Source organism: Oncorhynchus keta, chromosome 12 (assembly GCF_023373465.1).
Source record: "Oncorhynchus keta strain PuntledgeMale-10-30-2019 chromosome 12, Oket_V2, whole genome shotgun sequence".
Taxonomy (NCBI): Eukaryota; Metazoa; Chordata; class Actinopteri; order Salmoniformes; family Salmonidae; genus Oncorhynchus; species Oncorhynchus keta.
In genome coordinates, this window is record NC_068432.1 from 1,702,550 (window position 1) to 1,774,638 (window position 72,089).

Here is a 72,089-nt window from a genome sequence, read left to right on the forward strand (position 1 = left end):
TTTTGTCACACAACACAATGCCACAGATGTCTCAAGTTTTGAGGGAATGTGCAATTGGCATGCTGACTGCAGGACTGTCCACCAGAGCTGTTGCCAGAGAATTTAATGTAATTTCTCTACCATAAGCCGCCTCCAACATCAATTTCGAGAATTTGTCAGTACGTCCAACCGGCCTCACAACCACAGACCACGTGTAACTATGCCAGCCCAGGTCTTCCACATCCGGCTTCTTCACTTGCGGGATAGTCTTAGACCAGCCACCTGGACGGCTGACAAAACTGAGAACTATTTATGTCTGTAATAAAGCCCTTTTGTGAGGAAAAACTAATTTTGATTGGCTGGGCCTGGCTCCCAAGTGGGTGGGCCCAAGGTTGCACCCGTGCCCAGTCGTGAAATTCATAGATTAGGGCCTAATTTTTTTTTCTTCAATTGACTGATTTCCTTATATTAACTGTTGCTCAGTCAAATCTTTGAAATTGTTGCATGTTGCATTTATATTTTTGTTCAGTACAGAATAACAGTGACAAAAAACTTGGATGAAAGATCCAGATGACGTCACGCCTGTCTCTCTGACAGTGGAGACAAAGGTTCTGCTGAGCCAATCCATTCTGCGACCGGGTGCCTGCCTCTCTCTCGTTCTCTCTCTGTCTCCGTAGCAGCCAGCAACCAGGTCACAGAGACATGGACCCCTCATTAAGCAGAGCTAGGCCGTGGTGTCTGGTAAGACTCACAGCAAGGAAAAGCCTCTGCCCTGGACATATTGTCCCTTAGGTAGTACATTTATAAGAATGAGTACTCGAGGAGAAGAATATGAAATCTCCTTCGATTATTGTTATTGAACACTGTTTTGGTGTGCCTTTTGGTCCTATGTGCCCTGGTCAAAAGTAGTGCACTGAACCCTTGAAACAAAGAATGTAACGTTGTGACTTCTGTCTCATGAAGGAGGGAAACGAGGTACATCATACTATAGGGAGTCGCACTCTCGCGACTTCGGTTGAAGGATCCTAAATCACGCCCGACAAAGCCAATGAAATCTGTGCCTCGATGGAAGAACCGCCTTCCACAGGTGATAAGCGCGAGGCTTGGATTCATTCCTTCAATTGAATAATGCTCTTCACCAAGCCCAGGAACGGGCGGTCCGGGGCCAAACAGGTGTTGTATCTCCTTTCCCTCCTTCAGGGAACAGTAGTTATAGTCAGAACATTACGTTCCCTTTAAGTCAGTCAACTTCGGTAAAGCGTACTATGGGGAAATATAATCAGGCCCCAATGGCCCATGGCAGACAACCCAGACCTGACACCACCAGATGTGAAAGTCTGGGTATTGAGCACACGGTGGGCTGCCTAAGTGACTTTCACCTGTCCTTACCGTAAACAAAAGTGTGTGGTGATGGCCGACTCACCGCAGCACAAATATCTCCTATAGTCAACCCTTTAAACAACACCCAAGATGCCGGTGGAGTGGGCGCTTACTCGTCTAGGTAACCCCTGCTCCTTGCTGCTATATGCCATGGGAAATATGCCACAATCATATCAAATCAAATCATATCAAAATCAAATCAAATTGTATTTGTCACATGCACCGAATACAACAGGTATTTCACCTTACAGTGAAGTGCTTACGTACCAGCCCTTAACCAACAATGCAGTTTTAAGAAAATACCTAAAAAAAGTCACAAATAAAAGTAACAAATAATTAAAGAGCAGCAATAAAATAACAATAGCGAGGCTATATACAGGGAGTACCGGTACAGAGTCAATGTGCGGGGGCACCGGTTAGTCGAGGTAATTGAGGTAATATGTAAATGTAGGTAGAGTTATTAAAGTGACTATGCATAGATAATAGAGAGTAGCAGCAGCATAAAAGAGGGGAGTGGGGCAATGCAAATAGTCTGGGTAGCCATTTGATTAGAATTTCAGGAGTTTTATGGCTTTGGGTAGAAGCTGTTTAGAAGCCTCTTGGACCTATACTTGGCGCTCCGGTACTGCTTGCGGTAGCAGAGAGAACAGTCTATGACTAGGGTGGCTGGAGTCTTTGACAATTTTTAAGGCCTTCCTCTGACACTGCCTGGTATAGAGGTCCTGGATGGCAGGAAGCTTGGCCCCTGTGGTGTACTAGGCCGTACGCACTACCCCCTGTAGTGCCTTGCGGTCAGAGGCCAAGCAGTTGCCATACCAGGCGGTGATGCAACCCGTCAGTGAGAGAGACAATGCTTAGAGAACACCATGCACTGCCCGAAGTGAGAGTAAATGTGCTCTGCTCCACAGCAACAGGAAGCCAAGGTGAGGAGGGGGAGGAACCGAGTTCCCCCTGCCTGTTGATGTATGCCACCGTTGTCATGTTGTCGGATCTGATCTGGCACATCATGGCCCGGCAAACGCGGGACTAGGCGCCGAAATGCTAAGTACACAGTCAAAAGTTCCAGGTAATATAATATGCCAGGCACTCTGTGACACTGTCCATACTGCCCAAATTGAGTAACCATCGCACAGCGTGCCCCACCATTGGGGTGACTGACGCATCTGTCATGACCACCTTGCGAGACAACACCTGGCCCATAGGAGCCCCTTGTGACAGCAGCCGGGGATCCCTCCACTGGGCCAGTACCCAAAGGAATGTCGGGGACACCGGAATCGACCAGTTTAGGTGGCAAGATGCATCCAAGCTCGTTGCTAGTACCCACTGCTGGAATAGTTGCGTCAATAATAGTCCCAGGGGAATGACCACTATCATAGAAGCTACTATCCCCAGTAGGAGCAGTAACTGGCAAAAACGTACTGTGAGCCCCAACCGAAAATGGGCCAAGCAGAGCTGGAACCCGGACATCTTCCCGTGACTCTGTTGCTATCAGCCAATCGTAGTCCTATACCCTCAGCCCCTGGCTCCTTGTGGGTGCCAGAACTGCCTCCACCACCTTTGAAAAGATGGAGACGAGAAGCTCGTAGGCTTGCCTCTTTATGGAATCTCAGGAACTTTCTGTGACTTAGGTACATGGGCACATGAAAGTTTGCATCCTTTGGGTCAATGGTGGTGAACCAACGCACGGACTGGAACAGCCACTGATTTGTGAGCATCTTGAATTAGTAAACTCTGATGTTTGTTCAGGGCATGTATGTCTAGAATGGGGCGTAACCCCCTGTCCCTTTTCGGTTCCGGGAAATTCCTCCCTTTAATACTGGTGCTGAGGCCAGGAGAATAGTCAAAGTCATGACGCCGCAGACAAATAGGGTACGTACAACAATTTGTACCCCATTGTTATGGTTTGCATTACCCAGGGCAACACTGTGCATGCGAGCAGGCAATGAGTCTCCTGTAAAGGGCCATCTGAGGGGGCTTGGCGTCTGTCGTGGACTGGCAGAAATAGGTTATTTTTGTATCTTTAAAAAAAAAATCTCCACCACTCTTGATAACCTTGTGTCTGAATCTGGAGGAGGGACATACTTTACTGAACTCACATGAAGAATACACAACACTCTTGAAACCCGAAAACAATGGGGTTGAAACAATGTGTTTAGGTGCATACGTTTGCCTGAAGCCCGGTCCACTCTGGGTTTGGAGGCATCTTGACGTACCCCGATTGACCATGCTGTTGTCACCACAGGCGTTTGGGGCAGATGGCAAGGGAGAACCTGACCCCGTGCCACCCCATATCCCTAAGCTAGGTGTGCGGGGGCTGTCTCCTTCCCAGTGAGGTTGCAGGTCCGACTCTCACCTCGGTTCAACTCTCACCACCACAGTAGTTGCCATGCTTTCCCCAAGCGCCAGAACGGTGCACCGGGAAATGCGTCAAATTAAGTCGGCCATAACGCGGCGGATCTCATCCATGAGCTCTGCGTGGGGCTCTCCTGTGGCCAAAGCCATGCCGCGCTCCTACAGCAACTCAGCCTGGTAGACCTGAAGCATAGTGACAGACATCAGGGACCGGGCAGCCACCTCCTCTGCACTATACACCTTCTCCAGCTGAGCAGCCAAAAAGCAACAGGGCTTGATAGGGAGCGTAGGATTCGCATTAGCAAATGCCCTGGTGTGTGATCCAGCACTGGCCCTTTCGTCCTTTCCAGAAGGGGGCGCCCCCATGCAGCAACAGCTGAGCTGAATGTAGGTTGGACCAGGTTGTTGTCAATTCTTCGATGAAATCCAGAAACAGGGGTCGGTGGTGTTTGACTTTGGTCACCTCCAAACGCATAGCTACCCTGCAACGCAGTTCTATGAACGATGCATTGTAAACTATGTTTTCCCCTGCTACTCCCGTAGCGTGAGGAGGTGGCTGTCCCAGAACCAAGTCCTCTTCCTCATCCGAGAAACTCCTGGAGCTGTCCAGAGACACCAAGTCGTCGTCCTAACCTGGGCTTTGTATGTAACCAACTGTCTCACTATCCCCCCGTTGGGATGCTAATTCCATCTGTTCCGACCACAGCCCCAAGTCTCTCTCCTCTTCCGGCACCTCAGTCCAAGCCGAGGTACCTGCATTCGGGAAAGGAAAGTCGCCATCGGTAACTCCAAGCTTCCTCAAGAATGCTACATGTCTTTCCAGGGAGTTTGTCCGCACGTACGTGGCAATGCGCACACTGACTGGTTCGAGCGAGGGCCACAGGAATACTATAACCGCATGACTGGGGTCATGATCTCCACCACAAACACTGCGTAGCCACACGTTTCGGTTGCTTTCTTAGCCATCTTACTCATTGTGCTAGCAAATTGATTGTGATTAGGAAACTAAATGAGAACAAGTACAAACTTCAGCACAAAACATCCAGCAGGTGAGCAGGCTATAACACTATGCAACAGTTTAAACAGTCTCATTTTCCAATTGTTTGTTTTAGTAGTGTGAATCGTTCCTGTTCACACCGAGCTGAAGAGAGGAATTAATTGAAGGAATTAAACCGAGCCTCATGCTTATCACCTGTGGAAGGCACCGTGCATGTGCGTTTAAAGGGAACCGTGCATGTGCGTTTAAAGGGATCCTTGCATGTGCGTTTAAAGGGAACCGTGCATGTGCGTTTAAAGGGAACCGTGCATGTGCGTTTAAAGGGATCCGTGCATGTGCGTTTAAAGGGAACCGTGCATGTGCGTTTAAAGGGAACCGTGCATGTGCGTTTAAAGGGAACCGTGCATGTGCGTTTAAAGGGAACCGTGCATGTGCGTTTAAAGGGAACCGTGCATGTGCGTTTAAAGGGAACCGTGCATGTGTGTTTAAAGGGAACCGTGCATGTGCGTTTAAAGGGAACCGTGCATGTGCGTTTAAAGGGAACCGTGCATGTGCGTTTAAAGGGAACCGTGCATGTGCGTTTAAAGGGAACCGTGCATGTGTGTTTAAAGGGAACCGTGCATGTGTGTTTAAAGGGAACCGTGCATGTGCGTTTAAAGGGAACCGTGCATGTGTGTTTAAAGGGAACCGTGCATGTGTGTTTAAAGGGAACCGTGCATGTGCGTTTAAAGGGAACCGTGCATGTGTGTTTAAAGGGAACCGTGCATGTGTGTTTAAAGGGAACCGTGCATGTGTGTTTAAAGGGAACCGTGCATGTGCGTTTAAAGGGAACCGTGCATGTGTGTTTAAAGGGAACCATGCATGTGTGTTTAAAGGGAACCGTGCATGTGCGTTTAAAGGGAACCGTGCATGTGCGTTTAAAGGGAACCGTGCATGTGTGTTTAAAGGGAACCGTGCATGTGTGTTTAAAGGGAACCGTGCATGTGCGTTTAAAGGGAACCGTGCATGTGTGTTTAAAGGGAACCATGCATGTGTGTTTAAAGGGAACCATGCATGTGTGTTTAAAGGGAACCATGCATGTGCTTTTAAAGGGAACCGTCCGTGCATGTGTGTTTAAAGGGAACCGTGCATGTGCGTTTAGAAAAATGGGGGGGGATTTGTACACCACATCAAGTGTCATTATTAAAAGAAATCTCTCTTTCAATTCTACTTCTTTTCAAATCAAATCTAATTTTATTTGTCACATACACATGGTTAGCAGATGTTAATGCGAGTGTAGCGAAATGCTTGTGCTTCTAGTTCCGACAATTTTTTATTTTTTTCCTTTTTTTTTCACCTTTATTTAACCAGGTAGGCTAGTTGAGAACAAGTTCTCATTTGCAACTGCGACCTGGCCAAGATAAAGCATAGCAGTGTGAACAGACAACACAGAGTTACACATGGAGTAAACAATTAACAAGTCAATAACACAGTAGAAAAAAAGGGGAGTCTATATACAATGTGTGCAAAAGGCATGAGGAGGTAGGGGAATAATTACAATATTGCAGATTAACACTGGAGTGATAAATGATCAGATGATCATGTACAGGTGGAGATATTGGTGTGCAAAAGAGCAGAAAAGTAAATAAATAAAAACTGTGGGGATGAGGTAGGTGAAAATGAGTGGGCTATTTACCAATAGATTATGTACAGCTGCAGCGATCGGTTAGCTGCTCAGATAGCTGATGTTTGAAGTTGGTGAGGGAGATAAAAGTCTCCAACTTCAGCGATTTTTGCAATTCGTTCCAGTCACAGGCAGCAGAGTACTGGAACGAAAGGCGGCCGAATGAGGTGTTGGCTTTAGGGATGATCAGTGAGATACACCTGCTGGAGCGCGTGCTACGGATGGGTGTTGCCATCGTGACCAGTGAACTGAGATAAGGCGGAGCTTTACCTAGCATGGCCTTGTAGATGACCTGGAGCCAGTGGGTCTGGCGACGAATATGTAGCGAGGGCCAGCCGACTAGAGCATACAAGTCGCAGTGGTGGGTAGTATAAGGTGCTTTAGTGACAAAACGGATGGCACTGTGATAAACTGCATCCAGTTTGCTGAGTAGAGTGTTGGAAGCGATTTTGTAGATGACATCGCCGAAGTCGAGGATCGGTAGGATAGTCAGTTTTACTAGGGTAAGCTTGGCAGCGTGAGTGAAGGAGGCTTTGTTGCGGAATAGAAAGCCGACTCTAGATTTGATTTTCAATTGGAGATGTTTGATATGGGTCTGGAAGGAGAGTTTGCAGTCTAGCCAGACACCTAGGTACTTATAGGTGTCCACATATTCAAGGTCGGAACCATCCAGTGTGGTGATGCTAGTCGGGCATGCGGGTGCAGGCAGCGATCGGTTGAAAAGCATGCATTTGGTTTTACTAGCGTTTGCAGTAATGCAGTAATAAACAACAAGTAATCTAACTAACAATTCCAAAACTACTGTCTTATACACACAAGTGTAGGGGGATAAATAATATGTACATAAAGATATATGAATGAGTGATGGTACAGAGCAGCATAGGCAAGATACAGTAGATAGTATCGAGTACAGTATATACATATGAGATGAGTATGTAAACAAAGTGGCATAGTTAAAGTGGCCAGTGATACATGTATTACCTAAGGATGCAGTAGATGATATAGAGTACAGTATATGTATACATATGAGATGAATAATGTAGGGTATGTAAACATTATATTAGGTAGCATTGTTTAAAGTGGCTAGTGATATATTTTACATCATTTCCCATCAATTCCCATTATTAAAGTGGCTGGAGTTGAGTCAGTGTGTTGGCAGCAGCCACTCAATGTTAGTGGTGGCTGTTTAACAGTCTGATTGTACTTTACTTATATTTTCCATACTTTTTATAATGATTTGTGAAGTCTATTTGATTATTTTCAAAATGCACATTTATGGTTCTTGGATGCATCCACTATTTTCCACTATTTTTATCTACAGTACAACAAGTACACTGAGTGTACAAAACATTGAGAACACCTGCTCTTTCCATGACATAAACTGACTAGATTAATCCAGATGAAAGCTATAATCCCTTATTGATGTCACTTGAAAAATCCACTTCAATCAGAGCAGATGAAGGGGAGGAGACAGGTTAAATAAGTTTTTTTAAGCCTTGAGACAATTGAGACATGGATTGTGTATGTATGCCATTCAGAGGGTGGACGGGAAAGTCAAAAGATTTATATAAGTGCCTTTGAACGGGGTATGGTAGTAGGAGCCAGGTGCACCGGTTTGTGTCAAGAACTGCAACGCTGCTGGGTTTTTCACGCTCAACAGTTTCCTGAATGTATCACGAATGGTCCACCACCCAAAGAACATCCAGCCAACTTCACACAACTGTGGGAAGTATTGGAGTCAACATGGGCCAGCATCCTGTGGAATGCTTTGGACACCTTGTAGAGTCCATGCCCTGACGAATTGATGCTATTCTGAGGGCAGAAGTTTGTTTCTCGAGGTAAGGGACAAATGGAGCTAGGGTTAGGGTTATGTTTGAGGTTAGCGTTAAAGCTGTAATAATAACAGCAAGCCCGAACCCTAAAAGGGTATTGCAATGGCCCTACAGCTGTAATGCTAAGCACAAACCTAACACTAACCCCTAACTCTAACCCTAACCCGCCCATATGCCCCCCAGCTCCCAATTCCACATGTTTTACTTGTTCATACAGTAGATTGATGGGATGGATGCATGTTTTCATGTATATTTGCGCCCTCTTGTGGTGTTTAGTGAAACACATTTTGGTATTGATGGCCAGATTAAACAGGTGGACAATACAGCCCTTTAATATAACGTACATACAGACGGATAAAACATAGGCTAACACTTTCAATGCACTAGATTTATATTTGATGATGGACAGATCATTGCCTTTCTCATCTGATTATCTTTTCCATTAATTGTGGCATAGGGGCTGGATATACAAAACAGATGGCTTGGGACGTGGACCTTTCTTGACATTAAATCACTTTTGATGTCTCAAAACATCTGTCAAATTTGGACTTTGAAGTGCAATAATACCCCTTTTTACGGTCTTGCACTTTAGTCCTTCTTTACCAAGCCTATATAGCCTCCAGTAGATTATTATGCAGAGGGAGATATACAGACACGGCACAGTTCTAACTTTGTCTCTAGGTGGCGATAAAGACTAAAAAAACACAACTAAATGCGGGTTGTGGTCTTTTTCAAGTCAGGCATAACAAATGTTCGATTTCATTCAAAAATCCCCCTAGCGGCGCCAGATGCAAGCACAAAGTGAGGAGGCAGTGTTTGGAATTGGGTTCTGGGTTGCCTACGGAGCCCGCTAGTCTCTGCAGCGATCGGGCTGTCTAGTTCCCTGCATCAGCATCGCTGAGCTTCGATTGCAACTCCGCCTGGTCTGCCTGCATGCATCTGCTACTTGCATCCTTGTCTTTGATATAACAAAACAGCAGACGAAGAAACGAAAAGGACTTATACAAGTGCGTCCATCGTAAGTAGATGTTTTAGTTTGAGCTCTTTTGTTTTTGGACGAAAAGAATGGCGAAGTAGTCTAGGCTAGGCTACTGCAGGTGCATCCCTATGCAGTTAGCCTATGAACGGATATAGGATTTATTTTGACGCCTGCTCTATGGCGATGGAAAATGGGATTTTCCACCTTTTTTTTTTTACCACCAATAATGAATTTATCCAATATTTAGAAAATTAAAACGAGCGTTTTATTAGACTTTAAAAAAAAGTATAATTATAAAGTTAAAGTTCAAATCCGATTAATGTTCAAAGAAAAAACATTGATTTGCGTGCTCAGTAGATGTGTATTGTTTGATAAATTAGACATGTACAATTTAACTAACAGTGTCTGTCATATTTACAGCATCTGCTTGAGAAGTGCACTATCTTTCTATTGGTAAAGATGGTTAAACTGGGGAGTAATCTACAAGACAAAGGCGCTAAACCGGTCAGTGTGGAGGATGGCTTCCAAAACGTGCCGCTCATCACCCCTCTGGATGTCGGTAATCTCCAGTATGGAGCCCCAGACAAGGTAAAATGGACTGTCTGTCTGCTGAGATTTCCTCTGATTCACACACACTCCTTGATTTATGGCCAAAGCCATTACATAATAAAATAGCAAACCCATCTCTTTGTCATCTCAATTGCCCTGTTGTCTCCTTTGTTTAAAGCGCAGATGAAAGAAGCCCTTTTTGTTTACAACAGGGATGCACATCATCCATTCTAGGAAACCAGCAAACATGTCATCCCTAATTTACTTTGACAAGGGGTTTTATTTTTGAACCAGACTGCTGCATCTTATTACACAGGATGATTCATGAATTGACTCAAGCCATATAACAGTTTCGATTATTACATTTCCAGTGCTGCCTCACTGAACTGAATATGTTAATATGATGGATATGAGTGATGATATTTCTAATTGTTTAATAATGCACATAATTTAATCTTACTTTTAAGTGATTTTCAATCAAAACAGCTCCATATGATCAAAGTAGATGAGAATGATTCTTTTTTTTTCCATAGCAGTGAAGGACAGATCCTTTGTTGTGTTATCACAAGGCCTACAGTACCTGCTGAAGTCATTTCATGCATGTTTGACTTCAGGAGTGAATGTTGATATGCTGAAATGATGCTCCTCTGTGATTTATTTGTCAGCTCCCAGCTTATCATAAGGCTTGTGTTTGGCTTATTTGATCAGCAGCACAGAAGGACCCATGGCCCCATGCAGGCTGAACCCTCTGTAGTAAACATTAGGGGAAGAGCCCTGGCACCTTTGCAAGAGTGGTGCTTCAGCCCTCGTCTTGGATTCTGCTGTCTTAACCATGCCCGCCCGAGGAGGAATTGGAGCACCATTCAGGATTTTCAATGGGTTGATAAATGCCTCTAAATGTTTGTTTTTTAAAAGATTTACCAATGCAGAGGGTCGGCTAAGTACATATTTTGTGGTTTGGAGATGGAGTTGTTGAAGTGGACTAGGTGCCATGCCAGTAGATTTCCCCAAGGTGGTTGGAGAAAGAAAAAATGTAAAGACTATTGGGCATACACAGCCTTGGAAAATACCAAAGATTGAGTTTTTTTATGCGGAATTATTGACATTTGAAACAGTAGAGTTAAGGCTCATTTCATGACGTGTTTACAGTGGTCCTGTGTTTGCTGAACAGGGCAAATTACATGGCTCAAGAAACACAAGGAAATCAGATGGTTTCAATAGGCTACTTGGTTTGTCGTCTTTGAATATATGAAGAGTAGAACTCACTAGCTCCTTTTCAACCCGGTTCTAACATGCAACCTTTGTCCTGATCTAGTCCACATTCTGATTGTGCCCACATTTTTAGACAAGTGTAGACAATCAAAAGATACATTGTGATCTGATTGTGATCAGATCTTCCTGCCCACCTCCGGGAGGTAGTCAGGCAGGCATCGTGTCTGGTTATCTTACAAGTGTAGATGGATCTGGACAGTAAAAACATTTGAATCATCGTTATTCCACCCTCTAAAATCATTGACTTATGGCATCAATATGTGTCAAAATAAATATTACGAAAGAATGTCAAATAACTTGCATATAGGGAGGGATGCGGACACAGTGGAGCAGATAAGAAAATGTGGCCACAATCATAATGTGAACAAGATCAGGACACATTAGAACCGGGTCTAAATGAGGCTACAGTCTCCAGATTCCACTGAAACGGTCATTCTTGTATCCAGTTCACCCCTGTTAGAGATTGAGAGGTGGTCCACGCAGGTTCTCAGAGCTCTGGGGGCAGTGGTGTGAGTAGAGTGGGCACAGGGCGGTTTCGTTGGGCTATACACATAAGCCATAGCAGTGGGAACAGTTCACATTCTGCTTTACGCAGATTCTATTTTCACCCTCATGTGAAAAGCCTCCCAAGCCTGAGGAGATGCTACAGTACCATGTTTTCTCAGAGTTTCTTGGCTGTGTGAAAATAATGTCCCTGTTATTACCTTTAAACGTTTCTCAGGTGGATGTATACAAAACATGATGTTTGAAATAGACGAAAAGGAAAGTCAACCATTACTCCCCCTCTGAATAATATACACATTGTGCCCTCAAAAAGAACACTGTGGGTTTAAGTCCATTCTGTCATCCTGTGTGGGAGGAGTTGTCAGTGAGCTACAGATGTTTTTATCGTTCTAACCACTGCTGGCTGTGGGACCAGGGCTACACAGGGCTACTGGGCAGTAGTGAGACAAACGTGCCTGTTAAACACAATCCTCAGTAGGCCAGTGCTGAGGGAATGGGGAGGAATTAGCCTTGATCCCATCTGGACGGCCGGGGATGCGCCTAAAGGGGAACCAATGTCTTGATTGGATGGACAGTGATTTCAGGGAAACTAGCAGAGCTTGACTAGAAATGGTTGACCTGCGGAGTGTAGTGGAGAGTGGTACATGCAGCACTTTGAATAAATCATTTTCTCAAGAATTGAGGCTCCAGGCCGGGCCTTTTTATTGCACTTCTTTCAAGAACAAGCTGCTGTTTGCCAAAGTGAACTGGATGACTTATCACTTGGCCCAGAGATCTGAGAGCCTGTTGGATGAGGGATGCCATGTTGTTACTCTGTACAGTAGAACTGAGTCAATATATAACTGCAGTGCTTTTTAGTAAAGTGAACACATCAAAACATCAAAAAGAATATAGCATATGTAAAGAGCATATTTGGGTGCTTTGTATCTTGGTATTCTTCCTTTGGAGTTTCCGTTTCACCTCATTACTCCTGGTAGCAGTGATGTAGTGATTCATGTGCATTATTCAGACAGGAAATCATGGGATACATCCCAAATGGCAGCCTATTCCTTATTTGGTGCACTACTTTTGACCAAGCCCTATCCCTAAAAGTATTGCACCATTGAGAGCATCTTGACTGGCTGCATCACCGCCTGGTACGGCAACTGCTTGGCATCTGACTGCAAGGCGCTACAGAGGGTAGCGCATACGGCCCAGTACATCACTAGGGCCGAGCTCCCTGCCTTCCAGAACCTCTATACCAGGCGGTATCAGGGGATGACCCAGCCACCAAAGTCATAGACTGTTCTCTCTGCTACTGCATGGCAAGCGGTACCGTTGCACCAAGTCTGGAACCAACAGGTCCCTGAACAGCTTCCACCCCCAAGCCATAAGACTGCTAAATAGTTTGTTACATAGTCCGGGCAGCTATTGGTTAAATATCTGCATTGACCTTTTTTACACTAACTTTTTTGACTCATCATCTCAATGGGTTGATACACGCCTCTAAATGTTTTTTTAAAAGATATACCATGTAGAGGGTCAGATGAGTACATATTTTGTGGTTGTTTGAAAATGGAGTTGTTGAAGTGGACTAGGTGCCATGCCAGTAGATTTCCCCAAGGTGGTTGGATAAATAGAAAAAATCTAATCAAAAATCAAATTTATTTGTCACATGTACATGGTTAGCAGATGTTAATGCGAGTGTAGCGAAATGCTTGTGCTTCTAGTTCCGACCATGCAGTAATATTTAACAAGTAATATAACCTAACAATTTCACAACAACTAACTTATACACACAAGTGTAAAGGAATTAATACGAATATGTACAGTGGGGAGAACAAGTATTTGATACACTGCCAATTTTGCAGGTTTTCCTACTTACAAAGCATGTCGAGGTCTGTCATTTTTATCATAGGTACACTTCAACGGCGAGAGACGGAATCTAAAACAAAAATCCAGAAAATCACATTGTATGATTTTTAAGTAATTAATTAGCATTTTATTGCATGACATAAGTATTTGATACATCAGAAAAACAGAACTTAATATTTGGTACAGAAACCTTTGTTTGCAATTACAGAGATCAAACATTTCCTGTAATTGTTGACCAGGTTTGCACACACTGCAGCAGGGATTTTGACCCACTCCTCCATACAGGCCTTCTCCAGATCCTTCAGGTTTCGGGGCTGTCACTGGGCAATACGGACTTTCAGCACACTCCAAAGATTTTCTATTGGGTTCAGGTCTGGAGACTGGCTAGGCCCTTCCAGGACCTTGAGATGCTTCTTACGGAGCCACTCCTTAGTTGCCCTGGCTGTGTGTTTCGGGTCGTTGTCATGCTGGAAGACCCAGCCACGACCCATCTTCAATGCTCTTACTGAGGGAAGGAGGTTGTTGGCCAAGATCTTGCGATACATGGCCCCATCCATCCTCCCCTCAATACAGTGCAGTCGTCCTGTCCCCTTTGCAGAAAAGCATCCCCAAAGAATGATGTTTCCACCTCCATGCTTCACAGTTGGGATGGTATTCTTGGGGTTGTACTCATCCTTTTTCTTCCTCCAAACACGGCAAGTGGAGTTTAGACCAAAAAGCTCTATTTTTGTCTCATCAGACCACATGACCTTCTCTCATTCCTCCTCTGGATCATCCAGATGGTCATTGGCAAACTTCAGACGGGCCTGGACATGCGCTGGCTTGAGCAGGGGGACCTTGCGTGTGCTGCAGGATTTTAATCCATGATGGCGTTGTGTGTTACTAATGGTTTTCTTTGAGACTGTGGTCCCAGCTCTCTTCAGGTCATTGACCAGGTCCTGCCGTGTAGTTCTGGGCTGATCCCTCACCTTCCTCATGATCATTGATGCCCCACGAGGTGAGATCTTGCATGGAGCCCCAGACCGAGGGTGATTGACCGTCATCTTGAATTCTTCCATTTTCTAATAATTGCGCCAACAGTTGTTGCCTTCTCACCAAGCTGCTTGCCTATTGTCCTGTAGCCCATCCCAGCCTTGTGCAGGTCTACAATTCTATCCCTGATGTCCTTACACAGCTCTTTGGTCTTGGCCATTGTGGAGAGGTTGGAGTCTGTTTGATTGAGTGTGTGGACAGGTGTCTTTTATACAGGTAACAAGTTCAAACAGGTGCAGTTAATACAGGTAATGAGTGGAGAACAGGAGGAATTGAGAGCCGGAATTCTTACTGGTTGGTAGGTGATCAAATATTTATGTCATGCAATAAAATGCAAATTAATTACTTAAAAATCATACAATGTGATTTTCTGGATTTTTGTTTTAAATTCTGTCTCTCACAGTTGAAGTGTACCTATGATAAAAATCACAGACCTCTACATGCTTTGTAAGTAGGAAAACCTGCAAAATCGGCAGTGTATCAAATACTTGTTCTCCCCACTGTAAATACAAATATATGAATGAGTGATGCCCGAACGGCATAGGCAAGATGCAGTAGATGGTACAGAGTACAGTATATACATATGAGAAGAGTAATGTAGGGTATGATAAAGACTATTGGGCATACAGCCTTGGAAAATACCAAAGATTTTGTTTTTTAATGCGGAATTATTGACATTTGAAACAGTAGAGTTAAGGCTCATTTCATGACGTGTTTACAGTGGTCCTGTGTTTGCTGAACAGGGCAAATTACATGGCTCAAGAAACACAAGGAAATCAGATGGTTTGAATACGCTACTTGGTTTGTCGTCTTTGAATATCTGAAGAGTAGAAATCACTAGCTCCTTTTAAACCCGGTTCTAACATGCAACCTTTGTCCTGATCTTGTCCACATTCTGATTGTGCCAAAAGTTTTAGACAAGTGTAGACAATCAAAAGATTCATTGTGATCTGATTGTGATCAGATCTTCCTGCCCACCTCCGGAGGTAGTCAGGCAGGCATCGTGTCTGGATATCACTGGGGCCAAGCTCCCTGCCATCCAGGACCTCTATACCAGGCGGTATCAGAGGATGACCCAGCCACCCAAGTCATAGACTATTCTCTCTGCTACCGCATGGCAAGCAGTACCGTTGCACCAAGTCTGGAACCAACAGGACCCTGAACAGCTTCTACCCCCAAGCCATAAGACTGCTAGTTTGTTAGTTTGTTACATAGTTTGTTACATAGTCCGGGCAGCTATTGGTTAACTATCTGCATTGACCTTTTTTGCACTAACTTTTTTGAAACTTCACATACGCATCTGCTACTGTTTATTATCTATCTCGTTACTTAGTCACTTTATCCCTACCTACAGTGTCTTCTGGAAGTAATCAAACCCCTTGACGTTTTCCACATTTTGCTAGGTTACAGCCTTATTCTAAAATTGATTAAGTCCCCCCCTCATCAATCTACACACAATACCCCATTATGGCAAAGCAAAAATAGTAGTACTTAAGTATACTTAAGAAAAAATAGTTGTACTTAAATGTACTTAAGTATTCAGACCCTTTATTCAGTTCTTTGTTCAAGCACTTTTGGCATCGATTACAGCCTCGAGTCTTCTTGGGTATGACGCCACTGTACAAGCTTGGCACACCTGCATTTCTAATGTGTCCTGAACTTGTCCACATTATGATTGTGGCCAAATTTTCAGACATGCGTCTTCTCTACAGAATCTCTCAAGCTCTGTCAGGTTGGATGGGGAACATTGCTGCACAGCTATTTTCAGGTCTCTCCAGAGATGTTCGATCGGGTTCAAGTCCGGGATCTGGCTGGGCCACTCAAGGACATTCAGAGACTTGTCCCGAGGCCACTCCTGTGTTCTCTTGGCTGTGTGCTTTGGGTCGTTGTCCTGTTGGAAAGTGAACCTTCACCCCAGTCTGAGGTCCTGAGCGCTCTGAAGCAGGTTTTCATCAAGGATCTCTCTGTGCTTCGCTCTGTTAGTCTTTGCCTCGATCCTGACTAATCTACCAGTCCCTCCCTCTGAAAAACATCCACACAGCATGATGCTGCCATCACCATGCTTCACCGTAGGGATGGTGCCAGGTTTCGCCCAAACGTGAAGCTTGGCATTCAGGCCAAAGAGTTCAATCATGGTTTCTCATGGTCTGAGAGTCTTTAGGTGCCTTTTGGCAAACTCCAAGCGGGCTGTCATGTGCCTTTTACTGAGGAGTGGCTTCTGTCTGGCCACTCTACCATAAAGGCCTGCTTGGTGGCACCATAGATAAAGGAAAATTATGTGGATATATTGAAGCAACATCTCAAGACATCAGTCAGGAAGTTAAAGCTTGGTCGCAAATGGGTCTTCCAAATGGACAATGACCGCAAGCATACTTCCAAAGTTGTGGCAAAATTGGCTTAAGGACAACAAAGTCAATGTATTGGAGTGGCCATCACAAAGCCCTGACCTCAATCCTATAGACAATTTGTGGGCAGAACTGAAAAAGCGTGTGTGAGCAAGGAGGCCTGAAAGAAATGAAAGAAATAAAAGCTGAAATAAATCATTCTCTCTACTATTATTCTGACATTTCACATTCTTAAAATAAAGTGGTGATCCTAACTGATCTAAGACAGGGAATTTTTACCAGGATTAAATGTCAGGAATTAAATGAGATGTATGTCAACTTCTGACTTCAACTGTATATACTTGTTTTACATTGTTTGCAAACTGATATGTGACATACATTAATACCAAAATAACATGCAAAACAGGCTCCCCCCAAAATATTTATACACTACTGGTCAAAAGTTTTAGGACACCTACTCACACAAGGGTTTTTCTTTATTTTTACTATTTTATACATTGTACAATAGCATCAGCATCAACTTCCGGTAGACAGGCGAAGTGCTAGTACGCTCAACTGAAAGGGATACCGTTCGTTTACAGTATGCTAAAATGAACTAATAGTATATAGAAGGTAATATATATTCATTATGTATGTCGTATACAATTTGTTAGTGTGGGTATTCGAACACAGCTCTTGTCTTTTTATGGGGCCCACGTCATAACAACTATATTCAAAAGTGTGTTGTTTTATTGTGTGTAGCAATGTCACATAACATTTGAATTAATTGAGACAATAAAGCCTTTTCATTGTTAAAATAGGTCTATGATTTTTTTTCTCTTCAAAAAAATGAATACTCTTGCAAGTATTCAAATACTAACGTCCGTTTGGATATTTGAATAACCGTGCCCATCCTTTATTATTAGCCATTTTTTGATCCATGTAAATCATAATGCAAATGCAGTCCCTTTTGGATTATATGACTCAGGTACTTCCATTGACTAGAATTACCTACCTGGGAAACTGCAGGTCCTCACCCAAGGGTAGCCTAACCATTGCTTTTATCTATGAATGAGAAATGAAATGACAGTGGTAATGATAACAGGGTCTCTCAAATAATAAAGGGGAGCATGGAGAGAAAAATGGGTGCAGACAGCCTGGTAATTCGGGGGGGAAAATTAAATGTCAAAGTGATCGGGAGGGAGTCGGAGAGGCTGTAATTGCAGTAGCCGAGTCTCCTCTTGGAGACTTCAGGATAATATAATGCCATTCATTCCAGATTGTGAGTTGGAGAGTGGAGGTACCAGGGGTTTGTGGAAGGCGTAATTATTTTGGAAATATATTCCTTGATCCATCATTACTGGAAGTGCTAGCGTCACTCAGTTCCTGTGCTTTTGTCAAGTTAGAGAGGTTCAGGTGAATAGTGTCTAATAGCTGAGAGAAACAGTACAGTGGCCTGTAGAAGTGATAAGGAACCAGCAGTACAAACTGCTGAATTCATCAGTCAATTACTGCATAGTACTTTCTGCCGACACCTTAGGTGTAACATTCATACAAGCAGCCAAATGAGGCTCACACTTGCACATTTGTATCTCTCTCTCCCCCTCTGTATTTTGACTGCAATTCTGAGCCAATTTCAGTGAAGAATAGCAGAGTGACATTACTAGGACAGACCCCTGCTTACCCAGCTCTCTGTTCTTCTACATCATGTTAAAAGAGAGTTGATTGGTTCTGATTGGCGGGCATCATACGGGACAGTGCCTAAAATAGCCACCCCCTGACAGTTGCTTGGCAGAGGTTTTCGTTTTTCTCTCTGCCTTTGCCCTTTTGTAGATATAACACAGGGATGACGTAACAGTAAGACTTTGTGGTATGATGGCTTATGTCTGTGTCTAACTGAAGTCCAGCCAACCCATTAGTGATGATGTGCTGTGTCACTGTAACCGACTGACTGTGTATTGTTTTCCTCTCCCTGCAGGTGGTGGTGAAGACACGGACTGAGTACCAAACGGACCAGAAGAAAACCAAGCTGAAGGTGCCCAAGGTGGAGGAGTTCACCATCAGCTTCACTGATGGAGTATCAGAGAGAATCAAGGTACTGGGAAAGTTCATTTCTTCATTCGCTGAGACGTACCAACTATTCCCTCAGTGCTAAGATGTGCTGAACAACTACGTTGCTGCCGGAGGAAGCTGGTGGGAGGAGCTATAGGAGGATGGGCTCACTGTAATGTCTGGGATGGAATTCATGGAACGGCATCCAACACATCAACCATATGGAAACCACATGTTTGACTCAGTTCCATGAATTCCATTCCAGCCATTACAATGAGCCCATCCTCCTATAGCTCCTCCCACCAGCCACCCCTGGCTGCGGCTGGCGTTTTCAGTATTATAATTCTGGTCCTAAGCACATAACTCCTCATCAGGAACAATGGTTATCTTTGGGAAAGCATCAACTTCATTGGATCTGGATGGTAGTTTAATTTCTTAGGTGCTCTATGGGAAACGAAATGGTAATTTGGTTGTCATGGTAGCCAGGAGTCATGCATAAACTCATGAGAGTCTCTAATACTTGAGCTAGCAAGCTTGTACTGAATGCCTGTATGAATATTACAGTGTGCGATCCACAGTACCTGAGTAAATTCTGTCTGTATCATCTGAATTTATCACATTATTTACATACAAATTAGATTTCCAGGATGATATTCAAACCAAGATGCACTACTATCTTACCCAGAGCAGCTCTGTCTCGAACAGTGAGTGGAGACCCAGAGCACAGAGTGCAATGGATTGACCTCATCCATAATTAACACACCCTCTGCTTGATGAATGTCAATAGCAGTGGTCATTGTCCCCTCCACACCTCAAATCAAAGAGCTACAATTCCTTATACAGTCGATGAGAGTGAGGCTATAACCATTTGGTACTGTTACATTTTGATGGAAGAGAGAGTTCTGCAGAGTGTTTGACTATAATTAATGTGAGATGGAGAGCAGAGAGAGGGGAAGTTTGGCTTTGCCGTTAAGGTCATTTGAGGAGCCAGCAGAGAAGAAAGAGAATTAGATATTCAACACAAACAGAGGCTGTGAAGCTTGTCTGAGTGGGGTTGTGACTGACTGAGAGGCGGATATCTTCTGCCTTGCTCCCTCCGTGGCAGAGTGGAGAGGCTTGATCGACCATGCCTGGCCTTCCCTCCCACACCGGAGGATGAAACGGAGACATATGACCCGGAAACAGGGAGGGCCCTCCCTTGCAGACTGCAAGGCGCAGTGAGCTATCGACTTCTGTTGGGTGGAAGGGAATTCAAATGAGACTTTTTTTACTCAGCCTGATTTGTGTGCTGTAGGGACTTTTGGGGTGGGCTGCCTGCCTTGCGTGACTGATGAACCTGGCCCAGCGCTGACTGAGGAGAGCGAGACGGATCTGTGTCGAGAGCTCGCACATCCCCTCTCCAAAGCTGTGCAGATTGTGTTGATGGATGAAGTTCTCCGTGCGATTGCTCCCTGATGAGCGCAGCCAAATTCCCCCTCGTTACTTTATCCGGGAAACAGGGGAGGAACGTTCTCCCTCATTAAACACACAAAACAAGAGAAGACGGAGGTCTCTTGGTATCTGACGCAGCAAAGCGGAACATATTAACATATCATGTCGAAATAAAAGGGGGAATTAGAAGGACTCAATTAAAGTGGGGAGGCGGATTGAGGGATGGATGGATGGATGAGTGGGTGGATGGATGAGTGGGTGGATGGATAGGTGGACGGGGTTTAAGCAGGCGGCTGGGGCTCGGAGTGCAGGTTATTGCTCTCTCTTTTCTTTCCAGGCAGGGAGGCAGGGTGTTTGACACACACAACCTGCCAAGTAGAGCACACAGCAGCAGCCACGTCCAGAGTCCTGCCCACACCACACAACCAGAGAGACTCATCCAAAGCAATTATCCTATAATTATCTCCTGAGGAAATCTAAATCTGAAGATAAAAAGGCCTGTCGCAAGTAATGCTCCACTCCACCGAAGTGTTCGTGTTCTAACAGGCTGGAGGTCACGGATGTTCTACAAACGGCATGTGACCTACACAGTCGTTTCAGTTGAATGAGTAATGCTGCCATACAGAATGTTCCGTGTGTGATTATTTTGTCATTTTTCGTTAGGCACGCACACATGCGCGCACACAGGACAATTGGTTCATCTGCAACACTAGCTAGGCTCTCCCCATGTGCACACGAGGAGAGAGAAAATGACGTGAAAGTGCAGAGATCTTAGCTGAGATGCCTCTCTCTCTCTCTGTCAAGGGACTCGTCCTCTAGAGAAGCCGGCAGGCTGCAGAATGAGAATGAAGGACAGGCGCTGGCTGGGTGTCTCGGCTTGCAGAGAAATCTCCACATATTCAACAATACTGGTAGTTTAGACCCCGATGCTGTTTTGTCTGCCATTTTATCAGTGGACACCGAGAGAGATGGAGTAGAGAGTCGGGATACAATGCGAAGCGGCGCAATTTATAAAAACTGTTTGTGCAGGTGTGGGTGTTCTCTTTATTAAGAGACAACGTACACTCACCGGTCAGTTTATTAGGTACACTCATCTAGTACCGGGTCGTACACTCCTTTGCCTCCAGAACAGCCTGAATTCTTTGGCATGTGTTCTATAAGGGGTTGGAAACGTTCGTTGCTCAATTGGTATCAAGGGACCTAATGTGTGCCAGGAAAACATTCCCCACACCATTACACCACCAGCCTGTACCGTTGACACCAGGCAGGATGGGTCCATGGACTCATGATGCACATGCCAAATCCTGACTCTGCCATCAGCATGACGCAACAGGAACCGGGATACGTCGGACTAGGCAATGTTTTTCCACTCCTCAATTGTCCAGTGTTGGTGATCACATGTCCACTGGAGCAGCTTCTTCCTGTTTTTGGTTGATAGGAGTGGAACCCGGTGTGGTCGTCTGCTGCAATAACCCAATCATGAAAAGGATTGGCGAGTTGTGCGTTCCCGAGATGCCGTTCTGCACACCACTGTTGTACTGCTCTGTTATTTGTCTGTTTGTGGCCCGCCTGTTAGCTTGCACAATTCTTCTCCATTCTCCTTCGACCTCTCTCATCAACAAGCTGTTTCCGCCCACAGGACTGCTGCTGACTGGATGTTTCTTGTTTGTCGCACCATTCTTGGTAAACCCTAGACACTGTCGTGTGTGAAAAACCCTGAGTCACTGGACCCGGCACGCCTGACACTGACGATCATACCACGCTCAAGGTCGCTTAGGTCACTTGTTTTGCTAATTCTAACGTTCAATCGAACAGTAACTGAATGCCTTGATGCTTGTCTGCCTGCTTTATATAGCAAGTCACGGCCACCGTAACTCAACGTGGTGGTGGACCTAATTAACTGACCAGTGAGTGTATGTTTTGGATGGCGAGGCATCACATTGATTAACATGGATTCTCTGTGGAACTCTAAATATGTTACAAAGAAACGTATCATTTCCATGTATAGAGGCTGTTTACGTTCCCCCCTCTAAGAGGCGTACGTAACACCCTGCTACAACTCAACTCCCTGGGGAGTGAAAAAAAGTATGTGATTGTAGGTGTGGGTAAGGATGACAGAGAATATTACAGTTTACAGGGAATTTATTCTTCCTTCACACAGTAAGGTGGGGAAAAGGGGCTGGATGGAACCAAAGCAAAGGAAGTAAAAAATAAAGTTCCTCTCCTACCTACCCACTGGTTACCTATTCTTAGCACATCCTGGCGCGCTAACCAAAATACAGGGGGTGGTCCACCCAGGTCTTACCTAGTGTGCATAGACATAGTAAATACTACAGGTATATATATGTATGCTAGCAGTCCTCTTGCCTAAACACTCCCAAGGTGCCTTCCCCGGGAATACATTTAACAAAATAATTCACCAAACTTAGTGAACAATTTGAATAAACCAAAAACACTAGGTACTATGGTATACCTCTACAGGAGCGGCTACAAAACACAGGACATACAAAGAAGCTCTCTCTCGAAACAAAGGAACACTCGCTTTTCAAGCTGCGGAAGGAGTCAGTAATTGCAGACAGCTGTATCCCCTGACGAGAGGGTGGGGTCAGAGCTCCAATTAGTGATGGGCCGACCAATCAGCTGCTTTGGAATCCAGGAAGCCATTTCCTGAAATCCGCACATACATATACACAAACTCACAACAACACAGACACTGGGGAACGTAACAGAGGCTATTCTCCCTGTATTCAGACAGCCCTTCAGACTGACAATAAGTAATGCACTAGCTCACAGCGTCCCCAACGTGCATATTTGACTAACATGTTTTCCTCAGCTCTGCCACACAACTGAGGCATGTCAATGGCCAGTATGAATCAGCCTTTGATACAGTCAGTCCTCCAGTCAGTAGCTATGTTATGGCCTCTGGCCAGCAGCAACGGTGTCACTTGCACCGTAGGAGTGCTGCAGACCAGCGAGTAAATACAAACACTCACCCTCTGACCCACTCACCCTGGAGCCATGGAAACACTGCCAGGTCCTAGTGGTAGCCAATTAGAGACACCTTCATGGTGAATGCTGGCCATTGATTGGATCAACATGGCATTGCATGGGGAGGTTAAACTTTTAATGGTTATGGCATGAGTAGATAGGAGGCATTGTTTGATAGCTAAGATTGAGCATGTGGAGAAAGTGTTACAACGAATTGTTTTCCCCATTATTGCCACTCACGCATATACAAACAGGCTACAGATGGGAAATACGATATGCTAATTTATGACTCCTATTCACTGTTCCATTGGACCAAAAATAACAACAAAAGACGGTTAGTAGTGTGTGCGCCAAAGGGGCCATTTCTTTTTGTGATTTGTCATTTCAAAAAGGACAGCGTATTTGAGGTGCCATGGGGGACAAGGGCTTTTGTGTGAACAATGCCTGAGATGATTTATAGAGCCAGATGGCTTTTTCTCTGTTCTAACGCTGATTAATCCCACCTCTCAGCTGCCTCCAACACCTCACAATCATTACATCTGAATATAGAGCTAATATTAAATCCAATGGTATTTGTCCCTAATGATTACACATTCTGTATAAAGTTTCAGGACGAGTTCAATTTTCCGTCTACTCCACCAGGTTGACATTCTGTCATCTGTTTTTCACTCCCTGCAGAAGTGATTGGAACATTTGATCTACCATGATGTGGGAATAGAACGATGCTCACATTGAGGAGGTAGCATATAGGTATCTTATTTGTGATCCAAGCAGTCCATGTCAGGGATGCTGTGGTTTGTTTCTGGTTAGTGTGACACTTTCCATAAGCACTGTGCATGTTGTGAGACCATGACGAAAACAGTGGGACTCTCATTGACTGCTGTGCTCTGTCAGAGCTCTCTCCTCCATCAGACTACGGCATTTGGGGCCCCGGGGCACCTACCTTCAGGGGGCCTCCATTCCTGGCCTGGCAAGGTGAGCTTGGGGATCAATTAGTGGCTCCAGATACAGAACAGGTTTTGTTTTTCTCTCTCTCTCTCTCTCGCCTCCCCAATTCTCTCTGTGTGTTATTACAGTATGACACTCGCTGGGCTCTATCTCTCTAGATTTATATCTGTTCGTCTTTCTCCTCTACTCTCTATCTCTTCTCTTTCTCTCTGTACTGTACATCATTACATTTCGGCCAACTGGCCTGGGGATCCCTTGGCACCGTGGCGGGGGAGCCACTGCCCAGGAGCACCAGCCTTGTTGTTGTGCTGCCGATGATGCTCTCAGACAGTGACTCAGTGGAGTAGGCATTAGGTACAATTAACTAAGCACTTGGTAGCACACAGCCAGGCAGGCAGGGTCCACATAGGGCCATGTGGAACTCACTTCATCTCCTCATCAAGCTGCTCCTCCTCTCCCTACATCTAGCACATACGGGGTGTGTGTGTGTGAGACGCTGGAGACTGAGTGACCCGGAGATATTCATGTCTAAGGGATGTTAAAAGAGGAGGTTTGAGGACTGTTTAGTTATTCTTTACCAAGCCTATGGGGTGTTGTCGGGTATATTTCCCGAGCCCCGAACACATCAGCATTAATATCTCCTCTTTCTCCTCAGCAACGTTATGTCTCTGACATGCTTGCTTATTCGCAAATCAAATTTGTTTTGTTTGCATACCCTCTGAACCTCGTTAGTGGTGTGTTTACTCAGAACAGGTAGATGGCCAGGATTCCACTCATTTAATCGCAAAAAAAAGAAGAAAAAAATGCCATCACTCACTTTGAATGAGTGCCATGCTGCCAGGAAGAAGATGAGGCTCAGCTCCGGTCTCTGAGGTTTACTCCACGTCCTCTTCTCTGTGCATGCGTATATTCATAGAACGCCACTATAGTAAGTCTTCTGAGTGTTATCCCTAATAAAAATCGAGATCGTGTCCCTAAGTTCATAATCTTGAGCCAGGGACTGTCCTTATTAGACATGGCAGTGTGTTCTTTCACACCCTTGAAGTTCTATCTCCTGAGAGACCTGTCCTAATTGGGAAACATTAACATAATGAGAAGTTAACTCATACTGAACATGCCACTGCTTCCCTTCTCTAATGGATAAGTGCCATTCTATTGTCATTTGTGTGTACGTGTAATTGTGTGTTGATCATTATACACAGTGAGGTCCATAATTATTGGCACCCTTGATAAAGATGACTAAAAAAGACTGTATAAAATAAATAACACAAAATACTGAGCTATATTGTATGCTCGGAAAATTGGGAAATTATATTATTTTATATCTTAGAATAGAGAACGAGATTTAGTTTAACAAGTAATACAAAAAAATCAAAAAAAGATTGGGGACAATGTTATTGTCACCCGTTTTCAATACTCTAGCATCCTCCCCTAAGCGAGGATAACGACACTGAGCCTTTTTCTAAGAATGTTTTATGACATTGGAGAACAGGACCTGTAGATGCAAGTTATGAGGTACTTTTCTGTATATTCTTCTCTTTTTCAATACCAAACCCACCACTGGTGTGCATTTTCATCTGATCATAGCACTGCCTTTGGATTGGAAGTGGTGCTGTGGTCAGATGACATGACCTTGTTAAGGTCAATGGCATCATGAACTTTACCAAGTACTCGAGCATTTTAGCCCAAAACCTGGTTGCCTCTGCCAGGAGGCGAACACTTGGCCGCAAGTGGATCTTCCAGCAAGACAATATCCGCAAGCACTAATCCAATCTACAAAATTATTATTTTGCAATTGACCATCTCAGTCTCCGGAGTTGAACCCCATAGAAAACCTCTGGTTTGAATTGAAGAGGGCAGTCCATAAGAGCAGATGAAGTATATCGAGGATCTGGAAAGTTTCTGTATGGAGCAATGGTCTAAGATCCCTCCCAATGTGTTCTCCAACTCATAAAACAATTTAGAAAAGGCTCAGTGTCGTTATCCTCGCAAGGGGTGCTACAGTATTTAGATTTGTTTACTTGTTAAACAAAATCTCTTTCTCTGAGCAATTAGTATAAAAGAATCTTTTCCACATTTCTTGGAGCATACATTGTAGCTCAGTGTTTGTATATTTTTTTGTATACAGCCTTTTTTGCTCATCTTTATCAAGGGTGGCAATAATTATGGACCTGACTGTCGGTATCATAATTGTCATACAGATTGTACTGTACAGAAATCTGATTTTGTTGCATTGAAGATGTACGCGTTGCTGTTTGGAGCTGACCCGAGAGGCAGATGACATCTCAACAAGAGAGAATATGTTTGTACTTTGTGGTTGTTCTAGACATTGTTACCTCCACAGGATAATCAACCCGCATGGGACATCCATTCTCCCCTGGCACGTCTCCTGTGCGACACTCCTCCTCTTCCCTTCCTCAGCTACTAACAGTACCATGCCCTAGTGGGCATTCCCCTGCAGGTTGCCATGTTGCTCACTCCTCTGAAACCATTTCATAAGAGCATTGGCAGGAAATCCAAGATGATTACATCCAAGAAAAAAGAAAAAAAGACAGTTGTAAGTTGCCTCAGTCTTACAAAGCTCCCTCCATTTTACGAAGTCTTCGACTCGGAGATGCAGTTATCTGGTCACTGTCGTGAAAATGGCAGACGAAGATGATTTTCTTCGTGTTATTTATCTTACAATAGAAGAACATGGTTTATTTTCTGTGCCTGGCTCATAATAAGAACATGACGCACAGACAATGGGCCTTTATTCCTCAATCAGGGACCTATTGATTTACTTAGGACTTATCTTATCTTCCCATTGTTCTGTCAGCACCAACCTGGTGCTAGAGGAAGAAGAACAGATTCTCTCTAGCTTTCTCTCTGCCTCTCACTATCTCCCCCCCCCGGAGCGACTGTAAGAGTTTTCGCTCTAACATATGGCTGGGAAAGTGGTCTTGCTGTGAGGGTGGCATTCTAACAGCATACGGGATGGAGACTGGAATTACAAGGCTGGGCGAGCGTTAGGGAGGAAAGGGTAGATAAAACTGACACTTGTATAGCAAAACCATATGTCTGATGGTGACAGAAATGGTGCTGAAGAAACATAGCAGACATATGCTGACATTTTCCCCCTGCATTCGGAACCTACAATAAATCAAGATTTGAACAGCAACCTATTACACAAAGAGCCACAGATGATTCAGTGAACTGCTGAACAACATGTGGGGGAGAGGAGATTAGGGGTGATAGACAGAAGGGAGTGAGAAAATTAAAACAAGCAGTTGTTGTGGGCGGTTAACGGGAGTCATTGAGATGTCCAGCCATCCACAGTATGGACATCTGCAGTGGGGCTCAGCTCAGGGAGAGCGACACAATCACGTCTGACTCTTTAATCTGTTTGGATAGTCTTTTGTTACCTCAACGTGGCCAGTTGAAGAACACACCCTCTCTGTACTGTACCACTCTGTATTGTTACTGTAGCACCGTACCACAACCACCCTGCTGCACTCCAGGGATGTTTAGCCAGTGAATAAATCCCACTGCTGCTGGGGGATTATGAGCCTCCGTCTATATGGATTATACTGACGTCAGATTATGACGCCGACAACAACAACAGCAGTAGAAACATCAACCTTGAGCCTCAGCAGCAGGGCAGAGTAATAAACTAACATCCAGGCGGAGAAACAGTGCTGGCATAGGAGAGGCGAGCAGATGGTCTAGTGTCTCGCCTATGTCTGTCTGCACTAACTAGACTAGAGCTGCAATTTTCGGGGCAAATTTGACCTCATTTGATGACGTCCCTCCCTGAGCTCATTGAAGAGTTAAGTGCTAAGGGAATGTTCATGTAGGCCCCACAAGTGGCACAAGGACAAATACACTTTGGCATTGCCACTAGCCGGGAAAAAGCTTTCGAAAATGAAACCGTGTGTATTTAATCAAAATACAGATCAAAACAAACGGTGTCATGGCGGTACAGATACCAGACCCCTGACTATCCCAGTGAAATAATACCAGCACTTCAAATGGGCCAATTTGATGGCACAGGGTCATCTGTCACTGCACACCAATGTAATCCCCATTACAGTCCAAGCAAGTCCAGGCAAAATAGAGGTCATCCTATTCTCAACTAACCCAGTGTCAGCGTGGAGCACACATATGCCAATAACCACACGAAAAAATACTACAGTTTACTGAAGAATACTACAGTACTTCCTACAGAATTCTGTAGAATAATTAAGTGATAATGCCCGAGAAGCTGGTGTTTGGAGGATATATTGGCACGGGTGTTGTTAGGCCCGAGACGAAGTCAACCTTTTTATACAACAGGTTACCAACATATTCAAATAATGATTGACATATTTTCATATTTCATATTAATTTATTCATACTTTTTCGTCCTTCCACAAGATATAGTCCTGACACAAATCTAGGGTTGCTACCCAACCCGGCTGGTCGTTCGTTATACCGGTTCGGTTGCCAGAGAAGCGACCCAGTCGTTCAGTATTGTTCTGTATCTAGGGATGCGGCCCAGTCTTTCGTTCTAAATGTTCCATTGCCATACTGGCTGGCAACGTTCTTATCCCTTGCTTGCTAGCTAGCTAGCCAACTACGGCTAATTTACAGTCACATCAAACATTGCAGCCAGATTAACAGCAAAGTAGCTGCATTTGCGTTTGTTTAAGCTGCTTTCTAGTGACATTTATTTGGATACATCCATAACAATGAGCTAATGATGTGTGATTTCGCCTGGCGCAGAAAATGTGCTCATTCGTCAGGACACTGTTGTTCAGAGGAGCTAGCCAACAACACAGCTAACACAATCACTTCAAACTGAAGCTGGAAAGACTGCAAACTAGCTGCACTTTGTTTCGTTTGCATGTTTTCTATTGATAGTTCTTTGTATATATCCATAAAAATGATGCTGATTCATAATTTTGACTGGCTGAGAAAAGCTGCTTGCTTATCGGTCTCATACCGACTCCTGACTCCTGACACATTCGTTACTATGGGACAGCTGGTGATCGAATTTGAATATTGAAACAATGTTGCAAATTTCTGAGAGACATGCAGCAAGGTTTTACAAATCTCCACTGTTGAAAACTAAATGTTAGTCTAAAAGAAATGTGAGATAATGTAAAGATATATTTTTTTTATAGTTCATAAATTGCCTGGCTGGGCTGATGAGACAGTGGATTGCGCAGTCAGATGGAACAGAGTAAACAAGCATTTCAATGCCATAGATTTAGCCGGTGGTAATTTCTGGAATACAAACTGACTGGAATGCGGTTTTAACCCATCAGCATTCAGGATTAGACCCTCCCCTTGTATAGTATACTACACACTGTAGTATCCCTTGATCATGTGTAGTACTTACTATAGAATGTTGTAGTGTACTCTAGAACAGTGATTCTCAACTGGGGGGTCAGTGATTTGAAGGGGTCGCAAGAATTGTGCAAGAATATATATATATATATATATAAAAAATGTATTTTATTTTGAACGGTAACCGCCGCACCTCAACATTTAGTTTGAAAGGATACCGCCGTACCGCTTATTGATGCTGACTTTACAGAACGTTACTGCTACACACAGGCGTGCGTACGCTGTATGGCTTATTGTTGCTGACTTTACAGAACGTTACTGCTACACACAGGCGTGCGTACGCTGTACGGCTTATTGTTGCTGACTTTGCACGTGCAGAACGTCCACAGTGATGAAATGGCTAGCTACTTTCGGACTCAGAGGGTTTTCGCGCCGCACATACTCACTGACCAAAACAATAACGTTCTCGCCCCACACATACCCACTTCAAGCGGAGATTGCTATGTTTCTTTCGGAAAACATGTCACCTCGGGCTGAACATTTCGATTGAGAGGAGTAGTTCACGAAGGTTGACTACCTGGCAGATTTTTTTTAAATAATCTGAATTCGCTCAATGTGTCAAAGCAAGGGACGGGGGCACAGTCAATTTGAACAGAGGGACAACGTGGATGCCTTCAAGATGAAGCTTACCATTTGGGGAAATCATATTTCTAACGGGAGGATTGACATGTTTCCCCGATGCTGATTTCGAGATTGAGAATCTGATCAACAAAGTGCACAGCGGCACACTGAAAACAACTGTTCAACAGCATCTTGTCAAGCTGAAGGGAAAGTTTTGTGAATACTTCCCGGATGAGAACAGGAGACGACTGTATACAGGACCCCTTACGAGTGGAGATGGGAATCATCACGTTGCCAAGCAAGACGATCAGCTGGTGGAGCTGTCATTTGAACGTGGACTGAGCATGCGCTTCCCGGAAATGACACTGCAATAAGAATCATGTTACCCTTTAGGACTACCTATCTCTGAAAGTGGCTTCTCTGCTATGGCCGTGCTGAAAACGGAAAGCAGAAACAAACTGGACAGCCAGCATGACCTCCGAGTTGCCCTGTCAACCATCACCCCAGACATCAATAAACTTATCAAACTGAAGAAACACCCCCAGGATTCCCACTGATAGGCCACACACACACGCAATAACTAAACAGATACATTAGTTATTGTTCAGTATGTTAATTGTTATTGTTAATTAATTCTGACATTCATATGACATTTTATTGAACTAGTTAAAAATATACACCTAATTCAAGGTTGTGAAGCTATTCATATGGTAATTATGATGACCAAATCCTAATGATTGTTTTTTTTCTTCGATTTTAAACACTGGTATGTGTTACTGTTCATTAACATTATTGGACTGGTTTCGATGTCATGTTCTGAATCTGATCATTAATTACACCCACTCCTGAACTGGTCGCCTAATTAAATGGCTTATTCTCCTGAATTGATAATAAATGTTTTCTCTGTTAATATGGCTGTGTAATGACTTTCTTTATAATACCATAATAGTAGCCCATAGACATGCTGACCACACCACTCGATTCGCAAAACAAATTTAAACATGTATGTTACTCAATTATTGCACCCACACTGCTCGCGAGCGTCTGCGTTGCCACGGGCTAAAATAGAAGTCGGTTCTATTTGTGATGCTGAATGCGGTGCAAATTTTGCCTCTCCCATCTCCTCATTGGTTTATAGAAGCAGGTACCCATGTGCCATCTCCTCATTGGTTATACCCACGTGGGTGATTGGAAGATGAACTGAGTTTGGTCGGTCGTCGTGGTAACTTGAGATGACAATCGCCATATAAAGTGCAAAGAAGAAAAAGCCCGGAAGGAGGAGAGATGACTAGAAACGATTCGGTTGACCGTTTTATAGGTGGATTAATTGTCAGCGTAGAGGACCTTGTGCATTTCAGGTAAAATAACAACTCAATGTTTATATCCTAGGATAAATTAGCTATCAACAGCAAGCTAGCTAAATAAGACAAATGAACTAGGAACTGCAAGCTAGCTAGCTAAAATGCCATAAATGTTTAATGCTTTTTGACCTGTCCCCAAATTAATATAATTGGTTCAGAGTTTGTTTTGAAATTTAACCTGCATGTCTTGAATGCGTTTTGTGTGGGGGGACAAAATAAATTTGCGCACAATGGCACACGCACACCGCTGGTTTGGGTACGTTGTGAGACAGAGTCTGCGGTCCAGAAGATGGCGCCGAAGAGCATGGCAGATGTTTTACATTCTCCCAACCAATTGTGCTGTTTGTTCATTTTTTTGCGTTTTGTGTAACTTATTTTTTACTTATTGTGTACATAAAGTTGCTGCTACCGTCTTTTGTGACAGAAAATAACTTCTGGACATCATAACAGTGATTACTTATCGCGGACTGGAAGAAACTTTTTCCTTTAACGAGTCCGTCGAGAAGGATATCCTGCTTTCACCAGAACAGGCCCAGATTCCCACCTTTTGCGTGAAGAAAAAAACTAACATCTTATGTTATACCGAGACATGGCTGACCGAAGATACATAGAGCTATCAGGATTTTCCATGCACTGGCAGAACAGAGACGCTACCTCTGGTAAGACGAGGGGTGGGGGGTGTGTGTGTTTATTTGTCAACAGCTGTTGCTCAATGTCTAATATTAAAGAAGTCTCGAGGTATTGCTTGCCTGAGGTAGAGTACCTTATGATAAACTGTAGACCACACTATCTACCAAGAGAGTTCTCATTTATATAGTTCCTAGCTGTCAATTTAACACCACAGAATGAAGCTGGCACTAAGACCTCTCTCAACCAACTCTATTTAAATATATATATTTCACCTTTATTTAACCAGGTAGGATAGTTGAGAACAAGTTCTCATTTACAACTGCGACCCGGCCAAGATAAAGAAAAGCAGTTTGACACATACAACAACACAGAGTTACACATGGAATAAAGAAACATACAGTCAATAATACAGTAGGAAAACAAGTCTATAGACAGTGTGTGCAAATGAGGTAAGATAATGGAGGTAAGGCAATAAATAGGGCATGGTGGCGAAGTAATTACAATATAGCAATTAAACACTGGAATGGTAGATGTGCAGAAGATGAATGTGCAAGTAGAGATACTGGGGTGCAATGGAGCAAGATAAATAAATACAGTATGGGGATGAGGTAGTTGGATGGGCTATTTATAGATGGGCTATGTACAGGTGCAGTGACCTGTGAGCTGCTCTGACAGCTGGTGCTTAAAGCTAGTGAGGGAGATATGAGTCTCCACCTTCAGTGATTATTAAAGTTCGTTCCAATCATTGGCAGCAGAGAACTGGAAAGAAAGGCGGTCAAAGGAGGAATTGGCTTTGGGGGTGACCAGTGAGATATACCTGCTGGAGCGAGTGCTACGGGTGGGTGCTGCTATGGTGACCAGTGAGCTGAGATAAGGCGGGGCTTTACCTAGCAAAGACTTGTAGATGACCTGGAGCCAGTGGATTTGTCGACGAGTATGATGCAAGGGCCAGCCAACGAGAGCGTACAGGTGGGTAGTATATGGGGCTTTGGTGACAAAACGGATGGCACTGTGATAGACTGCATCCAATTTGTTGAGTAGAGTGTTGGAGGCTATTTTGTCAATTATATCGCCGAAGTCGAGGATCGGTAGGATGGTCAGTTTTATAAGGGTATGTTTGGCAGCATGAGTGAAAGATGCTTTGTTTGCGAAATAGGAAGCCGATTCTAGATTTAATTGTGGATTAGAGATGCTTAATGTGAGTCTGGAAGAAGAGTTTACAGTCTAGCCAGACACCTAGGTCTCTGTAGTTGTCCACATATTCTAAGTCAGAACCGTCCAGAGTAGTGATGCTGGACGGGTGGTAGGTGCGGGCAGCAATCGGTTTAAGAGCAGTTGGAGGCCACAGAAGGAGAGTTGTGTGGCATTGAAGCTTGTCTGGAGGTTAGTTAGCCTGTTTGGGATAGGGGGCAGCATTTTCACGTTTGGATGAAAAGCGTGCCCAGAGTAAACTGCCTGCTACTCTGTCCCAGATGCTATATATGCATATTCTTTGTAGTATTTGATAGAAAACACTCTGAAGTTTCTAAAACTGTTTGAATGATGTATGTGAGTATAACAGAACTCATATGGCAGGCGAAAACCTGAGACAAATCCAACCAGGAAGTGGGAAATCTGAGGTTTGTAGTTTCATTTAGGTGATTGCCTATCCAATATGCAGTGTCTATGGGGCCATGTTTCTACAAACTGTAATGCAACTCTTTTGACTTTTTGTCTGGATTTTGCGCTCGCGCATTGTGCCTTTGAAATAGTGAACTAAACGAGCAAACAAAATGGAGGTATTTGGACATAAATATGGACGTAATCGAACAAAACAAACATTTCTTGTTTCTCCATTTCTCCTGCCATCCAGGACCTATATAATAGGCGGTGTCAGAGGAAAGCCCATAAAATTCTCAGAGACTCCAGTCACCCAAGTTCTAGACTGTTTTCTCTGCTACCGCACGGCAAGCGGTACCGGAGCACCATGTCTAGGACCAAGAGGCTTCTCAACAGTTTCTACCCCCAAGCCATAAGACTGCTGAACAATTAATAGAATCGCCACCAGACAATTTACATTGACCCCCCCCCCTCCCTTTTGTACACTGCTGCTACTCACTGTTTATTATCTATGCATAGTCACTTCACACCCACCTACATGTACAAATTATATCAACTAACCTGTACCCCCGCACTCTGACTTGGTACCGGTTCCCCCTGTATATAACCTCATTATTGTTATTCTTATTGTGTTACTTTTTATTTTAGTCTACTTGGTAAATATTTTCTCAACTCTTCTTGAACTGCACTGTTGGTTAAGGGCTTGTAAGTAAGCATTTCACGGTAAAGTCTACACTTGTTGTATTCGGCGCATGTGACAAATAAAGTTTGATTTGATTTGAAACGCTTAAAAGACACACCCTCGTCCACTTACCCTCGCCTTATGCCCTTGGGAGAATAACCGTCGCCATCTTGGAGGGCGGGTCCAAATGATTAGACAAACAAGGGAAGATTGCAACGTAAGGCCCCTCAGCCCTCGTTGTTAGTCAGCTTTGCGAGTGTACAATTATATTCGCTCCGTGCCTGAAACTCCCCATAATTCAATTCGCGACATTTGTACATCCGCTGAGAAAAGTCTGAGACCTTAAAAACAACATCATTGCAGAAGTCAACATACACGTGTAAAGTAAAAACAAATGCAAATAAGTTGTGCTACTTATGCACATGACGGCACAAGCATGTCCCATAAAAAGTACATGTTTTTGTTTGGTTATCTTTTGGAAATTGTAGAAAGAACATTTTCCTTCAGAAGTTCCAGCTAGGCAGGCTAACATTAGTTCGCTAATTAATAATGCTAGCTATCACACAGTAGGCGTATATTCGTAATTATATATTTAATATAAGTAGACATGCAGTCATAATTGACTGAAGCGCATATAAAGCAAACACAAGCTACCGGTGGCTGAAAACACAATCATCGCGGAATGAAGGAGTGATGAATTTATGGCCAAGGGTGGTCCATTTCAAATGAATTCCTTCCTCCCTCGCCCCTTGCCCTGCAAGTGTATACTCGTCAGACATCATGTTACGTCATCAGAGTGTCCACTGAATTTGAGGGCTGAGGGGATAGCGTGTGTCTTTTAAGTGTTTGGACAGCGACACGGTCTATTTAGCAATTGAAGCCTGCCCAAGAAGGCAGCTGCAATGCAACATTACAAAATATAGCTGCAATATAACAGTCCATAATATTGGGTCGCGACTCAATTGTCATTATCAATTTTGGGTCCCCAGGCAAAACCCGTTGCTCTGGAATACTATAGTAAATACTACAATATTATCCACAAGAAAACTAGTAGATCGTACAATAATGTCCACAAAAACACAACAGTCTGCAAAAACACCAAATGTTTTACCTGTAGTAAATACTACAGTATTTCATTTGCATATACCCTGTCCATAAACCCTACCCTGCATATATCCTTTTAATTTTTTTTTTTTTTTACCTTTATTTAACTAAGCAAGTCAGTTAAGAACAAATTCTTATTTTCAATGACAGCCTAGGAACAGTGGGTTAACTGCCTGTTCAGGGGCAGAACGACAGATTTGTACCTTGTCAGCTCAGGGGTTTGAACTTGCAACCTTCCAATTACTAGTCCAACGCTCTAACCACTAGGCTACCCTGCCACCCCAATGTGTGCCACCCATAAGTAAGAAGCTTATATGCAAAGTATAGATCAAATATTGTCTTCCCTACAGGTTACAGAAAAGATCTGAACTATCAATTTAGACCACAGTCCTACTTACATACAGGTTATGGAACTGTAATTACTATAGTATATACACTAGTTTTACTACAGTATTTATACTATAGTATTTTTCCATGTGGGTGGTGTTGTATTACTGTAGGACATTTGATGTGGTGGAAATTAGCCAACGTATCCTCACCTAGAGGAGGAATATATTAGATTGTGTGATTCAGACTTCCCTGTTCAATAGTAGGGTTCCATTCCCTCAATATACTGTAGTGTTCTGACTAGAAGGACACAGTGACAAAGCCAAACCATTGTATTGGCGATACCTGACGAGGGAGACGAACTAAATAGAAATGTATTCTAGCTGTGAGATGAGTCTTATACAGGCTTAACAAATGCTGGCCACCGGTAATGGAAATATTATGATATACAATACCAGTCAAAAGTTTGGACACACCTACTCATTCAAGGTTTTTTATTTATTTCACTATTTTCTGCATTGTAGGATAATAGTGAAGACATATGGAATCATGTAGTAACCAAAAAAGTTATATTTCATACATTTATTTCATATTTAGGATTCTTCAAAGTAGCCACTCTTTGCCTTCATGACAGCTTTGCACACTCTTGACATTCTCTCAACCAGCTTCACCTGGAATGCTTTTCCAACAGTCTAGAAGGAGTTCCCACATATGCTGAGCACTTGTTGGCTGCTTTTCCTTCAGTCTGTGGTCCAACTCATCTCAAACCATTTCAATTGGGTTGAGATCGGGTGATTGTGGAGGCCAGGTCATCTGATGCAGCACTCCATCACTTTCCTTCTTGGTCAAATAGCCCTAACACCGCTTGGAGGTGTGTTGGGTCATTGTCCTGTTGAAAGACAAATGATAGTCCCACTAAGCGCAACCAGATGGGATGGCGTATCGCTGCAGATGGCCGCGGTAGCCATGCTTGTTAAGTGTGCCTTGAATTCTAAATAAATCAAACACTGTCACCAGCAAAGCATTCCCACACCCCCACACCTCCTCCTCCATGCTTCACGGTGGGAACCACACATGCAGAGATCATCATACGTTCACCTACTCTGCGTCTCACAAAGACGGCGGTTGGAACCAAAAATCGCAAATTTGGACTCATCAGACTAAAGGACCGATTTCCACCAGTCTAATTAATGTTCATTGCTCGTGTTTCTTAGCCCAAGCAAGTCTCTTCTTATTGGTGTCCTTTAGGAGTGGTTTCTTTGCAGCAATTCGACCATGAATTCATGCAGTCTCCTCTGAACAGTTGATGTTGAGATGTGTCTGTAACTTGAACTCTGTGAAGCGTCTATTTAGGCTGTATTTCTGAGGCTGGTAATCCTAATGAACGTGTCCTCTGCAGAAGAGGTAACTCTGGATCTTCCTTTCCTGTGGCGGTCCTCATGAGAGCCAGTTTCATCATGATGGTTTTTGCGACTGCACATGAAGAAACTTTCAAAGTTCTTGACATTTTCCGGTTTGACTGACATTCATGTCTTAAAGTAATGATGGACTGTTGTTTCTCTTTGCTTATTTGAGCTGTTCTTGCCATAATATGGACATGTTTTTTTGTAACCAAATAGGGCTATATCTTCTGTATACCACCGTTACCTTGTCACAACACAACTGATTGGCTCAAAACGCATTAAGAAGGAAAGACATTCCACAAATGAACTTTTAACAAAGCCCTCATGTTAATTGACATGCATTCCAGGTGACTACCTCATTAAGCTGGATGAGAGAATGCCAAGATTGTGCAAAGCTGTCATCAAGGCAAAAGGATGGCTACTTTGAAGAATCTATAATCTAAAATATATTTTGATTTGTTTAACACATTTGTTGGTTACTACATGATTCCGTATATGTTATTTCATAGTTTTGATGTCTTCACTATTTTTCTGCAATGTAAAGAATAAAGAAAAACCCTTGAATGAGTAGGTGTGTCCAAACTTTTGACTGGTACTGTAGATATGGACATATAGATAGATAAAGAAAATCCAATATCTACGCATGTCAAATTAGTGTTATGGCATTAAACCAAATCCTGTGAGGTTTAGGGTTCATTGAGTTTATGAATAATGTAAAAAGTTCATCATTAATATTAATAGACCACACGCTTCTGTCAATATTTATCAATACACTACAAATCTAGGTTAAAAGCTATCAATTGAATGCTTAAACACTCCCGTACTGGAATAATGTGTTTATACGTCATAAAGCCCTAATACGCTTTAAGCAGCCATTTCACATGTTCAGTGTGTGTAGTAAGCAAATGTAATTTAATGAACATTCTGACAGAACCAAACATGTGTCCTCACATTAACACCTAAGTCAATAGTCATTTAGCCTCTGTGCTCCCCTTTTTACAAATCACTCTGATCTCTGCTGATCAGTACGCTACCTACATGTAAATCCCCTAGCCTAGCATCCTGCCGAGGTGGCGTGGTGTGCGATATGGAGGGAGGCCATTGGAAACGGGGAAATGGTTTTATGGTGCATTATGATTAATTGTGGAAGTGAGGATGAAAATAGCCATTCGGTCCCTTGATTTGACACTGTACTAAACCAGAGTTTAACTGCACTACCACCACATATTATGGTAGAGCCTTGCCGTGTGTACACGTTCTTGCACTCCTCTCGAAAGTAATCAGATTGCAAAACCATTCTAACATCTCTCAGCTATCATTTGACCCACATTTGCATAATGTTAATTAACCAATCATAGATTCAGGAGGAACAAGGGAGAAAATCGGTCCTGTTATATGTTAATCTCCCACTATAAAATCATCTTGTCTACCAGGGAAATACACATTTGAAGCACCAAATTTCTACAAAAAAAGTAGTTCTATAGATGTACTTATTTGGATCACTCTATTGAAAGTAATGTATTCTGACATATTGGATCGTCTTTTTTAGGAATGTCGTTATGGAGCTATTTTTTCCCAGCGTCAGTCTGCTTCAACTGCATTTTGTGACCAATTTGGCTGCTGGGTTGTGAAAAATGTAATTAGTGAAGGTGTTTATTTGAATCTGTTTGTCTACACTGGGCTTAATATAGCAGGCAATGAACACGTTCTACCTCTACTCAGATGGCATTTCTGGAGACAAATGATGATGAGTTATAATCCTGCAAATTGACTTGTTTTCTCTCACCATGTCACCAGACAAATGATGGTAGTAGTTGTTTGTGTGCTCTTTTGAACATATACCGATATTATAGTGTCAAACTCCATCGAATCTATTAAATAACAGAACCTTGCTTTAAGATGTTTTAGATCTTCCGCCTTGACAGGAAACCTGACTTCGCCGGCAGCTATTAAATTGAATGGTGTGTAATCTCTCATTCGCAGGTCACTATCCTCATAGTCCTGGCCTTGGCCTTCCTGGCCTGCATAGTGTTCCTGGTGGTGTACAAGGCGTTTACCTACGACCACAGCTGCCCAGACGGATTCATATACAAGGTGAGTGGGCCCAAATGGCACCCTATTCCCTATATAGTGTATTCCTGTTGACTAGAGCCATATATACCCTGGTCAAAAGTAGTGCACTGCATAGGAAATAGGGTGCTCATTTGGGACAGAGCGTTACAACGACACTGGTTAATTGTCTGTACAGTCACCTTTGGAGGTTTTTGCTGTGGACTACAGGCATGGTAGCTGAAGTAGATCTAATTTAGACACAGCCACTGCACTCACCAGAGGAAGAAAAATAACTATTCACCAGAAAAAGCCCTTAGTGCTGTGCAACGGTGTGTAAATGAGGAGAGTATGATATTGAACCCTCCCCACTCTCTCCCTCTCTCCCCCCTGCAGCATAAGCGGTGCATCCCTGCCTCTCTGGAGGCCTACTACACTGCTCAGGATGCCAACTCCCGAGGGCGCTTCTATACGGTGATCAGCCACTACAGCATGGCCAAGCAGACCACCTCTCGCTCCGTCTCTCCCTGGCTCCCTGCTGGCGCTGCCCCGCACGACGCCAAGCCGCCCAACACAGACGGGCACTGAGTCTGCCTGCACAACCCTCCCACCAACCCCACCTCGTCTGCCCGTCTCCATTCCAAGCTTTTAACAGGGAGTGTCTGTCTCCCAGGTGTCTTGCTCGGCTCAGAGTACTCTCACACCCGCCTTCCTGCCCGTATCTGAATCTCCCTTCTCTCCCGGCTGTCTCTGTTCTCATCCCTCTATGTATTTATTATTTATCATCACTATTTTTTTTTTAAACTTGTTATTGCTGTTTTGTATTTGATATCAAACAACTGTTTGTACAAAGGCACGAGTCAATGTTGAAATCCACTCAGTCAGTTTTTCTGAGCTGCTACTAACAAGAGTCAAACTTCATTTCTCAGATGTGTGCGCCTGTTATCTGCTCGGCCTCCTGTACTGTCATGACTGTGTGTAGTGGAAGGCATGTAATGATAAACACTAGGAACATGTTTCTGATTCAAGTCCAGGCTCCTCTATGTCACTCTGTGCATAATCATACTGGAATACATTCTTATAAAAAAGGTTTTCCCAAAGCGAGTATCGATTTGTACGTCTATGGAAGTTGAACATGAACACCCGTATACAATAGATTTCCTGAATTATCTGAGCAAAGCTAGCTAAGTATTCTCTATCATGACGGTTTGATAACTGAACACTTTTCAAGGTACTGTACTGTATGTCATAGTTCCGTCATTGAGGCAAGCTGTATAAAGCCCAATGCATTCATGCTAGTTTCTGTGTGTGCATTGTTGTAGCTAGGTTTCATGACATTTTAAAAAATAATTCAATGGGAGAGAAGAGAAAAAAAAATGGCCTTATTGCCAGTTATGTTTTGCTTTAGAAAACAGTCCAGATACTGTACACAACATGAATATGTGGACCTAGCTAGGGATAAATACCCAAGACGTGGAGATTATGGGGAACAGTGTGCATATCACTGTCTTTGCTAAAACTCTTGGTTCTGCAATGTTTAGATACATTTTTAGATAAGCTTCTCTGTGTAGTTTTGTTCTGTTACTTTTTTTTTTTTTTATGTCGTCAAAAAAAAACGCTTTTTGAACTATTGTGATTTTGGTAGATAATATGTAGCAAAGCCTGGAGTAGTTTCTCAGTGTGCATCCCATAGGTTTGAGATGAAAAATAAAGCAAGCTGTGACCTGTGCAAAAAAGTATTTGTCCTGTTGTTTTCAATGTTCCCGGACTTCAAATCTCTTCATTATCCCGGTCCACATCTGTACAGTAGTGGTTTGATTCCATCTGTAGCGCCGAAGATCAGCGTTGTAGTGTGATTCAATTGAAGTCAATGTTTCACTTTCTTCCCCCTCATCAATCTACACACAATACCTCATAATGACAGCAAAAACCGTTTTTTTTCCACATTTTTGCAAATATATAAAAAACTGAAATATCACATTTGAATAAGTATTCAGACCCTTTGCTATGAGATGTGCATCCTGTTTCCATTGATCATCCTTGAGATGTTTCTACAACTTGATTGGAGTCCACCTGTGGTAAATTCAATTGATTGGACATGATTTGGAAAGGCACATACCTGTCTATATAAGGTCCCACAGTTGACAGCGCATGTCAGAGCAAAAACTAAGCCACGAGGTCGAAAGGAATAGTCCATAGAACTCAGAGACAGGATTGTGGCGAGCCATAGATCTGGGGAAGGGTATCAAAAAAGGTCCCCAAGAACACAGTGGCCTCCCATCATTTTGAAATGGAAGAAGTTTGGAACCACCAAGACTCTTCCTAGAACTGGCCTCCCGGCCAAACTGAGAAATTGGGGGAGAAGGGCCTTGGTCAGGGAGGTGACCAAGAACCCTATGGTCACTGAGCTTTTTTAATCATAGCCCAAAAGTGGTTTATTAAATTCTTCCAACTTTTCATGACTTTGTCAATCAACTTGCTCTTAATAAATCAGAATAATTGTGTTGTGTTTCTGTATTGATATGGACTTCAGTTCTTTAACCCATGGTAATGTTGGAAGATTAGTGTACATAGATACATGTACAATTATAATAGGGAGAATAGGGTGTCAATTGCCTGCACTAACCATGGAACTGTGTGATGACACAGCCCAGTATGGCACCATGTGTCGTGTTTAAACTGTTACGGCTCCACTCCATAACAATTTGATCAGCCTACATGTCTTTTTTTATATTATCAACTGTTGCTAATGATCCTCAGCAATAATATATGCCATTTAGCAGACGCTTTTATCCAAAGCGACTTACAGTCATGTGTGCATACATTCTACGTATGGGTGGTCCCGGGGATCGAACCCACTACCCTGGCGTTACAAGCGCCATGCTCTACCAACTGAGCTACAGAAGGACCACAAGGCCGTGACGGTGTTAAAGAGGAAGCAAATTCAGCTAAACAATGGAATTAAATGGAATGATCATGTAGGCTATACCAACTGAAAGTAACTAACAGTAAATTGGCATTTCAATCTGTGTTGTTATTAGGCCCACTGACAGTCGATACTGACAGTGGTTAATATTTAACAAGTTAGAAATAGAATACAGAGAATGTCGGATAGCCTATAATTAAGACATTAAGAGAGTGCCCATCCCAAGGCCGTTGATATGTTAATATGCTTCAGTTTGCTGCCATATGTCTGGTTTCACATCTGTCTCCAGGGATTATAAGGTTACATATATCTAAAGCAAATGTCATTTATATTTACAATTCCCTCATCCAAATGGATTATTCATTTACGTAGCTCGTATCAAAAGCTTTCATCAAGTTGTAAATTACAGTGCATGGAGAATGGTGTTATTTATATCTGAAAAAATGTAGTAGATGCTTTTTCCACTTGGAACCGATAGGTTCTCTAGACCAGGGTTTCCCAAACTCGGTCCTGGGGCCCCACCCTGGGTCCACATTTTGGTGTTTGCCCTAGCACCACACAGCTGGTTCAAATAACCAACTCATCATCAAGCTTTGATTATTTGAATCAGCGGTGTAGTGCTAGGGCATAAACCAAAATGTGGACCCAGGGTGGGGCCCCAGGACCGAGTTTGGGAAACTCTGCGCTAGACCTTCTTCATGGTTTCCTCCCGCGTAAAGGCGGTGGTATTAAGTCAAGGTCAGAATACAACCTATTTGTAGACACACCTCCACCACACTTTCATTTAATTGCTTAAGTTCAAGGTCAGAATAGGCATAGAGAGAAAAGTGTAGAAAAAGGAAATGACGTTCCATTTATGTGCTCTTAACTCGGGCCAAAATTGGGCCCTAAGTGCAACTTGTTAAGATATTTTGTTTGCTATACCAACATTTTTTAAGTGACTTTGAGGATTTGGCCATGCTTGCTGAATCATTCTGCCATAGGTACTACCAATCCCATTGTGTCACTAGCGGCGACTGTGGGGTGAGTAAATAAAGAAAACTAAGCCATATGTTTGGTCATTGTTTCTCAGGATCAATGGATGAAACACTTTTTGTCAATAAAATTACTTATATTTCAATTTTTGGTGTACCGCCCCTTTAAATTGCAGTCATATTTACTTCAAAATTCGAAAAACTAAATAATAATACAAAGAAATTATGGTAAATCAGCTTTTTAGTACTAATGTGGACTGCACAGTTGTGGCCAAAAGTTTTGAGAAGTCTGCTGCCTCAGTTCGTATGATGGCAATTTGCATATACTCCAGAATGTTATGAAGAGTGATCAGATGAATTGCAATTAATTGCAAAGTCCCTCTTTGCCATACAAATGAACGGAATCCCAAAAACACATTTCCACTGCATTTCAGCCCTGCCACAAAAGGACCAGCTGACATCATGTCAGTGATTCTCTCGTTAACACAGGTGTGAGTGTTGACGAGGACAAGGCTGAAGATCACTCTGTCATGCTGATTTAGTTCGAATAACAGACTGGAAAATTCAAAAGGAGGGTGGTGCTTGGAATCATTGTTCTTCCTCTGTCAATCATGGTTACCTGCAAGGAAACACGTGCCGTCATCCTTGCTTTGCACAAAAAGGGTTTTACTAGGAAGGATATTGCTGCCAGTAAGATTGCACCTAAATCAACCGTTTATCGGATCATCAAGAACTTCAAGTAGAGCGGTTCAATTGTTGTGAAGAAGGCTTCAGGGCGCCCATGAAAGTCCAGCAAGCGCCAGGACTGTCTCCTAAAGTTGGTTCAGCTGCGGGATAGGGGCACCAACAGTACAGAGCATGCTCAGGAATGGCAGCAGGCAGGTTGTGAGTGCATCTGCACGCATAGTGAGGCAAAGACTTTTAGAGGATGGCCTGGTGTCAGGAAGGGCAGCAAAGAAGCCACTTCTCTCCAGGAAAAACATCAGGGACAGACTGATATTTTGCAAAAGATACAGGGATTGGACTGCTGAGGACTGGGGTAAAGTTATTTTCTCTGATGAATCCCCTTTCCGATTGTTTGGGGCAACGCTACCATCAGTCCTGTGTCATGCCAACAGTAAAGCATGTGGCATCTGTCAGGATGTGGCCCTGAAGTTAATTGACAGCATGCAAGGGCAGATTGCAGAGGTCTTGAAAAAGAAGGGTCAACACTGCAAATATTGACTCTTTGCATCAACTTCATGTAATTGTCAATAAAAGCTTTTGACACTTGTGAAATGCTTGTAATTATACTTCAGTATTCCATAGTAACACCTGACAAAAATATCTAAAGACACTGAAGCAGCAAACTTTGTGGAAATTAATATTTGTGTCATTCTCAAAACTTTTGGCCACAACTGTACTTTGGAGAAAAAAAGCTGCACATTATGTAAGGGAAAAGTGTATATTTTCATTTGACAGAAAATGCAAATTAACTGTAATCGTGCTAAAATAATATTATGTACACATCTAATTATATTTTGATAGGAATTAAGTTGATATTTTGCAATGATTATTGCTTTTTCCAATAGTTTCTTCTTGGGTCAGTTTGTAACCCATGCACAGAATGTCACGACTTCCACCGAAGTTGGCGTCGTCACCGATCCCTTTTTCGTTGTCTGTTTGTTTTGTCTTATTAGTTGCACCTGTCAATTTGTGTGCTTGATTGGCTTCCTTATTTATAGTACGTTTACCTGCCCTTGTTTCGTGCGGGATAACTCATATGCTACGTGTGTATGTTTTTTGTTGTTCGTTCTCTGGACCTGGTACCCTTGTTGTGTTGGTCCACATTTACGTGCCGTTTTGTTGGGCATTATTTTCTGTGCAATATTAAAAGTGCACGTCTTCCTGTGGAACTATATGCTCTCTGCGCCTGATTCTTCCCTCACGCACCAAGTTACCCGTGACACAGAATGTAAAATATGTTGGTAGTATGAGGGTTAAAGTGCATACAGAGAGCTAGTCGAACATGTGCATCACAGGGTCATATAAGCACATTCTACCTGGGAATACCTGAAACAGTTCAGACCAAAACAGAACAGATATCCAGAGATATACCATCAGTGGTGTAAAGTATGTTAGTAAAAATACTTTAAAGTACTACTTAAGTCGTTTGTTTGGGTATCTGTACTTTACTTTTTGACAACTTTTACTTTTACTCCACTACATTTACATTACATTTAAGTCATTTAGCAGACGCTCTTATCCAGAGCGACTTACAAATTGGTGCATACACCTTATGACAACCAGTGGAACAGCCACTACTTTCCTAAAGAAAATAATGTACTTCCAACTCCACACATTTTCCCTGACACCCAAAAGTACTTACATTTTAAATGCTTAGCAGGACAGGAAAATTGTCTAATTCGCATTTAAAGAGAAAATCCCTGGTTATCCCTACTGCATCTGCATCTGATCTGTCAGACTCACTAAACACAAATGCTTTCTTTGTAAATTATGTCTGAGTGTTGGAGTGTGCCCCTGGCTATCCGTAAATTAAAAAACAACAAAATTGTGCCGTCTGGTTTGCTTAATATGAGGAATTTGAAATTATTTATACTTTTACTTTTATTTTTGACACTTAACTCTATTTTTGCAGTTACATTTATTTTGATACTTAAGTATTTTAAAACCAACTTTTACTCAAGAAGGACATTTACTGGTTGACTTTCACTTTTACTTGAGTCATTCTCTATTTAAGGTACCTTTACTTTTACTCAAGTATGACAACTGGGTACTTTTTCCACCACTGTATACCATGCATATCACAGGGCTGTACCTATAGGTACAGATATACAGTACAGTAATACCTTACCTGTTCTTTGTTATTGCTGCCCCACAGTGAGGCAGTGTGTTTTGTCTCTGCAGAGAGTCAGTGACTGACAGGGTTATTACATCTACTGTTCCAATTAGCACTTCTTCTCTGAGCTCTCCACTCCCCATATGCTCACAACGGGAAACCTCAGACACATCTTGAATGTCAAGATTCAGATTTCAGATCAAAACGCAACCGGGAGCTGGGAAATCACATGCAATTAGATATTCATAGGGCAGAGGCAACGTGAAACAGGAGAGATTTGTTGCACAAACATTGAACAATATCAGTAAACAGGATGATTGATTAACTCCAGGGACAATACAAGCAAGATACAGCGCATTCCTTTACATGTCTTCAGAAAGTATTCACAGCCCTTGACTTTATCCACATTTTGTTGTGTTACAGCCTGAATTTAAAATGGATGACATTTTTTTTTGTCACTGGCCAACACACAACACCCCATAATGTCGAAAATGTTTACAAATTAATAAACAATGAAAAGCTGAAACGTCTTGAGTAAATACATACTCAATCATTTTGTTATGGCAAGCCTAAATCATTTCAGGAGAAAGAAATGTTGCTTAACAAGTCACATTAAGTTGCGTGGACTCACTGTGTGCAATAATAGTGTTTAACGTGATTTTTGAATGACTACTTCCTCTCTCTACCCCACAGATATAATTATATGCAAGGTCTCTCAGTGGATTTCAAACACAGATTCAACCACAAAGAACAGGGAGGTTTTCTAATGCCTCGCAAAGAAGGGATCCTATTGGTAGATGGGTAAAAAAAAATAAAACAAGCAGACATTGAATATCCCTTTGAGCATGGTTAAGTTATGACACTTTGAATGGTACATCAATACACCAAGTCACTATAAAGATACAGGCGTCCTTCATAACTTGTTGACGGAGAGGAAGGAAACCGCTCAGGGATTTCACTGCCAATGGTGGCTTTAAAACAGTTACAGAGTTGAATGGCTGTGATAGGAGAAAACAGGATGGATAAAAAAACATTGTAGTTACTCCCCAATACTAACCTAATTGACAGATTGACAAGAAGGAAGCCTGTACAAAATAAAAAAATATTCCAAAACATGCATCCTATTTGCAACAAGGCACGAAAGTAATACTGCAAAAAATGTGGCAAAGCAATTAACTTCATGTCTTGATTACAAAGTGTTATAATTGAGGCAAATCCAATACAACACATTTCTGAGTGCCAGTCTCCATATTTTCAAGCATAGCGTTGGCTGCATCATGTTATAGATATGCTTGTATTCGATAAGGACTGGGGGGGGGGTTTCAGGATACAAAATACATGGAATGGAGCTAAGCACAGGCAAACTCCTCAAGTAAAACCTGGTTCAGTCTGCTTTCCACCAAACACTGGGAGACGAATTCACCTTTCAGCAGGACAATAACCCAAAACACAAGGCCAAATCTACACTGGAGTTGCTGAGTTTACCTGAGTGTTCAAGTGACAGTTTCTTGAAAATCGATGGCAAGACTTGAAAATGGTTATCTAGCAATGATCAACAACCAATTTAGCAGATCTTTAAGAATTTCAAAAGGAATAATGGCCAAATATTGTACAATCGAGGTGTGCAAAACTCTTAGAGACTTACCCGGAACAACACAGCTGTAATAATTGCTAAAGGTGATTCTAACATGTATTGACTCAGGGGTGTGAATTCTTATGTGAATGAGATATTTTTGTATTTCATTTGTTAATGTTACACACATATACACACATTACCCCATAATGATGAAGAAAAAACATGTTTTCAGCAATTTTCGTTAATTTATTAAGAGAGGGTTGATTGTTAATATTGAACCAATATTTACCTCAATCAAAGATTGATTCCTAAATGGGGATTTTCATAATTGAAAATAGCCTCAATTGTTAGGCTGTCCAGGTTTATCAAACCCAATAAACCCTGCACTAGTCAAGTCACTGTTAGAGACGTGCCTTTTGTCTTTGTGGACAATCTTTACTATCTGTGAAGAGAGCAGGACAGGAGATAATATAGGGCTATGCAGCCTTAGCACTGACTGACGCCCTCGTGAATTACTGTTGACACGTGGAAATGAACAGCCATTTATTTTCTCAGCCATGTTTAAAACACCAATTTTAATACTGACGATTTGATTGGTTGTTTTCAATGCTAGCCGATAGTACTCCCACCTTCCTCTCCCTCCTTCTCTCTTTTATTTGCTTTATCTTTAATTGAACAGACTTCATTTTCAAAGACACTCTTTCCCCGTTGCAGGATTTCTTGGTGAGTTTTTAGAGCGCATAGAGCACCATTTCCAGATTTCAATATTTCAGGCTGAATATGAAAAGTGGGTGGCGTAATCTCAACAAGGTGTATTGTCAGACTGGTTGTTGGACAGAGTGGCTCCAGACTGACATGCCAATGATTCAGGTACATTGGATGCATTGCTAGAGGAGTGTTGTGTAGGACTTACCCACTGTACGCCATCTGTGGGGTTGTGTCCCAAATGGCACCCTATTCCCTATGTAGTGCACTACTTTTGACCAGTGGGAGCTGGTCAAAAGTCGTGCCCTACATAGGGAATAGGGTGCCATTTGAGATGCAAACTGTGTGTCTACACCTTCATCTCCTCCACCTGCTGTCGTGCTGTCAGAGAAAGGCTGCAGCTCAGCTGGACACCCAGGCAGGGGGACACAAGCACCAGGGGAGACATTAAGTAAACAAGGTCAAAACAGAACACATACACATAACACGCACACACTCACACACACAAAAACACAGACACACACACGCACAACAAACACACACAGACGTGCGCACCCCCCCCCAGACACAGCTAATGTTTTATTAAGTTTAGACACTTTTAACAGTCCTGACCTCTGTGAGGCAGTTAAAGTTGAAGCCTCATTTGTTGAGCTGACAAATGTGTGTAAAGGTCATCAGGGATCTGTTCACCACAGAGGATTCTATTCTGTTCTTATTTAGGGACTGATTTGTGACAAATAAATTCATTCCATCCACTGAAAAATAGAAAACAGGGAACAGGTCTCTGAAACTGTAAGAATTGGATTACCCATAGCCCTGCTGCCTGACTCTTGTTTTAGTCTTTTTTTTATTTATTATTACTATTTTCAAGTTTCAAATTTTGTCACAGGCACAGGCTACAACAGGTGTAAAACAGTACAGTGAAATTCTTACCTTGAAAGCTCTTTCGAAACAATTCAGTAATAACAATAATACATGGTAGATAATAATAGAAAATAGAATTTTAAAAAACACACAAGAAGTACGAGACAGGTTGAAGAAACAGGAGAGTGCAGGTATATACAGGTCAATGCCAGTACCTTATTCAATTTGAAAAGCTCACCGGCTGAATACCTGGGACGTGAGGTGGTTGGAGTGGTTGGAGTCAACAAAACATCATAACAGAAATATGATGCCAAGTTATCAAAGTACCGGTCGATTCTTTGAAAAGATATATCAAGTGATCTGTGCATTTGAACAACAGCATAAAAACACTTTTGCATTTCAAAATCCGAATGACAACTCCTGCACATGCTGCCACTGTTTTGAACAGATTACTATTTAAGAACGAGCATCCAGCTCAAGAAAGAACGAGTGCACCAGGGAGAATGCAACAAGCAATAAGTGAAAACACATGATCTAACTGGGGATTGCTATCTAACATAATGTCACAAAGCATGATGCTCGAGTCAGTAAACGTTCATTCTGAAATAACTTCAAATGTATGACATTAGATATTAGCTTAGAAAGAGTTGAAATTGGCATGGGAGCTAACTAGCTAGCAAGTTACCAGCTAGCTATAGCTAACTAGCTGTTTATCAAAGGTAGAGAGCTAACTGATTAAATTGACCAAAAAAAATCAACCAAGAATGTCTCAATGTTTCTCAGGATTACTGTAGCTGGCAAATTCATTTGGTCATGCTTTGGGATACAAATCAAATCAAATCAAATGTATTTATATAGCCCTTCGTACATCAGCTGATATCTCAAAGTGCTGTACAGAAACCCAGGCTAGAGAGGAACCAGGCTATGTGGGGTGGCCAGTCCTCTTCTGGCTGTGCCGGGTGGAGATTATAACAGAACATGGCCAAGATGTTCAAATGTTCATAAATGACCAGCATGGTCCAATAATAATAAGGCAGAACAGTTGAAACTGGAGCAGCAGCACGGACAGGTGGACTGGGGACAGCAAGGAATCATCATGTCAGGTCATCCTTAGGCATGGTCCTAGGGCTCAGGTCCTCCGAGAAAGAGAAAGAATGAGAGAAAGAGAGAATTAGAGAGAGCACACTTAAATTCACACAGGACACCGAATAGGACAGGAGAAGTACTCCAGATATAACAAACTGACCCTAGCCCCCGACACATAAACTACTGCAGCATAAATACTGGAGGCTGAGACAGGAGGGGTCAGGAGACCCTGTGGCCCCATCCGAGGACACCCCCGCACAGGGCCAAACAGGAAGGATATAACCCCACCCACTTTGCCAAAGCACAGCCCTCACACCACTAGAGGGATCTCTTCAACCACCAACTTACCATCCTGAGACAAGGCCGAGTATAGCCCACAAAGATCTCCGCCACGGCACAACCCAAGGGGGGCAACCCAGACAGGAAGATCACATCAGTGACTCAACCCACTAAAGTGACGCACCCCTCCTAGGGACGGTATGAAAGAGCCCCAGTAAGCCAGTGACTCAGCCCCTGTAATAGGGTTAGAGGCAGAGAATCCCAGTCGAGAGAGGGGAACCGGCCAGGCAGAGACAGCAAGGGCGGTTCGTTGCTCCAGAGCGTTTCCCTTCACCTTCCCACTCCTGGGCCAGACTACACTCAATCATATGACCCACTGAAGAGATGAGTCTTCAGTAAAGTCTTAAAGGTTGAGACCGAGTTTGCGTCTCTTACATGGGTAGGCAGACCATTCCATAAAAATGGAGCTCTATAGGAGAAAGCCCTGCCTCCAGCTGTTTGCTTAGAAATTCTAGGGACAATTAGGAGGCCTGCGTCTTGTGACCGTAGCGTACGTAGCGTAAGTATGTACGGCAGGACCAAATCAGAGAGATAGGTAGGAGCAAGCCCATGTAATGCTTTGTAGGTTAGCAGTAAAACCTTGAAATCAGCCCTTGCCTTGACAGGAAGCCAGTGTAGGGAGGCTAGCACTGGAGTAATATGATCAATTTTTTTGGTTCTAGTCAGGATTCTAGCAGCCGTATTTAGCACTAACTGAAGTTTATTTTGTGCTTTATCCGGGAAGCCGTAAAGTAGAGTATTGCAGTAGTCTAACCTAGAAGTGACAAAAGCATGGATTAATACACTCGGTTGTATGCTGTTTTAGTCCACACAACATGTTGCCCTTTCACCTACAATAGAACCTTACAAACAACATTGGTGGGAAACAATACAATTGGCCATGCTTTTTGACCAACCAGATCCACAATGAAAAGGTTCTAGCCAGTACATCCCTCTGTCCCTTGACTCTTGTTGGATGCAGTCATCTGGTTTATCAGGCACAGTTTTCCATGACTGTTATGAATATGTATTTACAAGTTAATTACTTTGATTTTGGCGTTAGCTCAATCTGTACCTGATAGAGCACATATTGTCCCACGTGAGGAAGTAAGTATTTACCATATTTTATGAGCATTTAAAACAATCCATGAATTATAATTATATAATATATATAATAGAGATTTTAAATACATACAATAGCAGTCAAAAGTCTGGACACATCTGCTCATTCAAGGGTTTTTCTTTATTTGTTACTATTTTATACATTGTAGAATAATAGTGAAGACATCAAAACTATGAAATAACACATATGGAATCATGTAGTAACCAAAAAAGTATTGAACAAATAAAAAAATTGAAATATATTTTATTTTTGAGATTGAGATTCTTCCAAGTAGTCACCCTTTGCCTTGATGACAGCTTTGCACACTCGTGTCATTCTCTCAACCAGCTTCATGAGGTAGTCACCTGGAATGCATTTAATTTAAAGTTTGTTTGTGAAATTTCTTTCCTTCTTTCCAATCAGTTGTATTGTGACAAGGTAGCGGTGGTTTACAGAAGATATCCCTTTTTGGTAAAAGACCAAGTCCATATTATGGCAAGAACAGCTCAAATAAGCAAAGAGAAACGACAGCCCATCATTACTTTAAGACATGAAGGTCAGTTTCTTCAAGTGCAGTTGCAAAAAATCATCAAGCGCTATGATGAAACTGGCTCTCATGAAGACCGCCACAGGAATGGAGGACCAAGAGTTACCTCTGCTGCAGAGGATAAGTGCATTAGAAATTGCAGCCCAAATAAATGCTTCACATAGTTCAAGTAACAGACACGTGTCAACATCAACTGTTCAGAGGAGACTGCTTGAAATCATGCCTTCATGGCTGAATTGCTGCAAAGAAACCACTACTAAAGGACACCAATAAGAGGAGAGATACTTGCTTGGGCCAAGAAACACGAGTAATGGACATTCGACTGGTGGAATCTGTCCTTTGGTCCGATAAGTCCAAATTTGAGATTTTTGGTTCCAACCGCCATATCTTTGTGAGATGCATAATAGGTGAACGGATGATCTCTGCATGTGTGATTCCCAACGTGAATCATGGAGGAGGAGGTGTGATGGTGTGGGGGTGCTTTAATGGTGACAATGTTGGCGATTTATTTAGAATTCAAGGAACACTTAACAAGCATGGCTAACACAGCATTCTGCAGCGATACGCCATCCCATCTGGTTTGCACTTAGTGGGAATATAATTTGTTTTTCTATAGGACAATGACCCAACACACTTCCAGGCTGTGTAAGGGCTATTTGACCAAGAAGGAGAGTGATGGAGTTCTGCATCAGATGACCTGGCCTCCACAATCACCTGACCTCAACCCAATTGAGATGGTTTGAGATGAGTTGGAACACAGAGTGAAGAAAAAGCAGCCAACAAGTGCTCAGTATATGTGCGAACTCCTTCAAGAGTGTTGGAAAAGCATTCCAGGTGAAGCTGGTTGAGAGAATACCAAGAGTGTGCAAAGCTGTCAAAGGGTGGCTCTTTGAAGAGCAAGATCACCCAGTTCTCTGGGGTGGCGGGGGCTCTCAGGCATGGCTCGGTGCTCCTGCCTCTTTTATGCTCCTGCCTCTTTTTCACTGGCATTTCCTTTTGGGTAGCTCAAAGATTGGGTCGGAGGTACACAAAGAGCCCAGGGCAGATGAGTAGAAGTGGAAGTTGAAGCTGGAATTGAGGTTAGTAACTGCCGAACTGATGTTCAAAGGTTCTTGCCGATCATAAGAAATGGTAGCGGATACATTCTGTGCCAATGAAGTAAAGATAAACGGCAAAAGTACAGTAAGCCGCCATATTTTAGACCATTTAATGGTGTTAGAGTAGGATATCGAACAAGAGAATGATAGTCTGTTTGTCATTGTGGACACAGACTTTTCTGACCTGTGAGTCCTCCTTCAGTCTTCTGGTCTCTCTTAATGGAGACTTGGCTGGGTCCCCTGAGGAAGCCTTAGGTTTGTGTGTAATTTAGGTTTGGCCTAGTTTATTTTGAGACATTTAAATCAGGCTTTGTACAGTTCTTCACTGGTGTGCTTTGGGGACCCCCCTTCAGTTTGGTACATGCAATATTCAAAGCATGGAGAATCATTTAATTATTTAGAAAATGTGTCTGTAAATCCCTGTCTCGACGGCTGAAACATACTGTACCAAGTGCAGCGCCTGAGTGTAACACAAACCTGTAATGGTGATTCCATCCATTCCCTCTAGTGCCTGCCTGCCGGCCTGCCTGCTTGTGTCTGCCTGCCAACACTTTTTGCTTCTGTCAGAAACTAAACCTAAATCACACACCTCGGTTCATTATATAGGACCTTTCTTGTAATGTATTGTTAATTGGAAGCGAGTTTTATGCAAATGTTTGTTTTCAACAGAATTTAAAGGAGCAAATGTTTCAGATAGCTATTTTCCGGTTGGTAACTAAGGCTTATGTAATTACCAGTAATAGTCTATATTCATAGTGGTAATTCATAATTTGATCATACTGAATGAATGGCTCATTCCCCAGCTTAATTAAATTTAGAGTATGCGCACATTCAGTTAAAACAACTTCAGTGTATCTCATTGCAAACAGACAGAGTAGACTAAGTGCTAACAGTGAAACTGGGTCATGGGATAATCCCCTGGTCATGTCAATCATATTAAATAACTCCAAGTATGCTGACACACTGACTGCAGTCACTGATGACACATACTGCAAAATACACTAAGTGTTGCCTTCTGAATAATGAGTATCCAACACAGGATAAATCATATACAATGCTATGCTAAGCCAATAAAACTTTGCAGTGGATTAAGAAACTGCATTCTGATTAATTGTATTCTTATGACAGGACATGTCAGCCGTCACAGGATAGCCATAGAATTGATGGGTAATTCCAATGGTAACAGAGTGATGCTGAGACTCAGAGTTTTTACTTTAAAATGTACTGTATCTAAAACAAAACAAAAATGATTGAACAGTTAAACTATACAACCCTATGCACAAGGACAAAAATGTACAAAACGCAATTTACATGAAGAAGAACAGTGCATATGCAAAGTTTGGTAACATAATAAAAATGTACAAAACGCAATTTACATGAAGAAGAACAGTGCATATGCAAAGTTTGGTAACATAATGATGGTTTGTGCTGTTGGTGCCATAATTCTGTTACCAAACTTTGCATCTGCACTGGGCTCGTGTGGTGGAGGAGATCTTTGTAGGCTATACTCCGCCTTGTCTCAGGGTAGTAAGTTGGTGGACTGTTGATATCCCTCTGGTGGTGTGGGGTCTGTGCTTTGGCATAGTGGGTGGGGTTATATCCTGCCTGACAGGGACACAGTGTCCCTCGACCCCCCGGTATCTATGCTGCAATAGTCTATGTGCCGAGGGGCTAGGGCCAGTCTGTCCTATCTGGTGTAATTCTCCTGCTTTAGCTGGTGTGCTTTGTGATCTTAAGGATGGATGCTCTCTCTCTCTCTCTCTCTCTCTCTCTCTCTCTCTCTCTCTCTCTCTCTCTCTCTCTCTCTCTCTCTCTCTCTCTCTCTCTCTCTCTCTCTCTCTCTCTCTCTCTCTCTCTCTCTCTCTCTCTCTCTCTCTCTCTCTCTCTCTCTCTCTCTCTCTCTCTCTCTCTCTCTCTCTCTCTCTCTCTCTCTCTCTCTCTCTCTCTCTCTCTCTCTCTCTCTCTCTCTCTCTCTCTCTCTCTCTCTCTCTCTCTCTCTCTCTCTCTCTCTCTCTCTCTCTCTCTCTCTCTCTCTCTCTCTCTCTCTCTCTCTCTCTCTCTCTCAGGACCTGGGCCCTTATACCATGCCTCAGGCATACCTGTCCTGGCGACTCCTGTCTGTCCCCATATCCAGTTTCTGTTGTTCTGCCTGCGGCTATTGAACCCTGACCCATTCACTGGACCTGCTACCTTATTCCCAGACCTGCTGTTTCGACCCCCCCACCCCCTCTCTCACACACACCTGCTGTCTCAACCTCTGAATGCTCAACTATGAAAAGACAACTGACATTTAATCCTGAGGTGCTGACTTGTTGCACCCTCTACAACCACTGTGATTGTTATTTTACCCTGCTGGTCATCTATGATTGTTTGAACATCTTGAAGAACAATCTAGCCTTAATGGTCATGTACTCTTATAATCTCTATCAGCACAGCCAGAAGAGGAATGGCCTCCCCTCAGAACCTGGTTCCTCTCTAGGTGCTGTGCCACTGTGCTTCTACATCTGCATTGCATTTCTGTATAAGCACTTTGTGACATCTGCTGATGTTAAAAGGGCTTTATAAATAAATGTGACTGAAATTTGATTGATTCTTCAAGTAAATGTGTTTTTGTAAAATTTTCTGTGGAAATTGTTAAATGTCATCCTTTTGTCAAACATTTTGACGTGAAACATCAGAGTCGGAGCATTTCTCTGCTACCATGGAATTGCCCTTATATCACCAAGTAACAGAGAGACTAAGCAAACTGTGAAAGTCAAGCTAGTCGTAAGATTTCTGTCCCTTATCAGGGAATCTTCTTTCCAATTCCCCACACTAATGAAGCTTTAATTGGGCCCTCATTCACTGGCCCATCAGCCAGATCATGCCACTGCCTGGCTATTAAACCTCATCTGGAGAGGCAACATTAACCAGGCGAATAGCTTTGTCCTCCTGACTGGCTGAACCAATAAGAAACAGAGGCTGTTCCACTATCTTCACAGGCCTGGCCCCTCTCGGATGAACAGTAGCCATCATTTATTATTTTAAAATGTAACCTTTATTTAACTAGGCAGTTTATATCACCAAAGCAGGGGATATTTTACATTCTTAGTAGATGTTCTTATCCAGAGTGACTTACAGGAGCAATTAGGGTTAAATGCCTTGCTCAAGGGCACGTTGACAGATTGTTCACCTCATCAGCTCAGGAATCTGAACCAGCAACCTTTCTATTACTGGCCCACCGCTCTTAGTAACTCCTAGGCTATCTGCCAGATGGCAATAATATAACTTTCTGGGAAGATTAAGTTTATTTGAATAGCAAGAAAACCCCTGAAAGAGAAGAAGTCCTCTGACAGCAAGTTCAATGTACTGTCTCATCTACTGACTGGTTCCTTTGAGCCTCTAGCCTAAAGGGGAGAAAAACACTACTAAAGAGTATAGGAAGTGGACGAATCTCCCAAAGGACACTGTTATATGTTCTTGAGCAAAATATCCTGCATTACTTGAGTATCCATGTAAATGCATCATTTTTATGCTGCATAAGGTAAAGTAAAAAGCTGAACTGCATATGTAAACAGGATCTATGTTTGAGAGGTTGGTGCAATTCTACAGTATATGCACTTTCTGTATGATCCAACATGTCAGATGAGTGACTGACTGGGCTGCTTTGCTCATGGATTGAGATAGTCAAGGACGGGTGACTCTCTCTCTCCCTGCTCACCATCAATGGTCCATCTGTCTCCCACACACTGCTTGACTAGACTGCTTCATCAGCCACAGGACATATACTGACAGCCACAAATATGTAGGCTAGAGATAGAGATAGGTAGATAGGACACAGAAACACTCACATGCAGACACATAGACACGCGCACACACACACACACACATAGACACACATAGACACACTCGCACGCACGCACACACACACACACACACACACACACACACACACACACACACACACACACACACACACACACACACACACACACACACACACACACACACACACACACACACACACACACACACACAGTGGGGACTGGGTTGTCTGGCGTTTCATCTTGAAGCTGTGATGACTGACAGTGCGTGAGGTGGACTGGTGCATCCAAGGGGAAAGTGGTCAGCAGATAATGTGCAGACACTGTTAACACGACACCAAATGCCCAGTCTCCTCCGAATGGGACCGTGGGACTAGACCACTGCAGCAGGAAGAAATCAATACCATAAGAATTGTGATTTTAAACTCATACAATGCAGAGATGCTAGTTGTGGGTCCCAATTAGGGTTGCAAAAGCTACCGGTAATTTACCAAAGTTACCGGAATCTTCTGTAATTTTGGTAATTAACAGGTAATCTATGGCACTGTATGGTAACTTTGGTAATTTATACTTGAATAAATTGCTTACTTGAATGAAATAATATAAAGTATACATATTTTGTATATACAGTACATGTCCATATTGTCCATGTGTTTTAGTGGATAGGCCATATGGTTCAAGAGAAAATAGCAGAATTAATGAAAAAAAAAGCATCTAATCAACAATGGCATTATTTTCATTTAACTCATGCAACTCTTCCAGCTATTGACTTTTTCCACCAACAAAGACATATTGACATAGTAAAATAAATGAGTGAGTGCCTGTCTCACCAGGACACCAGCCCATCTATGCCTGCAATTTTGGTAGCCCGTGAAATAAAGGAATATAGGGTCCGGTGTGAACAAGGGAACAGCTGAGTCAGGGTTGGATTTGAAGTCGAGAGGTTAGTAAACTGTCGATCTGATTTCAAAAAGTGGCAGTCATATGTGATAAAAGTATGAACTTTCTGTACAAAAAATGGACTTAAAACAAATTAAATTTTATTGGTCATATACACATATTTAGCAGATGTTATTGCGGGTGTAGAAAAATGCTTGTGTTCCTAGCTTCAACAGCACAGAATAATCTAACAATACAAACAAAACTAAAAGTAAAATAATAAAATAGGGAAGTATATAAATACAGTGGCTTGCGAAAGTATTCAGCCCCCATTTACAGTCTCTTGGGTATGTCTCTATAGGCTTGGCACTAGGATAGCCACTGGGATTTTTGCTGATTCTTCAATGCAAAACTGCTCCAGTTCCTTCATGTTGGATGGGTTCCGCTGGTGTACAGCAATATTTAAGTCATACCATAGATTCTCAATTGGATTAAGGTCTGGGCTTTGACTAGGCCATTCCAAGACATTTAAATGTTTCCCCTTAAACCACTCAGGTGTTGCTTTGGGAGTATGCTTAGGGTCATTGTCCTGCTGGAAGGTGACTGAGTCAGACTCGGCCGACGTCATGTGGCCCGAGTCTGGGCTGCCTTAGGCAGTATTACTTATGGCTAGGATGCGGGGATTGAGCTCGGGCCGATTCCGGTGTGAGTTATTTGGCCCAAGTGTATTACTTGGGTCTCCGGCCCGATTCTGGTGTGAGTTATCTGGCCCAAATATGTTACTTGGGGCTCGGGCCGATTGGGGCTACTCTCTGCCAGATAATTACATGGGCTGCTTTATATAATTACCATTTCATTATTTATTTATTTCCCCATGTTTTATCATTGTTTCTGTGATCACAAAATACAATTAACATTTTAAATAAATGATTTTAGAGTGCTGTTTAAGTAGTATTTTAGTATTTTGATCATTTGTGCAAGGCAATTGATAAGCATTAAAAACTTTGTGGATGGAGCCTCCCGAGTAGTGGCGCAGCGGTCTAAGACACTACATTGCAGTGCGAACTACGTTGCTTCAGATGCTTGTTTGATACCTGTGTCGGCTGCGACCGGGAGACCAATGAGGCAACGCACAATTTACGCATTGTCATCCGAGTTCGGGGAGAGTTTGGCCGGCTGGGATGTCCTTGTTCCATCTCGCTGTAGCGACTACTGTGGTGGGCCAGGCCATGCACGCTGACATGGTCACTAGGTGTATGGTGTTTTGTATGCATAAAATATCAGGCCCTTCTGGGGAGATTCTGGTAAGATGCCGGTGTACTTGGGCCGATTCTTGGCAGTCATTAATTTTGATTCCGGGCTGAGTCCAACACCTGATTCAATCAGTTCTCATTGCTAGCTGGTTAATGATGACAGAAGTGAGTGATAAAGGACAATAGTCATTTAGTTCAGTTACCTTTGCATTCTCGGGTACAGGACAAATGGTGGACATCTTGAAGCATGTGGGGACAGCAAACAGGATAGGGAGAGTATGTCCGTAAACACTCCAGCCAGCTGTTATGCCCATGCTCTGAGGATAATAGGGCTAGGAATGCTGTCTAGACCAGCAGCCCTGCGAGGGTTAACACGCTTAAATGTCTTACTCACGTCGGCCACGGTGGCACTGTGTTATCCTCAAAGCAGGCAAAGATGGTGTTTAGCTTGTCCGGGTGCAAGACGTCGGTGTCCGCGATGTACTTTGTACCCCTTTGTACTGACGTTTTGCCTGTTTGATTGCCTTCTGGAGGGAATAACTACACTGTTTAAAAAAAATTGTATTATTATTTATTTTTTGATGGGTAGATCAGCTTTACAGTGCAGTTAGATTGTAGATTCCATAAATGTAATTGTCTGCATCATTTCCAACCCCCCATACTGAAGTCAGAAGTTTACATACACTTAGGTTGGAGTCATTTACACTCGTTTTTCAACGACTCCACACATTTCTTGTTAACAAACTATAGTTTTGGCAAGTCGGTTAGGACATCTACTTTGTGCATGACACAAGTCATTTTTCCAACAATTGTTTACAGACAGATTATTTTACTTATAATTCACTGTATCACAATTCCAGTGGGTCAGAGGTTTACATACACTAAGTTGACTGTGCCTTTAAACAGCTTGGAAAATTCCATAAAATTATGTCATGGCTTTAGAAGCTTCTGATAGGCTAATTTACATAGTTTAAGTCAATTGGAGGTGTACCTGTGGATGGATTTAAAGGCCTACCTTCAAATTCAGTGCCTCTTTGCTTGACATCATGAGAAAATGAAAAGAAATCAGCCAAGATCTCAGAAAAAAAACTTGTAGACCTCCAATTTTGGTTCATTCTTGGGAGCATATTCCAAACGCCTGAAGGTACCACGTTCTTCTGTACAAACAATAGTACGCAAGTATAAACACCATGGGACCACGCAGCCGTCATACAGCTCAGGAAGGAGCTAGAGATGAACGTACTTGGGTCCAAAAAGTGAAAATCAATCCCAGAACAACAGCAAAGGACCTTGTGAAGAGGAAACAGGTACAAAAGTATCTATATCCACAGTAAAACGAGTCCTATATCGACATAACCTGAAAGGCCGCTCAGCAAGGAAGAAGCCACTGCTCCAAAACCGGCATAAAAAAAGACAGACTACGGTTTGCAACTGCACATGTGGACAAAGATCATACTTTTTGGAGAAATGTCCTCTGATCTGATGAAACAAAAATAGAACTGTTTGGCCATAATGACCATCGTTATGTTTGGAGGAAAAGGGGGGAGGATTGCAAGCCGAAGAACACCATCCCAACCGTGAAGCACGGGGGTGGCAGCATCATGTTGTGGGGGTGCTTTGCTGCAGGAGGGACAGGTGCACTTCACAAAATAGATGGCATCATGAGGAAAGAAAATTATGTGGATATATTGAAGCAACATCTCAAGACATCAGTCAGGAAGTTAAAACTTGGTCCCAAGCATACTTCCAAAGTTGTGGCAAAATGACTTAAGGACAACAGAGTCAAGGTATTGGAGTGGCCATCACAAAGCCCTGACCTCAATCCTATAGAAAATGTGTGGGCAGAACTGAAAAAGTGTGTGCAAGCAAGGAGGCCTACCAACCTGACTCAGTTACATTCCTCTGTCAGGAGGAATGGGCCAAAATTCACCAAACTTATTGTGGGAAGCTTGTGGAAGGCTACCCGAAACATTTGACCCAACTTTTTTTTATTTATTTAAAGGCAATGCTACCAATGACTAATTGAGTGTATGTACATTTCTGACCCACTGGGAATGTGATGAAATAAATAAAAGCTCAAATAAGACAGCAAATGTTTACTAGGATTAAATGTATTTGGCTAAGGTGTATAACTGTATATTCTTTGTAAATATATACAGTACCAGTCAAAAGTTTGGACACACCTACTCATTCAAGGGTTTTTCTTTATTTTTTACTATTTTCTATATTGTAGAATAATAGTGAAGACATTAAAACTATGAAACACATATGGAATGATGTAGTAACCAAAAAGGTGTTAAACATATCAAAATATATTTTATATTTGAGATTATTCAAAGTAACCTCCCGTTGCCTTGATGACAGCTTTTGCATTCTCTCTTGGCATTATCTCAACCAGCTTCACCTGGAATGCTTTTCCAACAGTCTTGAAGGAGTTCCCAGATATGCTGAGCTCTTGTTGGCTGCTTTTCCTTCACTCTGCAGTCCGACTCATTCCAAACCATCTCAGTTGGGTTGAGTTTGGGTGATTGTGGAGGCCAGGTCATCTGATGCAGCACTCCATCACTCTCCTTCTTGGTCAAATAGCCATTGTCTTGTTGAAAAACAAATTATAGTCCCACTAAGCCCAAACCAGATAGGATGAGTAGGTGTTCTAAAAATGTTGACCGGTAGTCGCTTTGCCATATATTTTTCGACTATGCTGTGATGTTTCACAAACGTTCTGAACCTTTCTATTCTCATAGTTTCTACAGATTGCAAATTAAAGATAACATTTTTTTTCCCAAAAGTTTTCACTTGTTATGTTACCTTACTACAGCTACACTTATGTGACCGTTTGAGAGTCAACTCCCGTGGCTGTCGTTTCTCTTATTAGTAATTTGTTTGGAATGACTTCCTTATCTGTGGAAGTCTTGTTATCTCATTCCTGTTTACCACAGATACTACAGTAACTCCACTGCTGAGGTAAACAAGACCAAAACAAACCAACTACTGTTTCACAAGACGTTGCTAAGTGCACAAGCTACCGAGTAGTCATCGCAGTATAGCGCTGTTACAGCATACTGTACCGTTAACTGACAAGGACAGCAGCTGCAGGCAGGACAAATTGCAGGGAGGCAGTGATAACAATCTGGATACTGCCAAGGTAATAAGCTGTATACTATACAGCGACGGCCAAGGTAGACAGAATCCCGTGCACATAGAATTTCCAGAAATGAAAGTAGTAAAGGTGCGGCAATAAAATGGCCAAATGTGCCATTTCAGATAATCTACATTTCAGAGAAGAAAAAAAATCTCAATGATTGCATTGTACAACAATCATGGTTTTATTTCTAAGGCTGCTGGTTTAAAGACATAGCCAACTAATAGTGTTTCATGTTGATGAAAAGCTCTGCTACAAAAAGGCCATGTTCTTATCCTCATTTTTGGCCTTGTACAGCAAAGCCTCTGTGGGCTCCTGTTCATTTGACTTCTCACTGCTCAGGTCAATTATGCCCAAAATGGAGCTTGTAAAAGAGCCAGCTGTCCTGCTCTTTGTCATTATAATTTTGAACCAAGGCCATGTTGAGATTTGCATGGACATTAGGTTGGGGATGAAGCCCTGTGTGCTGTGCTGTCAGTGCCAAGACATCCCGTGGCCCACTGACCAGGCTTCACCTCAGCAGCAGCAGCAGCAGCAGGAGGAGCCATCAGTACTGACGGATGACTGGCAAGAAGGCCTTGGAGAACAATACTGCACAGTGCTATTACCAGCCTCTGTCAAGGTGTTGTATTAGGGGGCTGAGAATGGCAAGGTGATGTACAGCTCCAGAAAGGGCATCTCGGGAAAACGGCACCATTTGTCAAAACAATAACAGGACACCTACGCAGCAAATACGTTTCTAACTGCACTTGTTTGTTTTAGAGTGGGAACAGGGGCAAGAAACTGTATGTGAAACACACCACTACTATTCTAGTGCGTTTCATATTCTAAAGGGAAGGGTTGTCGCTTTTGATCTTATAAAAGAGGACAGATTTAGCAGCTTGCATCTGCTATGGATCATTTGATGTTCCAGCTAGCGGAAGGATTGTGCTCTTGGGTCGGCTGAGTATGTTTATACATGAGTCACAGAATGTTCTATAGACTGTAAACTGTGGTAGCTTACAATATAAATGATTAATGCCTCCATTTTCTTCCTATTGTATAACAACACATACAGAGAGTTGCCCATAAAAACAACAATTAAGGCATGACTTTGCCCCTAAGCTCCCCACTACACATAAACTTGTTTGTTTCCTGCATACATTTTCTTATAGCTATTCAAAATCCCCACTGTCATGTTTATCACCACTATAACTGTACATTAGTACAAGAGTTCCTGGTGTAGCATTTTTATCACACAGGGCCATAGGGAAAGGCTAGCCGTCAACTGCTTAAACAACCAAGATAAAAATGAACTCTGGAGTCAGCGAGATCAGAAAGCCCAGAGTGTCGGCAATGATGTCTGTTGAGATGAGATCAGGATTACCAAATCTCCTGTCTGACACTTCGCACTTCTGTCTGTTGCTGTCCTGCTGGGTCCAGTCATGAATAGAATAGGACATATCGGGCCGGCGGGCGGGTGGGCGGACGGACCCAAACGGCATTCCATAGTATGTCGTTAAGCTAATAGCAGTGACGCTATTACTGTGTACAGACAGACAGACAGACAGACAGACAGACAGACAGACAGACAGACAGACAGACAGACAGACAGACAGACAGACAGACAGACAGACAGACAGACAGACAGACAGACACAGGACAGGACGCTTGGTAGGGCCATGTGTTCCTGTAGGGATTTGATGGCATCCACTAGGGGAGTTATTGCCTGGTGAATCCAGGCCCGAGGCCATACTGCTCTCTGTAGCCTTCTCTCTCTCTCTATCCCTCTCCAGAAGCCATGACCTGCTTTTCAAGGTCAATTTCAACCATATGCTACACAGACCCAGACTGCAACAGACAGACACACTGGGGACATATGTGCCAGACTGCACTGGAAGGTGACGAGATTGCTGAAGACATATGCACTAAGAATGTGATCCCTATAACAATGTTTTTGTAATGTCTATCTTAAAACAGGACAATCGAGACAATCATGCGAGAGCTAAGGTATACTGTACTGTGCGTTCAGAAAGTATTCACACCCCTTGACTTTTTCCATAAAATGTGTTAAATTGAGATGTTTTGTCACTGGCCTGGAATTGTGTTTTTGGAAATTCTTACAAATGAATAAAACATGAAACCTGAAATGTCGTGAATCAATAAGTATTCGAACCCTTTGCTATGGCAAGCCTAAATAAGTTCAGGGGTAACAATGTAATGAACAAGTCACACAATAAGTTGCATGGACTCCCTCTGTGTGTAATAATAGGGTTTAACATGATTTTTGAATGACTACCTCATCGTTGTACCCCACATCTACAATTATCTATAAGGTCCCTCAGTCGAGCAGTGCATTTCAAACAAAGATTCAAGCACAAAGACCAGGGAGGTTTTCCAATGCCTCACAAAGAAGGGCACCTATTGGTAGATGGGTAAAAAAAAAATCAAGCAGACATTGCATATCCCTTTGAGCATGGTGAAGTTATTAATTTCACTCACTTGCCAAAGAGGAAGGAAACTGCTCAGGGATTTCACCATAAGGCTAATGGTGACTTTAAAACATTTACAGAGTTTAATGGCTGTGATAGGAGAAAAACTGATGATGGATCAACAACATTGTAGTTACTCCACGATACTAACCTAATTAACAGAATGAAATTGAAACACGTACAGAATATTATTTTCCCCAAAACAGGCATCCTGTTTGCAATAAGGTACTTAAGTAAAACTGCAAAGAACGTGGTAAAGAAGTAAAAGAAATCCACCTGTTCGTCAATCAAAGTAACATAATAAAAACATACAAAGCATTATGTTTGGGGAAAATCCAACACACATGGTGGTGGATGCATCATGTTATGTGTATAAATGCCATCGACAAGGACTAGGGAGCTAAGCACAGGTCAAATCCTGAACCAGGAAAACCTGGTTCAGTCTGCTTTCCAGCAGACACTGGGAGACAAACTGTAAACCGTTTCAATAAGGTAGGCATATGTTGCACATCACTACTTCACAGGAGAGGCATTTATGTTTATTTAAATAAATAAAAATTGTAACCTTTACTTAATTAGGCAAATCAGTTAAGAACAAATTCTTATTTACAATGATGGCCTACACCGGTCAAACCCGGGCCGACGCTGGTCCAATTGTGTGCCACCCTATGGGACTCCCAATCATGGCCGGTTGTGATACAGCCTGGAATCAAACCATGGTTTCTGTAGTTGTCACGACTTCCACCGAAGTCGGTTCCTCTCCTTGTTCGGGCGGTGTTTGTCGGTCGGCGTCACCGGTCTTCAAGCCATCGTCGATCCACTTTTCATTTTCCATTTGTTTTGTCTTGTTTTCCTGCACACCTGGTTTTCATTTCCCTCATTAATTGTTGTGTATTTAACCCTCTGTTCCGCCCATGTCTTTGTGTGGAATTGTTTGTTGTAAGGGCTTGTGCACATGTTGACTGGTGGGTGACGGGTTATGTACCCATGTGTTGTTATTTTTATGTGGTTGGTTATGCCATTAAACTGCTCCGGCTATTACCTAGTTATGCTCTCCTGTGTCTGACTTCCATGCCACCAGTTACGCACCCCTTTACAGTAGTGACGCCTCAAGCACTAAGATGCAGTGCATTAGACCGCTGTGCCAATCAGGAGCATTTGAACGTAAACATTTACATTTCTTTAATCAAAATGAATTTTTGGGAAGAAATGCATTCTGGAACATGTGAACTTTCATGTGCCTTACTAACAAGTGTGTATGCCATCTGTAATTACAAATAAAATTGTTACATTACAAGGCTAGTTGGTTTAGCCATGGAAAAAGTCAAGAACCTTCCCGCTAGCCATGATTGGCTGAGATAATGGATGGGCTGGACATGCTGAGAGATGAGTTCGGATTTGTCTGCAATGTAGCATGCTTCTGTCTATAATATGAGCTGCTCAGTATGTGTCGATAATCCTTGCTACCACTAACAACAAAGATCAGTGGGAAAAAGTTCTGCAGGACTACTTTCTGGAGGATGATCATGCCATGCTGACTCTCTTTAAGTCTGAAAATGAATGAGACAATGAGGAAATCCCTGATTTAGGTAAAAACATTTTCATTGTACCAGAAATTGTAGCAATCAACAGTGTTTTTGTCATGGAAGAAGTTGACTGAGTTTTGAAATCAATGGAATGCCCAGTGGAAGCAGAGTATGATAGCTAAGGAGATGGAGAAAATTATGCTGTTTGATTTCAAATGCGGAAGGAGATGAAAAGAGAACACAGAAAGCTGTTGTATAAAACACCTGTCTCCAGGTTTACATCATGGCATCCGTGATAGAGAGGGAGAAGCGTTCATCCATATACTATCTCTTAGTTATACTGGTGTTTCTACCAAGACAACATTGAAAGTTCCTGATTGGCCTAGTTACAGTTTTGACTTAAATCTTCTTGAAAATCTATGGCAAGACTTAAAAACTCTTCAGGTGTACCATATTACATATTGGATCGTTAAAAGACACAATGTTTACACTACCTTGTAGTTTACCAATACAATGTGTGGATGGTGAAGTAGACATCCTTGCTATTCATATACCAAAAAATATAAAGGAACTTACCACAACCAATTTCAATATAAAGTTTTTTTTTAAAGCTAAGATTCTGCAACCATTGACAGATAAGTACTTGTCTATTTATCAAAAAAAATCCCTTTCTTACAGTGCATTGGGAAAGTACTCAGAACAGTTCCCTTGACTCCGAGACATGATTGTGTGGAGGCACAAGTGGAAAAGGGGAAAACAAAAACTCTGCAGCATTGAAGGTCCCCAAGAACACAGTGGCCTCCATCATTCTTAAATAGAAGATGTTTGGAACTACCACGACTTCCTAGAGCTGGCTGCCCGGCCAAACTGAGCAATCTGGGCAGAAGGGCCTTGGTCAGGGAGGTCACTCTGACAGAGCTCCAGAGTTCCTCAGTGGAGATGGGAGAACCTTTCAGAAGGACAACCATCTCTCCAGAACTCCACCAATCAGGCCTTTATGGTAGAGTGGCCACACGGAAGCCACTCCTCAATAAAAGGCACATGACAGCCCGCTTGGAATTTGCCAAAAGGCAACCCAGAGGACACTCAGACCATGAGAAACAATATTCTCTGGTCTGATGTAACCAAGATTGAACTCTTTGGCCAAGTGAATGCCAAGTGTCACACCTGGAGGAAACCAGGCACTGCTCATCACCTGGCCAATACCATCCCTATGGTGAAGGATGGTGGTGGCAGCATCTTGCTGTGGTGATGTTTTTCTGCGGGAGGGACTGGGAGACTAGTCAGGAGTCAAGGGAAAGATGAACAGAGCAAAGTACAGAGAGATCCTTGATGAAAACCTGTTCCAGAGCGCTTCAACAAAGTACAGAGGAAAGGGTCTGAATACTTACAATACCGTTCAGAAGTTTGGGGTCTCTTTGAAATGTCCTTGTTTTTGAAAGAAAAAAACATTTTTGTCCATTAAAATAACATCTAATTGATCAGAAATACAGTGTAGACATTGTTAATGTTGTAAATTACTATTGTAGCTGGAAACGGCTGATTTTTTTATGAACTATCTACATAGGCGTACAGAGGCCCATTATCAGCAACCATCACTCCTGTGTTCCAATGGCACATTGTGTTAGCTTATCCAAGTTTATAATTTTAAAAGGCAAATGGATCATTAGAAAACCCTTTTTCAATTATGTTAGCACAGCTCAAAACTGTTGTTCTGATTAAAAATCAATAAAACTGGCCTTCTTTAGACTAGTTGAATATCCCGGAGTCGCCTCTTCGCTGTTGACGTTGAGACTGGGGGTTTGCGGGTACTATTTAATGAAGCTGCCATGGTCAGTCCGGATTGACTAACCTTCATGTCTTATTGTAATGATGGACTGTCATTTCTCTTTGCTTATTTGAGCTGTTCTTGCCATAATATGGACTTGTTCTTTTACCAAGTAGAGCAATCTTCTGTATACCACCCCTACCTTCTCGCAACACAAATGATTGGCTCAAATGCATTAAGAAGGAAAGAAATCCCACAAATTAACTTTTAACAAGGCACACCTGTTATTTGGCATGCATTCCAGGTGACTACCTCATAAAGCTGGTTGAGAGAATGCCAAGAGTGTGCAAAGCTGTCATCAAGGCAAAGGGTGGCTACTTTGAAGAATCTTAAAATTAAAATCTATTTTGATTTGTTGAACACATAGTTTTGATGTCTTCACTATTATTCTACAATGTAGAAAATAATACAAATAAAGGAAAAACCCCAGAATGAGTAGGTGTGTCCAAACCTTTGACTGGTACCATATGTACAATGAGATATTTCTATAAATAGTTTTAATAAATGTGCAAACATTTCTAAAAACATGTTTTGACTTGGGGTATTGTGATGTGTGAGAAAAAAATGAATGTCATGAATTTTGAATTCAGGCTGTAACACAACAAAATATGGAATAAGTCAAGGGGTATGAATACTTTCTGAAGGCTTTGTACATACTGGTAGAAAATCTTAAAGCACCACATTTCCTTGATGTCATTAACACCGCCTATAAGCCCTGCCGTTTCACTACCGACTCATTAGTCCCAATACCCCACAATTAGGTCCATCGGATACCCATAAAAGCAACCTTGGTAATATGCTTATTATTTTGTTCACCCTGTAATGTCCATCTTTAAACAAACAAACTTCTGTGACTTAAGAAAAATGCATAGTGGCATGCCATTAACCTAAAGACTAGCGGCAAAACACTAGAAATGCCAAGGATGATTGAAAGATTTCAGGGGAGAAAAGTATTTCTCTATTGAATGCAGCCTCTGTATGGTCTGATTGTGAGGGCTTTTGGGGAACTGAATAGAGAACCGAATGCGCTATAAATCCTTTAATCTGGTTGTTTACTCGCGGACTGAAATTAATTCAGGTTAAGCTTTTGCATTTGAAGATTTCATATGTTTCATTGTCCTTTAAAGATAAATATGACTGTTGCTAGACAACATTGTTCTGTAGCGAGGTCCTGAAAATTCAAATTCTGCCTTCCATTCTGCAAATTCTCACTATAAATGTTTTGTCTGGTGTACAGCTTCCAGCTAACATTTTAATTGGAAAAATAATATCTACGCATGGATGTGATGTAAAAGGTGTTTTTATATCAATATATGCATGTTACATCAAAAGACATTCACCTCTATCACCGCCTCTGCAGGAAAATTACTGTTAAGCTAGTTTGAAGCTTGAGGTACGTCAATATTCAAATGATTGGATCTTTTTGAATGTGGGAACCTTTCCACTTCTCATTCTCATCATACTGAATTGACCGACTAAGTGCTGAAATCACTGCATTCACTGTACAGTATTCCCTTTCCAAGTTATTATAGTTTTGTGTTTTTAGATTAGTTTGAAATTCAATTAAGATTCAATTAGCTTTCAGATCTGATTTACAATTTCTCATTTAGTTTAAGTTTATGTACTGTATATATATATATATATATATATATATATATATATATACAGTGGGGCAAAAAAAGTATTTAGTCAGCCACCAATTGTGCAAGTTCTCCCACTTAAAAAGATGAGAGGCCTGTAATTTTCATCATAGGTACACTTCAACTATGACAGACAAAATGAGGGCAAAAAAATCCAGAAAATCACATTGTAGGATTTTTAATAAATTAATTAGCAAATTATGGTGTAAAAGGAACACGACTGACATGTAATAGCAATCTGGTGCCGAACTGCACAGTAGATGAAGTGGCACACAACCATTGGTTGATGCATGCAACACCTAAGCAGGGGAACGAGACCAATATCTGTGGTGCTGTCCTTGGTGTTGGAGGGCCTTGAGGGCCCGGAGTGAGGACAGATAAAAACTGAGTGACTTTAGAAGACACTAATTCACCCCTTATGAATAGTGTTGATGATATTAGGCTAGAAGCGATAGGTGGATAGCAGTCGGGACTCCTTGACTCGCAGAGAAGAGGTGTTACTGTGAATAATTTATTTATTATATTGAGTTATATACAGCACAGAGTGTATACAGAAAGTATTCAGACCCTGTGATTCTTTCCCCATTTTGTTAAGTTACAGCATTATTCTAAAATGGATTAAATAATTTCCCCCCTCATCAACGTACACACAATACCCCAGAAAGACAAAGTAAAAACAGGTTTGTAGGCATTTTTGCATATTTATTAAACATGAAAAGCTGAATTATAACATTTACATAAGTATTCAGACGCTTTATTCAGTACCTTTTTGAAGCACCTTTGGCAGCGATTACAGCCTCATGTCTTCTTGGGTATGACGCTACAAGATTGGCACACCTGTAATTAGGGAGTTTCTCCAATTCTTCTCCACAGATCCTCTCAAGCTCTGTCAGGTTGGATGGGGAGTATTGCTGTACAAGCTATTTTCTGGTCTCTCCAGAGATGTTCGATCGGGTTCAAGTCTGGACTCTGGCTGGGCCACTCAAGGACATTTAGAATCTTGTCCCGAAGCCACTCCTGTGTTGTCTTGGCTGTGTGCTTAGGGTCATTGTTGGAAGGTGAACCTTTGCCCCAGTCTAAGGTCCTGAGCGCTCTGGATCAGGTTATCATCAAGGATCTCTCTGTACTTTGTTCCATTCATCTTTCCCTTGATCCTGACTAGTCTCCCAGTCCCTGCTGCTGAAAAACATCCTCACAGCATGATGCTGCCACCACCATGTTTCACCATAGGGATGGTGCCAGGTTTCCTCCAGACATGACACTTGGCATTCACTTGGCCAAAGAGTTCAATCTTGGTTTCATCAGACCAGATAAATATTGTTTCTCATGATCTGAGAGTCCTTTAGGCGCCTTTACAGAGGAGTGGCCTCCGTCTGGCCACTCTACCATAAAGGCCTGATTGGTAGAGTGCTGCAGAGATAGATGTCCTTCTGGAAGGTTCTCCCATCTCCACAGAGGAACTCTGGAGCTCTGTCAGAGTGACCATCGGGTTCTTGGTCACCTCCCTGACCAAGGCCCTTCTCCCCTGATTGCTCAGTTTGGCCGGTCGGCCAGCTCTAGGAAGCATCTTGGTGGTTCCAAACTTCTTCCATTTAAGAATAATGGAGGCCACTGTGTTCTTGAGGACCTTCAATGCTGCTGACATTTTTTGGTACCCTTCCCCAGATCTGTGCCTCGACACAATCATGTCTCGGAGCTCTACGGACAATTCCTTCGACCTCATGGCTTGGTTTTTGCTCTGACAGGAGCAAAGAAACGGAGAGGTACAGTCTATAATCAGTGCAGAGTGAAACATCTCTATTAATTCAGTGTGGACATGTGTGTGCCTTCATGACCAATCAATTGAATTTACCACAGGTGGACTCCAATCAAGTTGTGGAAACATCTCAAGGATGATCAATGGAAACAGGATGCACCTGAGCTCAATTTCGAGTTGCATAGCAAAGGGTCTGAATAGTTATGTAAATAAGGTATTTCAGTTTTTTATTTTTAATAAATTTGCAAACATTTCCAAAAACCCTTTTCACTTCATCATTATGGGGTATTTTGTGTAGATTGATGAGGAACACTTTAATCATTTTTAGAATAACGCTGTAACGTAACAATGTGGAAAAAGGGAACTGGTCTGAATACTTTCCCGAATGCACTGTGTACTTGATGGATATGTGAATTCCTTTGCAATGGTTTGGAACCTGTTTGGTTTGGTTTTAAATGATGCTGCAACGTATAGCTAAGACTCCCTGTGGAATATGTTGGAGATTGAAGATGCCTGAGGTTGGCCTTGCCATTTC

The 72,089-nt window shown here is 42.5% G+C and overlaps 1 protein-coding gene across 2 annotated transcripts; it reads left to right on the plus strand.

The window, feature by feature from the left end:
- The first annotated feature begins 8,988 nt into the window (after positions 1-8,988).
- On the plus strand, positions 8,989-40,961 carry LOC118390852 (neuronal vesicle trafficking-associated protein 2). 2 transcript variants are annotated; one of them, XM_035781549.2, is made up of 5 exons: positions 8,989-9,210; positions 9,603-9,770; positions 18,696-18,812; positions 39,157-39,267; positions 39,619-40,961. In XM_035781549.2, the coding sequence occupies exons 2-5, from the start codon at positions 9,642-9,644 to the stop codon at positions 39,808-39,810; spliced, it is 549 nt and encodes a 182-aa protein (XP_035637442.1). In that variant the 5' UTR covers positions 8,989-9,210; positions 9,603-9,641; the 3' UTR covers positions 39,811-40,961. The 2 variants fall into 2 exon arrangements, with proteins under 2 accessions (XP_035637442.1, XP_035637441.1); XM_035781548.2 differs by having other exon boundaries at positions 8,993-9,221.
- The last annotated feature ends 31,128 nt before the right edge of the window (positions 40,962-72,089 follow it).

Bases quoted from the DNA above. Each gene is read 5' to 3' on its own strand.
- LOC118390852 (XM_035781549.2), top strand. From the start codon at position 9,642: ATGGTTAAACTGGGGAGTAATCTACAAGACAAAGGCGCTAAACCGGTC. The intron at 18,813-39,156 runs GTACTGGGAAAG...TCTCATTCGCAG, and splicing joins GAGTATCAGAGAGAATCAAG to GTCACTATCCTCATAGTCCT. The intron at 39,268-39,618 runs GTGAGTGGGCCC...TCCCCCCTGCAG, and splicing joins CAGACGGATTCATATACAAG to CATAAGCGGTGCATCCCTGC.